At 42.9% G+C, this 61,722-nt stretch overlaps 1 protein-coding gene across 3 annotated transcripts; it reads left to right on the top strand.

Moving 5' to 3' along the window:
- The first annotated feature begins 3,998 nt into the window (after positions 1–3,998).
- Positions 3,999–39,591, top strand: SEC22C (SEC22 homolog C, vesicle trafficking protein). Of its 3 annotated transcripts, none has more exons than XM_084621881.1 (7): positions 3,999–4,099; positions 16,167–16,376; positions 18,445–18,608; positions 21,097–21,276; positions 30,768–30,886; positions 31,569–31,634; positions 36,503–39,591. In XM_084621881.1, exons 2-7 carry the CDS (start codon positions 16,195–16,197, stop codon positions 36,701–36,703), a joined length of 912 nt encoding a protein of 303 aa, XP_084478007.1. In that variant the 5' UTR covers positions 3,999–4,099; positions 16,167–16,194; the 3' UTR covers positions 36,704–39,591. The 3 variants fall into 3 exon arrangements, with proteins under 3 accessions (XP_084478007.1, XP_084478009.1, XP_084478008.1); XM_084621883.1 differs by having other exon boundaries at positions 4,003–4,099; positions 38,850–39,591; XM_084621882.1 differs by lacking the exon at positions 3,999–4,099 and adding an exon at positions 8,816–8,917.
- Positions 39,592–61,722: the final 22,131 nt, after the last annotated feature.

Below are 61,722 nucleotides of genomic sequence, written 5' to 3'. Positions count from 1 at the left end.
TTAAAACAGTCACAGTTTACCCCTCTTTTGGAATAAAGTGCTGTGTGATCTTCAGTGACCACAAGTGATCACGACATTAGTTTTAAGGTTTCATCTAAATACATGCCATTTCCAGTAGCACTGCACCCTCTAACATCTCCCTGGGGCATTGCTTCAGTATGGACTCAGAGCAGGGACTGCTGCTACCTATTATATCATCAGCACTTGTGTCTGCTGTTGAGTCTTGCTTTTTAGGGTACTGTCAGATTCCTAACTAACATCTATGATGGAATAAAATATATACAACATATTATAAATGTCTCTGTTTATTTCTGTTTTATGTTGGCAGATTGGGAAACATTCACGTTAAAGGCTAATGTAGTGCACTGAAGAAGACTACCTGAGCCCTGCAAATAATCTACATTATCGATGATTTCCAATGCAATAGATGAACACAGACTTGGAAACACTTTGGGCAAAATTCAGCCTTCATGAAAGTGAGTGTCCCAATCGTTCTCAGGATTTGCCTGAGAAAGAACTGACTTGAGTAGGGATTCTTAAAGTCAGTGGACAAGATCAGAAAGTACAGTTATTTCTAATATTTTACATTGTCATGATCAGTCAGGGAATAAAGCCACATTATTTTTCACCCTATTATGTTTACATGTAGGGGTTATTGAATTTGGTCTTTAAATGGTCTCATTTAAGCAGCACTAATGGATGGAAGGAGGCAATTTTTATAAGCCAAAAAGTCACTAAAGCCCCATCTAAAAGGGCTTGTTTTGTTATCTTCAGTGGTTTTTTGTATTTGACACCCATGATGAATTGCTGCATGAAGAGTTTACCTGATGCAGCCTGTACCACAGGGGTTCTCAAACTGGGAGTTGGGACCCTCAGAGGGTCATGAGGTTATTACATGGGGGGTCACAAGCTGTCAGCCTCCACCCCAAACCCTGCTGTGCACTCAGCATTTATAATGGTGTTAAATATATTAAAAGTGTTTTTAATTCATAAGGGGGTCGCACTCAGAGGCTTGCTGTGTGAAAGGGGTCACCAGTAAAAAAGTTTGAGAGCCACTGCTGTAGCACTTTGGGTCTGCAAGTTCCAACTGCCTTGCCGACTTCCTGCCCCAAGAAGGGAAGAATGTGCTATAGCCAGAATGTTTTGCCTTTGTCTTTGAGTCCAGGTCTAGACACTTTTCTGATGCTGACAGGTCTTCTATCAAAGACCTCATTGGCCTCTGCTTCTCTGGTCCCCCTGGGCCTGATACAGGATTGAAGTAGGACATGCTCCAGTTGGGGGCATTAGCCACCACATCCCTGTCATTGCCCTAGAGACCCTTGGGGAAAACTTTCTGAAGTGTCCCTCTGGACCTGCTGACCCACACAAAGTTCTAATGAGAACTGGGGGAAGTTTTTCATCCAAAACATTTTTTGGGGGCAAAAAAGGAAGCTTGGCAACACCGAAATGCTTCATGAATTTGTGTCCACTTCACTGAATTGTTCATCTCATTTTCCCCCCCTACAAATCAAAACATGTCATTTTGACATTTTTAAAACAATGTTTGGATTTTTTGGGTCAAAACCACTTTTTGTTTTGGATTTTCCTTCCATTTAAAAAAAAATCATAAAAATGTAAAAAAACCCACTCAAAAACAAACAAAATGTTTGAGACCCAAAATGACATTTAAAATTTTTTCAATTTGCCAAAAATTCTGAAAAACATTGTTTTCAAGTTGACCCAAACAGTTTTTTTTAAACAAACAAAAGAAATCATTATTTACATAGCTCTAGTTCTAATCTGATTCAGGGATATGCTTAAAATAGGATAAAGTTGTGTCTGCATTAGAAGAGTCAATTTGTTCCTCTGACATGGTTAAAACAATCTTATAACCAGGGTCTCCTCAGAAATTGGAAACTGCACAGTATATCAGAGTGAACAACAAAGCTCTAGCAAAAAATTGCCTTGGAATCTTTAATTACGCCGAATGATCACGCACTCAATTTTACACATCCCACGAGTGCCCTTACCACTATGATCTGCAACTGGTTCAGTGTTGACTCTCAGGGGAAAAGTACTACCTGCTGAAATCCTACCAGTTTCCTTGAACACCTTTCTTTCAATCTGTCCCCTTCAAGCACTGATCCAATCTTACTCTGATTAGTTTATGAAGATTAAGGACATAGTCCATGATAGTATGGCTTGATCTTTTTCTATCAATAACATAATGTGCTTGTCAGTAATAAGATAAAGCAATCAGTTCAGCTTTTAATCTTAGCTGTTGGATGGATTTTGATTATGCTGTTCAGCCACTCTTTTTGTTAATTTTTCTTCCACAGCTACAAAATATGGGATCATCAGCTGCTGATCATGGTGCCAGATATTTCCTATGCCATTTTTCTCTGATTTTAAATGGCCTGACCATAGTAAATGCCACAACAATTTTGGGGTTTGTGGTCTGACTCAGTAAGCCTGCTTGACTTCTTTGGGAGCTTTCTCTCCTAAAGCTATCTGCAGAGCACCTCGCACAATGGGGTCCCGATCCACGACTAGGCCTCCTATGCGGTAAAGTAATACAGTAAAATAATAATATCATTTAAGCATGAGAATTGCTAGAATTTTAGACTGACACACCCCCTCCCCCAATAGTCCTGAATGCAAAATTGTATCTGGTGTGTATGAAATTTACCTTTTTAAATATACATTTTTAAAAATTAGATTCACTTTCATTCAAATCACGCTTATTCCTCAGATCTCATTTTGCTCTACGGACCAAGTCGCATGTGACGTTTCTACCTTCAACGATGTTTGATTTATCCATGCCCAGAACGTCTGATGGAGCACACCACTAATGCTGAAGGGTGAGTATTTTCAGGCATATGTTTCAGAGTAACAGCCGTGTTAGTCTGTATTCGCTAAAAGAAAAGGAGGACTTGTGGCACCTTAGAGACTAACCAATTTATTTGAGCATGAGCTCAAAAATAAATAAATAAGCATGAGCTCATAAATAAGCTTTAAGCTCATGCTCAAATAAATTGGTTAGCCTCTAAGGTGCCGCAAGTCCTCCTTTTCTTTCAGGCATATGTAACTCCAATAATAATTGAATCCCTTTTGCTGAAAACTTTCCTGAATAATTCACCTCTGGGCTGAGACCGAACATGGAAAAAGTCACCCCTTAAGAAGTCTGGCTCCAGCCCTCACAGGTATTTAGGCACCTGACTCCATCACCCTCAGTCCAATGAGCTGCTGGCCCGACTTAATGGGACCCCAAAAATGACACTGAGGACTTCTAGGGATCAGCATCCCCAGGACTGGGACAAATGCTTACCCTACCGGCTGTCCATTTGCAGGGAAGTGCCCTAGGTATGTACAGGGTTCTCCCCTTTTGAACGGTATTGTAGGACAGGGAGGGCACCCCTGGACTCGATGCGGGCTGAGTGGGAAGGGGCGGCCTCCCGTGGGAATGTGCGGTCCCTGCGAGAGAGGCTCCCAGGGGTTGTGTCAGGGGGAGGCCCCAGGGGCCACGGGCGGTGGGGGGGGTCGGGCGCCTCGGCGCGGTCCCAGGGGCCACGGGCGGTGGGGGAGTCGGGCGCCTCGGCGCGGCCCCCGGGGCCACGGGCGGTGGGGGAGTCGGGCGCCTCGGCGCGGCCCCCGGGGCCACGGGCGGTGGGGGGGTCGGGCGCCTCGGCGCGGCCCCCGGGGCCACGGGCGGTGGGGGGGTCGGGCGCCTCGGCGCGGCCCCCGGGGCCACGGGCGGTGGGGGGGGTCAGGACGGGGCCGAGACAGAGGGGGCTGGGCGAGGGCTGCCCCCGGCCAGGTGCGACCAGCGTCGTCGTCCCGTGGCTGAGGGAGCTGCCCGAAGCGATCCGGCCCGGGAGGCGCGGCCGGGCCGGGGGCTCGGGGGATCTGCGGCGGGGGGTGTGTGTCCCCCGCGGGCCGAGCTGGAAGCCTTTGGGCCAGGGCCTGGCCCTTTAAGAGCCGAGCCTCCACAGGAGGACCCCCCAGTTCCCGGCGTGCTCCGGGGTGGGGGTGGCCGCTCTAGCCGCCGTCTCGGCGGGCGGGTTTGTTGTTGTTGTGGGGCCGCCTCCTGGGGGCTGCGACGGGGCCCGCGGTGGGGAAGGTAAGAGCCCTGCAGCCGCCAGCGCGGGGGCGGGGGCGGCTGAGGAGGCGGCTGGGGGCGGGGGGCAGGTTAGTGGCGAGGTTGTGAGGGGCAGGCTGGTGCGGGGGGGCAGGCTGGGGGCGAGGCTGTGAGGAGGGCGGGGGGCAGGTTAGTGGCGAGGTTGTGAGGGGCAGGCTGGTGCGGGGGGGCAGGCTGGGGGCGAGGCTGTGAGGAGGGCGGGGGGCAGGTTAGTGGCGAGGTTGTGAGGGGCAGGCTGGTGCGGGGGGGCAGGCTGGGGGCGAGGCTGTGAGGAGGGCGGGGGGCAGGTTAGTGGCGAGGTTGTGAGGGGCAGGCTGGTGCGGGGGGGGCAGGCTGGGGGCGAGGCTGTGAGGAGGGCGGGGGGCAGGTTAGTGGCGAGGTTGTGCGGGGGGGCAGGCTGGGGGCGAGGCTGTGAGGAGGGCGGGGGGCAGGTTAGTGGCGAGGTTGTGAGGGGCAGGCTGGTGCGGGGGGGGCAGGCTGGGGGCGAGGCTGTGAGGAGGGCGGGGGGCAGGTTAGTGGTGAAGCGGTGGGGGCTGGAGAGGGTGGTCAGGGGGAGACTGTTCCGGGGGGGCAGGCTAGTGGCGAGGCTGGTTGGTGGTGGTGGGGGGGGAGGCTGGTAGGGAGACTGAGGGGGGCAGGCTGGTGGGTGCTGGGGATACAGAACCTATACTGTCAACCCCAAATCTTCAAAATTCATGTGTCATTCTCATCAAAAACCATGAGATTGATTTTAACCTCATGTTTTTATGTAAAAACAGTGGATTTGGTGTTTTTATTTGCCTTCTGCATTTTGAGCCTTTAGGGTGCCCTGAGCTCACATTTTGAAGCTTTCTCCACAGCCACGAGGGTTAGACACTTACTTTTTCCTCTAAGAATGAAGGCTGAAATAATCACATATCCACTTGATTCCAGGAGCTGGGGCTTTAAGGAAAACAATAATTATCATGAAACTCATGACAAAATCCTGAGAGTTGGCAACACTGCTGAGTGGATGTGCATGGAGGAGATGCCCTTGTTGGCAGCTCACTGCTGGAGAAACGCCTGGTTACGGAAAGGCAATGTGTTGGGCACTAGATCTTGTCTATATTATAAAATTGGATAGTCAGTTTTTTTTTGTCAAGGTCCAGACTCCAGAAAAAATAATAATAAAAAAATGAGTACATCGATTTTGGGGTCCATTCAACAGTGTCCGGTCTGGGTTTGGCCTGCAGTCCGCCTGTTGACTACCTGTTATAAAAACAACTGTGTTGGGACACTTGGAAACAGCACTACATGCCCCTGATGTCTTGAAGACTTCGTTTGTGGATGGGATTGTATTGTGCTCCCAAACTGCAAAAATCCTGCTAGGTCTGGAATTTAGCTCTTCCTGTGCTGCGAGAACAATTTTTGTTCTAGTTGTTCACAGTATAGGTGTGATTGTGGAAAAGGGGGCAAGTAAAGGGCCAATAGGTGTAGTTGCTGGATGCTTTGGGAGACTGGTCCCTATGTAACTCAAGTCAACAAGACTCTATTTGCATGAAAAACTGTAACAGTATTACAGGTTTCACAGTAACAGCCGTGTTAGTCTGTATTCGCAAAAAGAAAAGGAGTACCTGAGGAAGTGAGCTGTAGCTCACGAAAGCTTATGCTCTAATAAATTGGTTAGTCTCTAAGGTGCCACAAGTACTCCTTTTCTTTTTGTAACAGTATTAGAGAGACAAGGTGGGTGAGGGAATATATTTTATTGGACCAATTTCTATGGTGAGGGAGACCAGCTTTTGAGCCACACAGAGCTCTTCTTTAGGTCTGGTAAAGGAACTCAAAGTGGCACAGCACAATGCACAGTGGAACATATTGTAACGGACCATTCAAGGTAGAAAGGTCTGTTAACACCTCTGCAGTCATAGGACCAAAAAAAAAGGGGGGTTTCCTGGGTTACAGATTGTTGTAAAATAAGACATAAATCCAGTGTCTGTGTTCAGTCCATGATTTTTGTTGTTTAGCAAAGTAATAAATTTAAGCTCTGTGGCTCTTGTGTTGGTTTCCGTTAAGGGTGAGGACTGATAGTCAGATATCGGTCATTTTGTGAAAAGTGTTCACCCACAGGTGATGGGTCTTTTATCATTTTGTCTTTTATCATTTTCCTGTGTGAGTTCATTTGAGAGTGTAGTGATTGTCTGGTTTCACCCACATAGCTATTGGGGAATTGAGTGCACTGGATGAGGTATACCACATGTTGTGACTGGCATGTGTAGGATCCATTGATCTTGAAAGATGTGTTGTCGAGGGTGTTATGTCTGCATGTTTGCTTTGAATTGGTGTGTCCTGGTCTGTGGGGAGCTTGCTTCTGGTGATGAGCTTGGAGAGGTTGGGGGTTGTTTGAAGGCCAGAAGAGGGGGTTCAGGAAAGATTTCTTTCAGGATGGGGTCCCTATTGAATATGGGTGGTAGTTGTTTGATGATACCCAGTGTGGGTTCCAGTGTGGGGTGGTGATAGGTAATAACAAGGGGTGTAGGGTCAGAGGGGGTTTTATTTCTGTATTGAAGCAGATTCGTTCAGGGTATTTGGGTGGCCCATTGCATGATGCAATTTACTTCTCTGGTGGAGTATCCTTGTTTGGTGAAGACGGTTTTAAATGTGTTAAGGTGTATATCCTGGATTCTGTGCTATCCGAGTGCCTGCCTATAGATAACAGGTTTCTTGGAGTGTTTGGGGTGGTTATTGGCTCTATGAAGGTTGGTGTGGTGATCCGTGTATTTCTTGTATATGGTTGTCTGCAGGATTCCATGGTTGACGCTGACTGTGGTGTCCAGGAAGCTGATGATTGTTCCAGAGAGAGTTTAAAGCAGAGAGTCTCAACCTTTTTCTTTCTGAGGCCTCCTCAACATGCTATAAAAACTCCACGGCCCACCTGTGCCACAGTAACTGGTTTTCTGCATATAAAAGCCAGGGCTGGTGTTAGGGTATAGCAAGCAGGACAATTTCCTGGGGCCTCATGCCACAGGGCCCCCGCGAAACTATATTTCTCAGGCTTCGGCCCCAAGTGGCGGGGCTCAGAACCCAGGCTTCAGCTCCATGCAGTGGGGCTTTGGCTTTCTACCGTGGGCCCCAGCGAGTCTAATGCTGGCCCTGGTTGGCGGCCTCCCTGAAACCTGCTCGCGGCTCCCCAGGGGGCTTTGGACCCCTTGTTGAGAACCACTGGTTTAAAGGATGTATCATGGTTGTTGAAGTTGTAGTGGAAATTTATAAGGGATTTTAGGTTGCCTGTCCGAGATTGAAAATATCATTGAGGTATGTTATTGGTTTCATGGTGCATTTGTGCTATCTATGTGCTAAACAATCTGTTCCACCTTGCCTTTCACCATGATGCTGGGAGTTCCTTTCGCACATCTGAAGAAGAGCTCTGTGTGGCTCAAAAACTTGTCTCAACAACAGAAGCTGGTCCAATACAAGATATTACCTCACCCACCTTGCCTCTCTAATATCCTAGGACTGACCTGGCTACGATTATACTACATATAACGGTGTTATCGAAGTGTAAGGAAAGACAGACTCTTTATGTATGGCAGGGGGCGGGAATGCTGATGAAGCTGCATACTTCCTTTATGTTTGTTTAGACTGTTCTGAGCCTAATAGACCTATAAAGGTTTTGAGCACCCACAGGTCCCTCTGCAGTCAGTGGAAGCTGTGGGTGTTTGGTCCATCTGAAAATGAGATCAAAGGTGCATTACATGTAGCAAAACACAAATTTTAATCAAATGCACAGTCAAAAACCCTCAACTTCCTCTAAAGCTTTCCTGAGCACTGATGTAACTTTTATCAGCTCTCCCACAGTCTTCAGTGGGATTGTGTGGGTATGGCCTAGGGCACAACTTGGCCCAGTAACCGGAAGTTAGTAAATTATTGGGCTGAAATTGACCTAAATGCAGCTTTTCCATAGGTAAAAGGTGACTCAAATGAGCAATGAGAAGGAGAACAGATACTCGAGTCAGGACATTCCTGCTTCCTGAATGCTACCAACCATCCCATTCTGACTAAACAAAGACAAACTTTTTCAACAGTAGAGGAATTTTTTGCTTAAAAGGACACCCAGGCAGCTTTCTGCATCTGTGCTCAGAGTCTTTTGGGTGGATACATTTTCTAAATTGCAAAATATGAAAAAAATGTAATGGAAAATGTCTGGCCTGTCTGATAAATAGGAGGTCTAATTTACCCATGAAGGGGGTGCAATAATACTACAGTAAATGTCTAATTCAGTCATACACAATACACTGACTAATCTTTACATGAGCCTTAGGTTAAAAAGCATATCCTTGGAATGTTATTAGATATACAAGTGTATTTCATTCATGTTGAAATTTGACGTACCTTGTTTGTTATGTAAGTTCCCATCTATTCTGTTGAAACGTCCCTTTAAAAAAAGTTTGTGACATTATGTCCAGTCTATACTAGTAGTATAGCTGGACTGGCAAAATATTTTTTATTAAATGTGTTTCAGTAGAGTGTGTGGGGGCTATAAATTAAAATACTGTGAGCACGTTATTGCTTTCTTAATTTTGAGCACCAAAATGTATGATAGGTGTTTAACAGAAACAGTAATGACATCTTTCAGAGTAGCAGCCGTGTTAGTCTGTATTCGCAAAAAGAAAAGGAGTACTTGTGGCACCTTAGAGACTAACAAATTTGTTTGAGCATAAGCTTTCATGAGCTACAACTCACTTCATCGGATGCATTCAGTGGAAAATACAGTGGGGAAATTTATATACACAGAGAACATGAAACAATGGATGTTACCATACACACTGTAACAAGAGTGATCAGGTAAGGTGAGCTATTACTAGCGGGTGGTGGGGGGGAACCTTTTGTAGTGATAATCAAGGTGGGTCATTTCCAGCAGTTGACAAGAACGTCTGCGGGGGGGGGGGGGGAATAAACATGGGGAAATAGTTTTACTTTGTGTAATGACCCATCCACTCCCAGTCTTTATTCAAGCCTAAGTTAATTGTATGCAGTTTGCAAATTAATTCCAGTTCAGCAGTCTCTTGTTGGATGACATCGTCCCTGGCACAAATATGTTGTATTACCAGGCTTCAATTTCGCAACTGGATCTTTGAATGTAGTTGGCTTCAGTGAGGCTCTGCATGTGTGCAAGGGTCTGCTACACAGATCCAACCACTGGATTGGGGCCTAAATTCAGACAAGTGATCACAGACAGAAAAGGGGACTGGGGAAGAAGAGAGGTAGACAAGGGTTAGAGTAATAAGATCGTGCAGTTACTCAGGCAAGTACACGTCCTGATGAGTCCATTAATCTCTCTTAAGAATTAACTTTATCATGACACCTGCAAGTAAATACATGCCATGATAATTTAAACAAGCAGAAAGGAGGTGGGTTGGGAAACAGGTTTTTGGAAGGCATTCTGTGCCTGTGGGGCAGCATGGAATGAACAAAGGTGAAAGTGAGAGCAGAAAAACGAATGGGGTGTGAGGCTGGTTTTGTGGGCAGAGTAGATGGAGAGAGCCTGCTTATTTTGCAGCCTTGTTTGGCAATGTAGGTGGGTCTAAGTGTTTCAGTGTCTTGATGACAAGCTGTTGCCTCTCTGTGTATGGAACAAACTTGTGAGTTAAATCTTAAGATTTGCCCTGTATCTTATGGGGTGACATTAGCGCTAACCTCTAATCCAGGCCCAAGCAGATTTCTAACAAAACCCCAAATCAATCAAGAATACGTAAGTCTCTCTCTTCTGCTCATGAATAGATGCTTTTAAAAGTTGTACACAATTCCTTAGAAAATGATGAAAAGTGGTTCATTCTAGGTAATGTAGCTGTCCATGTTCTCAGTATCCATACACATGTCTAATCCCTTTTTGAATCCTAATATCTTGGCAACGCTGATTTATTGAGGCAAAGAGATCTACAGGTTAATTATGTGATGTGTTAAAAGGGTTTTTGTTTTAAATTTGTTGCCTTTCCATTTAACTGAATGTCCCCTTGCTCTTCTATTACAAGAGGGTAAGTAGAAGCGTCCGATGTACCTCATCTATATCATTCATTGTTTTATATAGATCTGAAACAGTTTTAGATAAATTCATCTTAATCTGTTAGGAATAGCACCCAGTAACTGAGAGAATTTTGCAGTTTTGAGGAGCTGATCTCAGTTGAAAGTTAACCGTGCTAATATTTATACTTCTTCTGAACCAACAAACTTTTTTCAGTAGGTTAAAGTCTGGGCGTGTTTGTGCACTGTTTGTTTTAAACATTGATATTATGAGAGCAGATGGAAGGTCAGTGTGATGTTTCACTCTCATGTATCTTGTATTTTGGAGCTTAGTTTGATTTTTTTTTTTTAAACAAAATCATTTATTTTAAACACAAGCTGTGAGACAAATAGTGTCAAGAAACATTAACTGCTTTAACTTTTTTTACTCTCCATCTTAAAAGCTCAGCAGTAACACTTTTGTAGTGTTGTTCAATTTAACAAATGACTATTTTTCTCTTTTTAATGGCATGCAAGCCCTATGTGGTTCTTCCTTTGTTTACTGTGACCAGGGTCCCAGTGGGGACCAGCTGTGGTCTCTCAATTAGGGTGAACTGCAAAGAATGGGGCAGACAAACCCCAAAAAGCTGGTGGATATTCCAATACTTAGATTTACCAAGCCAGCATAAAACAGCTTCTTATTTACCTTGCTGGTTACTCAGAAGTCCAAACAATACAGTTCCCTTAAAGTGATCCAGCCTCAGGCCTCCATCCATGTATCTAAGTCAAATATGATGATTTCTGAAAATCTTATTTCATCATATAAAAGAAAAGATTCTACCAATCCCAAAGTATTGGACACATTACCTCCCAGGTTATTGAATATTCCAGATTTTACCCAGATACACGCGACAGCCAATTCTTATGAACTAAACTAAAATTTATTAAAAAACAAGAGTATGGTTAAAAGATCAATATACATACAGATATGAGTTCAATCCATTGAGGTTCAGATTCCTAGCAGAGATGGTGAACTTTGTAGTTGCGAAGAGTTCCTTTAGAATTCAGTTCATAGGTTATAGTCTAATGTCCAAATATCATAGTTAAGATGTACCAGCATAACTGGGACCTCACTCTTGCGACTCAAACTTCCTCTGATGAAGCTTAAGCAGATCTGAGATAACAGAATCAGGACCAACGGGTCTTTTTATACAGTGTTCTAGCATCCACTTGACCATGCAGACCACGTTAGTAAACAGTAGGCTTTTGATGTAACCTTTTGTTTAAGCACCACCAGTAATTAGTTACACAACTTAACATAAGCAAAAAGAGGACAGGAGGACTTGTGGCACCTTAGAGACTAACCAATTTATTTGAGCATAAGCTTTTTTGAGCTACAGCTCACTTCATCGGATGCATTCAGTGGAAAATACAGTGGAGAGATTTATATACATAGAGAACATGAAACAATGGGTGTTACCATACACACTGTAACCAGAGTGATCACTTAAGGTGAGCTAATACTAGCAGGAGAGGGGGGCGGGGGCGGGGAGCCTTTTGTAGTGATAATCAAGGTGGGCCATTTCCAGCTGTTGACAAGAACGTGTGAGGAACAGTGGGGAGTGGAGGGGGAATAAACATGGGGAAATAGTTTTACTTTGTGTAATGACCCATCCACTCCCAGTCTCTATTCAAGCCTAAGTTAATTGTATGCAGTTTGCAAATTAATTCCAATTCAGCAGTCTCTCGTTGGAGTCTGTTATTGAAGTTTTTTGTTGAAGAATTGCCACTTTTAGGTCTGTAATCGAGTGACCAAAGAGATTGAAGTGTTCTCTGACTGGTTTTTGAATATTATAATTCTTGACGTCTGATTTGTGTCCATTTATTCTTTTACGTAGAGACTGTCCAGTTTGACCAATGTACATGGCAGAGGGGCATTGCTTGCACATGATGGCATATATCACATTGGTAGATGTGCAGGTGAACAAGCCTCTGAAACCTATCAGAGGCAACAGCCATGTTAGTCTGTATTCGCAAAAAGAAGAGGAGTACTTGTGGCACCTTAGAGACTAACCAATTTATTTGAGCATAAGCTTTCGTGAGCTATAGCTCACTTCATCGGATAGTGTGGCTGATGTGATTAGGCCCTATGACGGTGTCCCCAGAATAGATATGTGGGCACAGTTGGCTACGGGCTTTATTGCAAGGATAGGTTCCTGGGTTAGTGGTTCTGTTGTGTGGTTGCTGGTGAGTATTTGTTTCAGGTTGGGGGGCTGTCTGTAAGCAAGGACTGGCCTGTCTCCCAAGATCTGTGAGAGCTATGGGTCGTCCTTTAGGATAGGTTGTAGATCCTTGATGATGCGTTGGAGAGGTTTTAGTTGAGGGCTGAAGGTGATGGCTAGTGGCGTTCTGTTATTTTCTTTGTTGGGCCTGTCCTGTAGTAGGTGACTTCTGGGTACTCTTCTGGCTCTGTCAATCTGTTTCTTCACTTCAGCAGGTGGGTATTATAAGAATGCTTGATAGAGATCTTGTAGGTGTTTGTCTCTGAGGGGTTGGAGCAAATGCGGTTGTATCGTAGAGCTTGGCTGTAGACAATGGATTGTGTGGTGTAGTCTGGATGAAACTTTCCCCATGTTTATTCCCCCCCCTTCCTCAGACGTTCTTGTCAACTGCTGGAAATGGCCCATCTTGATTCACTACAAAAGGTTCCCTCCCCCTCCCCCACTCTCCTGCTGCTAATATCTCATCTTCAGTGATCACTCTTGTTACAGTGTGTATGGTAACACCCATTGTTTCATGGTCTCTGTGTATAGAAATCTCCTCACTGTATTTTCCACTGAATGCACCTGATGAAGTGAGCAGTAGCTCACGAAAGCTTATGCTCAAATAAATCTGTTAGTACTTCTGGCACCTTAGAGACTCCTTTTCTTTTTGCGAATACAGACTAACACGGCTGCTACTCTGAAACCTAAAATTAACATACGGCAATTTATCCATTAGGCAGTCTGTCACAAACTTTAAAGAGACGTATAGACAATGACATTATTTTACCAAAGATTCATATAAATGTTAATATTCCATTTTGATCTCTGAATCAATAGTTATAGTGACAGACAGGAACTGTCCAGATTACACGGGTTACATCTAAGATACACACAATATTACCTCCAACTTCTAACAACATAGGTTTGCATTTCAAAGTTCTAGCCTATTTAGCATGCAGTGGCCCTAATTAACATTTCTAACGACTTTAAAGGTCGGCTTTGCGTCATTCAGCTTGCAAGCTGTTTAACACTTTCTGGTCATGAGTTATAAGGTTTGCTGCAATTCTATAGCAGTGGTAGCAACAATGGTTTGCATGGTTATATTTTAATTAGGTAACATCATAACTTCTCAGTGGTTTGAACATTGGCCTGCTAAACCCAGGGTTGTGAGTTCAATCCTTGAGGGGGCCATTTAGGGACCTGGGGCAAAAATTGGGAACTGGTCCTGCTTTGAGTATGGGTTTGGACTAGATGACCTCCTGAGGTCCCTTCCAACCTTGATATTCTATGATACACACAGTCTATGATAGTTCTGATACATATAATCATATCACAAACGCCAGCAGTATTCTAAGAATGGAGGATTTGCTCCCTCTGGTTGTCTAGTTTCATAACAACAAAAAAAGGTTGAATTATGTGTAATTGGGTTGCTTACTGTTTTTTGATATTGTGGCCAGTTCGCATGCCAAACCCCATAGTTATACAGTGTAATTCTGACTATAATTGAGAGTTTATTGCCCTCTCCACATTAACTGCTTTTGCCTACGATGCTGAGTAATTTTTTTAATATGAATTGGATGGAGAAAATACCTTTTTAAGTTCTCTGAATTTTGTCTTTTTTTTTTTCCTACTGTAAAACAAAGTTTAAATACAATTTGGGCATTAGATGTACTTTACATCATCTTTACAATTCTGATTTCACACTAGATGATCCTTTATGTCTAGGAACACTAATATCCATTGACTAGAAGGAGTGCTGCAGAAAGGGATCTGGGCATCATAGTGGATCACAAGCAAAAAATAAGTGAACAATGTTTCTTTTTCTTTTCTTTTTCTTTGCAAAAGTGGTACGCTCTGGGATGTATTAGCAGGAATGTTGGAAGCAAGACAAAAGAAGTTATTCTTCCCCTCTACTCTGCATTGATTAGGCCTCAACTGGAATGTTGTGTCCACTTCTGGGCGCCGCATTTCAGGAAAGATGTCAACAAATTGGAGAAAGTCCAGAGAAGAGTAACTAAAATGTTTGAAGGTCTGGAAAACATGACCTCTCAGGGTCCCTTCCAGTCCTGTGATTCTATTGTACAAAGCGTTTGTCCTGAAGCAAACTAATTTTACTAGGCAAGCATACCTCCTAGAATATTGAAGTATGCTGATCAGCTCACTGACAAGCTTTTTCACATGATCCATTGAGTTCTCTATTTCTGAGATGATGTGTAAGTTGATGCCTTAGTCTTCTAGCATTTTGCTGCTGAACTCTCATGGTACATTTTTGAGGGACATATCTGCTGTTCTTCTTGAATGTACCAGGTAGCACTTGACACTTAATTGGCTTCCATGGGATATTAAGTGGCCTGATAAGGAAGAATAATAGAACTGGAAGGGACCTCGAAAGGTCATCTAGTCCAGTCCCCTGCACTCATGGCAGGACTAAGTATTGTCTAGATCATCCCTGACAGGTGCTTGTCTAACCTGCTCTTAAAAATTCCCAATGATGGAGTTTCCAGAACCTCCCTAGACAATTCATTCCAGTGCTTAACCACTCTGACAGGAAGTTTTCCCTAATGTCCAACCTAAACCACCCTTGCTGCAATTTAAGGCCATTGCTTCTTGTCCTATCCTCGGAGGTTAAGAAGAACAATTTTTCTTCCACCTACTTGTAACAACCTTTTATGTACTTGAAAACTGTTACCATGTCTCCCCTCACTCTTCTCTTCTCCAGACTAAACAAACCCAACTTTTTCAATCTTCCCTCATAGGTCTTGTTTTCTAGACCTTTCATTATTTTTGTTGCTCTTCTCTGGACTTTCTCCAATTTGTCTATATCTTTCCTGAAATGTGGCACGCAGAACTGCACACTACTCCAGTTTAGGCCTAATCAGTGTGGAGTAGAGTAGAAGAATTACTTCTCGTGTCTTGGTTACAATACTCCTGCTAATACATCCCAGAATGATGTTTGCTTTTTTTGCAACAGTGTTACAGTGTTGACTCATATTTAGGTTGTGGTCCACTATGATCCCCAGATCCCTTTCCACAAGAAGAATTAGGGTTGTCCTCTCTTTTGATTTTTATATAATATATAAAAAAAAGTCTTAAAAGTTTTTGGACAAAAAAATTATTTCCTGTTTGTTTTTTACATTAGGAATTTAGGACTTGTCTGTGACAGTAAGAATATGTCTGCAGTACAGATTGAGGTGTTGTTTAAGTTAGCTTGTGTGAGTAATAGCAGCGAAGTTGTGGCAGCATGGACCCTGGCCAGGGATAGCAACCCAAGTATGTACTTAGAATCCCTGGCGGGCTGGTACTGAGTTGGCTACCCTGTGCTGAAACTCGAAGCACCGTGTCCTCACTACTACTGTTACTTGCACCAGCTAGATTAAAGCTAGCATGGTTATGTCTAGCTGCACTGCAAACACACCATCAATTGGGGTGTAGATGAACCGTTTGACTGACAGGAAGACTAATAGAAATGACAACTAATCAATGTGAGTTAATGTCCAAGTGCTATTTTTGTCTTTCAAAATCTCTTCCAGTGTTCCTGATATTTCTAAAGTAAAATGCTATCGGGAAGAAATTGGTGAATTCTTTCAGGGAGAGAACATTTTCTGGTCGTCATTATACATCAGCAAGAAGCAGAAAAAGGGACAGTTCTAATTTAAAAAAGCAAAAAAACCTCACATTTCTTGGTCATCTTTAAAAGATGATGGCAGTACAAGAAGTATTGTACAGAAGCAGCAATGAAAGAATTAAATCTGTGCTTTAACACAATATATCCTTGCATAGTAGCTTATGTGTAAATGGATGCAATCTTAATTTAATACATTTATTTCCAGGTTGTCCTCATGAATACTCTTGTGGAGGATGTCCATGATCCTCTTTGCTTGTGTGGTGAGAGTGAGGGACGGACTTCCACTTTCAGCCTCCACGGATTTTCATCTCAACCAGGACTTTCTGGAATGCAGGAAGAGACTAAAGGCATTATCCTTAATTCTGGCACAGTATCCTGATCGAGGCACAGCAACAGGACGTGGCTTCAGCATACAGTAAGCTACCACGTTTATTTGGTCTTAATTTCACAGAATTGTTTATCCTGCTGGGATTAATTTAACTTCAAGGGTTGGCTATCATATTTATTGGGGTTTTTTTCATCCTATAATATAACTGCAACTTGAACATGTGCTACAGATATAACATGAACTTTCAGTATTATGTGAAAATGAGTGTTTGCATTGTCATGTTGTTATATAGACTTTAGTACTAATTTCCTCCTGCTATCATTTTGCTTCCAACCTGCATCTCTTCTCCACTCCCCCTCCTTCATGTTGGTGTTTCCGCTTCTTTATGGGAATGAAACTCCTTCTGTTTTAAGCATTTCTAAAACAGCCACCACTGTAACGTCTAGATGAGTTTTCTCCCTCTCAAGTTCCTCATTCGCAGTCATGTCAGTTGTATTACCTTTAAATTGTACATTTAAAAAGGTAATCTTGTCAAGACAAATATATTTATTAAATTAGATTTTTAAAATGGTTTTAATAGGCTCTTCAGCTTTTTTTTTCTCATTCCACTTAGCTTGATCTGCAAGACTACTCAGGCCTGTTGATAATCAAAATTCCCTTCCTATTGAATCACGGGAAGCTACTTTTTTCTTAGGCTTAAGAGCCGGTCCAGGTCATTCATGAATGAAAGTTAGCATCTGGTAGTTGCTTGGTCTCGATACAGGACAGAACTCAGAGGACAGGAAAACCCCCTTCATTGTGTCTGACCCATGTGAGCCATCCAGACTAGTGAATGCCCATGTCTGAGAAATAATACTTCAAGGATCCTAGGCTTGACCACATATTACAAAGTTCCTTTTCTCACTCCATGTGTCTGAATTATAAATTGCTACCAACATTCCTGGATGGGACCTGTGATTATCCAGTATTTTGATTTGTACCACAGCCTTGCAATTCCTACCTAACACAGCAAGAGTGATATGATGAAAATTCACTTCTTTAAAATAGTGCCAGTTGTTTTATGCACGAATGTGGGTGCTTCCTAGGATCAGAAATCACTCCGTGAACAGGGCCATTTGGCTCAGACTTACAACAATGGATTTTCAGTGGGAGTCTCGCGCAACTTCCTTAACCATGTCTGAAAATCCTACTTGTGAGAGAAGAACTGGGGAGACTCCTTGCAATAGGATCCCATAACCCCTCCAGATAAATATGCCATGATACACACTGGCTGCAATTAGATATCTAGCAGTTTAATAAGACCCGAAGAACAACAACAAATTCCCCTGCCAGGCGCAAGAAATGTTGTCTCACAAAACTTAAATTGTAGATTGTTGGGTCTTAAAAATTATGGACAAGAAATTGAGGAACCAGTTTTACAGGAAAATCCTTTCTCGTTTAGTGCACAGCGGCTTATTCTCTAAAACCTATAGACTTAACATCTGCTTCCATTTCTAGAAAAAGCATAGCTTTAATTTGTAAGAAAAATATAAATCTCACGCTCTAGATATTTGCAAAAGGGAATATTAATGCATTGTTTAATTTTGTATACTCTAAATTGATTGGATTTTATTTCTTAAGTGATCAGAGCTCACATCTGAGACTGCATTCCTGGTTAGAGATTGTAAGGGCTGGTTACTGGAGACCTGAGCTATAAGTGATTGTATGTATGTGTATAATTATTTTTGTGGCATGGAGCGGGGGGGTGGGGCTATGAACTTAGATTGAATACATGAATTGAGAAAGGAAAGATTAGAGTTTTAGTTGGTTTTCCTTCAAATCCAGTGTTACAAGGCATGAATTTCATGTTATGTTTAATCTTCAGCATTGTCAGCGGAAGGTGATAGCTTTAGATCTAGTACCCTTTGTACAGAAGAGACCATAAACAGGTAATGGGGATAAAGGATATGAAGAAATAGCTGCTGTATACAGAGATTGGTATGTTTTCTATAAATAGAACTACAACTGGGATGAAAACCAGATTTTTTTTCAGTACTCTTTCCCAACTAATGCAGCCAAGATAAAAATATTTTTGAGACCGTACAGTCTAATGCTGATGTCCAGCATAACTCTTCTACCTCTTAACTGTGATTTAAAATGGATGTTTTCTTTTCAGTTTTCATTCTTCTGGGGACATCACCTGCATGGGGATCTGCACCAGCAGTTGCCCAACCGTCATGGCATTTTGTTTCCTGGAGGAGCTCCAGTGGAAATTTTCTGCTTCATATGACTCTACGAGCATAAGCTTGGCTATCAGACCCTATGCTTTTCTTGAATTTGGTTTGTAGATTTACTTTCTTAATGTTAGAATCCTTTGCACAGAGCATCATATCTGAATAATTAAACTAGCAGACAGGTTGGTAATGACAAGGAACCATGCCAATTCCTGATCATACAAGGTGGCTTTATGTGGCAGGAGAATGGTGTACGAAAAACATATATATATAATAATATCAAACTGTATATTATTATTGTGGTATTTCTTAGGAGTCTTAGTTATAGACCTGGGCCCTGTTGTGCTAGGTGCTGTTCAAAAACAGAACAAAAAGACAGTCCCTGCCCCAAAAAGTTTACAATCTAAGTATAATGACAGGTTTCAGAGTAGCAGCCGTGTTAGTCTGTATTCGCAAAAAGAAAAGGAGTACTTGTGGCACCTTAGAGACTAACCAATTTATTTGAGCATAAGCTTTCGTGAGCTACAGCTCACTTCATCGGATGCATACTGTGGAAAGTGTAGAAGATCTTTTTATACACACAAAGCATGGAAAAAATACCTCCCCCCACCCCACTCTCCTGCTGGTAATAGCTTATATGGAAATGGCCCAACTTGATTATCATACACATTGTAAGGAGAGTGATCACTTTAGATAAGCTATTACCAGCAGGAGAGTGGGGTGGGGGGAGGTATTTTTTTCATGCTTTGTGTGTATAAAAAGATCTTCTACACTTTCCACAGTATGCATCCGATGAAGTGAGCTGTAGCTCACGAAAGCTTATGCTCAAATAAATTGGTTAGTCTCTAAGGTGCCACAAGTACTCCTTTTCTTTTTGCGAATCTAAGTATAAGACAAGATTGTGAAAAAGACAGTGTGAGCAGCACAGAAAACCGTGAGAGCAGGTCAGCGTGGTAGACATTTTCACTTCCCACGTAGCTTAGGTTCATGTAGCACTTCGTGATCATACAGGGAGTCCTCTCTCACCTGTGATTCCTGACATAAATAAATGGCTTTTTTTTTTTTTTTCCACCTACCAACTAAGGTCCCTTGTGAACATCACATCTCAGGGAAAAATATGACTAGCTCTGTAGGATTAGTTCCATTAGTGAGATATCTATACCCTGAGAGGGGTAGGGTGGTGAAATGGGTTAATACACTAACATCCAGCTCTGAACAAGACATTTCAGATCCTGCTTAGAAGAAAGAGATGCTTATAGGGAAACTACAGTATGCAGCAGTTCTTGCATTGTGCGTGAATTGACTGCCAGCCACATTCTAATTTCTTCATAAATCTGTGTTGAAATTTGCATTTTGTTGTTTCTCCTGCATTTTGGCTAGGGATTTCTAGCTTATTTTAATCATACATTGGCCATGTACTAAGAAAACAAGATGCAGAAGTTTGGGTTCCTTGCATTTTTTCATTTTCAATATGATGTTTCCCTCTCCTCTTACGCTGTTGCATGGTCTTTTATACATTCTCTTAGATCTAAGTTGCACTGAGTAAATTGCAAGATCTGAACTATTGCCTCAGTAGTTATTGATCTTTGTAGCTGTTTAACTCTTGGCATATTGCAGCATTAATATGATCCCCATAGTTGTTGCTTGAAATCCCCTATTCTTGCCTGATGGTGTCTGTGTACTGTGGGTCATAAAGCACTCTGTAGTCTTGCTGTTCAGTAGGAGCTGCCATCAACCTAAATGATACGTTGTAAGTTACTGTTTGGATGTAACTTACTGTTTTGGATGTATTGCATTTTAAGTTAGGACTTTTTTTTTTTACTTCACTTAAAAAGCAGATCTCTTTATAAATATGCTTCTACATTTAATTTGCTTCATTACTCATGATTATTATAAAAAATAATATAGCAAAACCTCCACCCTTCATAGCACAGAGATAAGCAAGTGAGCTAGGTTAGAGAACAATTAGCAATATCCGTAATGGGGATCTCTGACTCTGGAGATGTGGATGATTGTTACTGAGACGCTGCTGTAGGTTGTAGTTTTAGTGGTCTGCAACTTGACTCAAACCTGTGGAGAGGGATATTTTTGTATGAGAACGCAGTTATAAAATCTACCTATGGAATATTTGTCTGAGTCATTTGTAGCACAAGTCTCAGGAAAATCCCTGTGCATCCTGGTCTGAGAAGTTGTTGCTGCTAGTGCAGTTTGAGTAGTAGGTCCCATCTTGCACTGTAAAACTAAAATCCCTGGCACTGTTAAAATACAATTCTGTCTTGCGGAGTAGATGGGACCTAACAGCATTCAAGGCTTCATTGTGATTTATAGACCTTGCTAAACCATGGTTAGGTCATCTTTACTACGCAGAGTAAAGCTGTGTTTTAAGCATATCTGGGATGGCGAGTGTGTGTGTTACAGCATCCAGAAGTGTGATAGGTACTTTACACAACAAATAGAAAGCAAAGAATTTGACCCAAATAGTAAATAATATTTTAGATATATTAAAAAAAATGGGATAGGAAGGTCCAGGATATCAGTTAGCTCATTAACAATCCAGTGTTTTAATTAAAATATTTCTTGATACCCTCTTATAGATAATATTATTCAGAAAGTGAAATACCATTTCAACTACACAAGCTGCTCTCAAATGAAGAACCGCCTGGAGAAAATTCAGGAAGAGCTGAAGTTCCATCCTCCTGTGCTTCTGAAACTAGAGGATACAGAGCTGATGAATGGGATGATTAACGGGCACACAGAAGTGCACATGGGGTCTGGTAAGTTATTGGTATGCAAAGTTTTTTAGTGTCAACAATACAGATTTCCTCTGATAACTCCTTTTTAACCTATGGTGAATAGTTAAAAATCCCAGTTGTGTTTTTCTGAAATGAGAAACCCATGTTAACATATATAAACCTCAGACAAATAGTTCTTGTTCAAGGCTACCTTTTTCATCATGATGAAGAGGACATAAACCCTTGTGTTATGGCAGATACATAAAGAAACCAATGAAGTACTTATAGTAGTTCATCTTTAACCATCAATCATTTTCTCTATGGAAGTTCGTTATAACTGGAATTACGAATTGCACATTCCCCTGCATTTAAGCAAGTGGAGGCTTTAATTTTCTTTAAGAGAAAGAGCTTCCTTATATCATGTGTTCCATAAACAAAGACCCAAAATATACTTCCAGCCTAGAAGATTTATTTTGGCTTAAGGAAGAAAATGATTCAAAGAATAAATATCTCTGAGACTGCAGGGTGATGTCTCACTTAAGATTATCCATCTTGAATTGTTTCACAGCATTTCACCTCTTCCCCAGTAGCCAGGCAAGATAACAGATTACATTTAAAGTTGTTGTACATAAAAACCAGAATTAAACCTGTCTTACAGTTATGATAAACATCTACATAAATATCATATTGAGAGGTTTCACATAGCTAATATTGTATAACAAACACTGAAAAACAAATAGATACTTTTTAAAGTATCATCTTACTATGCGAAAACTCAGAACACAGCTTGACTTGCCTATTTCAGGGTGAATCTGTAGGGCTAACAAAAATCCCATTGTTTTGTAAATAAACCAAACAGATATGATTGGCAAGTTATATTAGTGATCAGTTTTCTGAACCACATGTGAAGGGACAATATCTTACAACCTGACAGGCTTAGAAATACTTTGAACTAGTACAGATGGTTTCAAGACCAGAAAATATTTCCAAGCTATACCTGAACAAATGATGAGAACTAAATATTCAGTTCTCATAACCTCAGTATTCTTTATTACTTTCTTCCATTTTCCATCTAGGTTTGTGCCTCTGGCTCTTTTCAGTGGTCTAACCCCGGTGCTCATGCATGTTCTTTCATCCTTATTGTAAGAACCATTTTCAGCCTCATCTGTCTACCACTGCTTCACTCAGCTTTTCTGGCTTTTTGTCTGTATCTCAGTCTTTCGTTTTCTGTCATTAACAGAAGCAGTGGCTGAATCCCATTCTACTGCCTCCAAAATTTCTTTGTTTTATCTTAGAAAGAAACAAAGGCTTTATCTACACTACAACTATACTAGTCAGGAAACTTGGTTACAACACAAAGCCCTTGTTAAACCCTGGATTTGTGCTGGAAATGGCCCACCTTGATTATGATTCACATTGTAAGGAGAGTGATCACTTTAGATAAGCTATTACCAACAGGAGAGTGGGTTTGTTTGGGGGCGAGGTTCATAGAATCATAGAATATCAGGGTTGGAAGGGACCCCAGAAGGTCATCTAGTCTAACCCCCTGCTCGAAGCAGGACCAATTCCCAGTTAAATCATCTCAGCCAGGGCTTTGTCAAGCCTGACCTTAAAAACCTCTAAGGAAGGAGATTCTACCACCTCCCTAGGTAACACATTCCAGTGTTTCACCACCCTCTTAGTGAAAAAGTTTTTCCTAATATCCAATCTAAACCTCCCCCACTGCAACTTGAGACCATTACTCCTCATTCTGTCATCTGCTACCATTGAGAACAGTCTAGAGCCATCCTCTTTGGAACCCCCTTTCAGGTAGTTGAAAGCAGCTATCAAATCTCCCCTCATTCTTCTCTTCTGCAGGCTAAACAATCCCAGCTCCCTCAGCCTCTCCTCATAAGTCATGTGTTCCAGACCCCTAATCATTTTTGTTGCCCTTCGCTGGACTCTCTCCAATTTATCCACATCCTTGTTGTAGTGTGGGGCCCAAAACTGGACACAGTACTCCAGATGAGGCCTCACCAATGTCGAATAGAGGGGAACGATCACGTCCCTCGATCTGCTCGCTATGCCCCTACTTATACATCCCAAAATGCCATTGGCCTTCTTGGCAACAAGGGCACACTGCTGACTCATATCCAGCTTCTCGTCCACTGTCACCCCTAGGTCCTTTTCCGCAGAACTGCTGCCTAGCCATTCGGTCCCTAGTCTGTAGCTGTGCATTGGGTTCTTCCGTCCTAAGTGCAGGACCCTGCACTTATCCTTATTGAACCTCATCAGATTTCTTTTGGCCCAATCCTCCAATTTGTCTAGGTCCTTCTGTATCCTATCCCTCCCCTCCAGCGTATCTACCACTCCTCCCAGTTTAGTATCATCCGCAAATTTGCTGAGAGTGCAATCCACACCATCCTCCAGATCATTTATGAAGATATTGAACAAAACCGGCCCCAGGACCGACCCTTGGGGCACTCCACTTGATACCGGCTGCCAACTAGACATGGAGCCATTGATCACTACCCGTTGAGCCCGACAATCTAGCCAGCTTTCTACCCACCTTATAGTGTATTCATCCAGCCCATACTACCTTAACTTGCTGACAAGAATACTGTGGGAGACCGTGTCAAAAGCTTTGCTAAAGTCAAGAAACAATACATCCACTGCTTTCCCTTCATCCACAGAACCAGTAATCTCATCATAAAAGGCGATTAGATTAGTCAGGCATGACCTTCCCTTGGTGAATCCATGCTGGCTGTTCCTGATCACTTTCCTCTCATGCAAGTGCTTCAGGATTGATTCTTTGAGGACCTGCTCCATGATTTTTCCAGGGACTGAGGTGAGGCTGACTGGCCTGTAGTTCCCAGGATCCTCCTCCTTCCCTTTTTTAAAGATTGGCACTACATTAGCCTTTTTCCAGTCATCCAGGACTTCCCCGGTTCGCCACGTGTTTTCAAAGATAATAGCCAATGGCTCTGCAATCACAGCCGCCAGTTCCTTCAGCACTCTCGGATGCAACTCGTCCGGCCCCATGGACTTGTGCACGTCCAGCTTTTCTAAATAGTCCCTAACCACCTCTATCTCCACAGAGGGCTGGCCATCTCTTCCCCATTTTGTGATGCCCAGCGCAGCAGTCTGGGAGCTGACCTTTTTCGTGAAGACAGAGGCAAAAAAAGCATTGAGTACATTAGCTTTTTCCACATCCTCTGTCACTAGGTTGCCTCCCTCATTCAGTAAGGGGCCCACACTTTCCTTGGCTTTCTTCTTGTTGCCAACATACCTGAAGAAACCCTTCTTGTTACTCTTGACATCTCTGGCTAGCTGCAGCTCCAGGTGCGATTTGGCCCTCCTGATATCATTCCTACATGCCCGAGCAATATTTTTATACTCTTCCCTGGTCATATGTCTAACCTTCCACTTCTTGTAAGCTTCTTTTTTATGTTTAAGATCTGCTAGGATTTCACCATTAAGCCAAGCTGGTCGCCTGCCATATTTACTATTCTTTCGACTCATCGGGATGGTTTGTCCCTGTAAACTCAACAGGGATTCCTTGAAATACAGCCAGCTCTCCTGGACTCCTTTCCCCTTCAAGTTAGTCGCCCAGGGGATCCTGGCCATCCGTTCCCTGAGGGAGTCGAAGTCTGCTTTCCTGAAGTCCAGGGTCCGTATCCTGCTGCTTACCTTTCTTCCCTGCGTCAGGATCCTGAACTCAACCAACTCATGGTCACTGCCTCCCAGATTCCCATCCACTTTTGCTTCCCCCACTAATTCTTCCCTGTTTGTGAGCAGCAGGTCAAGAAAAGCTCCTCCCCAGTTGGCTCCTCTAGCACTTGCACCAGGAAATTGTCCCCTACGCTTTCCAAAAACTTCCTGGATTGTCTATGCACCGCTGTATTGCTCTCCCAGCAGATATCAGGAAAATTAAAGTCACCCATGAGAATCAGGGCATGCGATCTAGTAGCTTCCGTGAGCTGCTGGAAGAAAGCCTCATCTACCTCATCCCCCTGGTCCGGTGGTCTATAGCAGACTCCCACCACTACATCACTCTTGTTGCACACAAGGTTGGAGGGGGGGAGGGGAGAAGGCCCACCTTGATTATCATACACATTGTAAGGAGAGTGATCGCTTTACATAAGCTATTACCAGCAGGAGAGTGGGGTGTGGGGAGAGAAAACCTTTTGTAGTGATAAACACCCATTTTTTCATGATTTGTGTGTATAAAAACAAACATCTTCTGTATTTTCCACAGTATGCATCCGACGAAGTGAGCTGTAGCTCACGAAAGCTTATGCTTAAATAAATTGGTTAGTCTCTAAGGTGCCACAAGTACTCCTTTTCTTTTTGCGAATACAGTCTAACACGGATGTTACTCTGAAACGCAAAGCCAGGGGATCTGATTTCAATAAGGTTGAAAGATATAGTATAAGACAAGACCTAATCATGTCCTCGTAAACAGGTAAAAACGTGTACTGTCCAAGGTTTTAGTCTTGTCACAGGGAGGTGGTTATCTACACTTTGTAACCATGTTGTGACCAGATCTTCTGACGTCTTATTTCTAATGTTGGAAAGGTGAGTGTAGTCTAGCCATTTACTTCCAATCTGCTCTGGCCAGAGGGAACCCCTTTTGTACTGTGCTAAAGAACAGTGCTTGAACTCAGTTCTTGCTAGCAAGGTGCTAGCATTGTTCCCTTGGTCAGTGTGGTCGCCATTGTCTTACTGGAAAGCTTAACTCCTATCTTGATGGTGTTTGTTGTAGCCGGTGGAGTTCTGGAAGAAACTGGGCACACAGGAAATGTTGTAAATAGATGATGTGGAGAGGAGAGAACATTTCCATCTTAGACAGATACTGAAATAGTACTTATGAAATGGAAAAAGCATCTTGTCCTAATTGTCTGGTAAACATGCTAATTAGTGGTGTTCATTTGGGAGAACACAATGCTGCATCGCTTGTCTCCTGAACAGCTTTACAGGTCATATTTAAAGCATAATTGTATTTTCTTAAGATGAGATCTTAATATAAATGGTTTTCAGATTTAAAATACCTCACTTATTTTTAAATGGAAATGTCTGAGTCTAATTTCATACTGCTAAAGATTGTGCATTGACTTGGAGCTGCCTTATTTCTCTGCTTGGCTCCTTGGCAGCCAACTATTTTGTACAATGCCCTGAGGAAATAGACATTACTGTTTGCTGAAAATTCCATTCGATCTCCAGTTAAATAGGCTGAGGGAATCAGTTTGGAAAAATCTTAATTGAAACTTCTACCTATTACTTAGTGAATGGATTTGCAGGATTGTATGTCTCCTCGAGATATGCACGAACTGCTGCTGATAAGCACGGAACAGACTCTCATTCCCCAAGGCCGGGTCCACACAATTTATGTACCGACTTAACTATTTCTGTTATGGGTGTGCTTTTATTTTTTTTTCCTACTGAAATAGTTACATCAGTACTACCCCTAATGTGGTTGTAGTTATACTGGTATAACGGTACTTATACTGGCGTGGTTTATTCTCTTAAATATGGAAATAAGCCATACCACTGTAATTGGTACAACTTTTATGAGTGGGTAATGCCTAAGACATATATAGGAATAAAATGAAAACTTTTGTCTTGGGGTATAAAGATCAGTTCCTAGTCAGAAATAAACCAACCCCACGTGATCAGGCATAGCAGTCTCCACTCTTTTTCTCCCATGATATTAATGCTTATTGCCTCCTGTATAGAAAGTCTAATTTGTAAATTTTCTAAACTAGATTCTTCATCATATTCAAGTCTCAATATGTTGCCTACATAGTTTCTCACTGGGGCATGGAAGTTGGTGATATGCTTGCTTCAAGCTGGGAAGAATTACTCTTATATTAGTTACTGACAATTCCTGTTTGTTTTAAAGTGAAACACTGATTGGCTCTGAAGTGAATCTTGGCAACGTATTTATTTGGCGCATGCAGTCCAGTCAAGCCAAGCCACAGCATTCTTATCAACGATGCTCAAGGCACGAAGACCTCCAGGAAGTTGAGTCACTTTGCGGTCCTCAACAATATGTGTCATAGTTTGTGGCTGCCCATACTGACATAGTGGACTGTCTGTAAAATTTCACTGCAGCACAAATTCCATGTCCAGTACGAAACTGGTTCATAAGGCTCTATTGCCTTCATGGTAAATCAAACCCAGGATGACACTGAGTGGGGTCCGAGACAAGATAATTATTTGTCACTTTCTCTGAGGACCATAGAGCTCACCACGTGTCCTCTACCGTAAATCCCTCTCCTGGTAAACTTATCTACAATGGGCAATGTGAGTGCAGACGATCATGTGGTGGATTAAACAATCTTTAATTAACAGTGACTGTGGCATTATCGTGCAGTGTTGTCATGACCTTTGCTACGCTTTCCTCTCTGCAAACACTGAGTGAAGCAATATTGCAGAGAACCAGTAACTATGGTAGAGGAGTAGATTTAAGTGTGCCTGAAATAATATGCATGGTGGAATTAAATTGTATGTCAGTCATCTTTGTGTGAGACAAGTAAGCCCATACTGGAGTGCAATACTCTACCGAATAACAGAGTGCCATGGCTAAAGCGTGTAACTTTTGGGCTTTGGCTCCCCATGTCATTCCAGCCAGTTTTCTGAGCAGGTTTGTGTATTTTGACCTTAGTCGCTGTCTTTATAAAATGGTCGTGATATGTGAGAGTTCCATCCAATGTCATGCCTAGATAGACCAGGTGTGAATCACACTTTATTCGCTGACCATTGAGAACTATATTCAGCTGTCTGCCCACTTGTTCATGATGTAAATGGGAAACACTCAATGCAGTCTGTCTTCCACTTGGTATCAGGCGCAGCCAACGACAATCCGTCATAGCCACCATATCTGCGTTTAGAACACTCTCTCAGGTACGTCAAAGGCATGTGACTGAGTGCCAAGGCATATGTCGTCTGCATGAACAAACTTGGCAACTTGAAATCAAGGGATAGCTAGACGAGGGAGGGAGAATCAATGCTCTTTTCTGGAAAATTGTGTCGGGAGGAATATGCACTATTGCTTATTTTAGTAAAACTTAATCCATCAAGAGTAATGTACAGTGAACTGTGTGTGCAGATCATTGAGAAAATAAAACATGCTGGTGCTGCTTATCTGACTAAACACTGTTCAGTGAGTCACTTCGATGTTAAATTTCATTGCTGTTTTTTATTAGGCAAAGTCATATTTAAGTGACTGAGATACCTACACCATTGATTTCAGTGGAAACTTGTGTCCAGTAATGTTGCATGATGCTGGCATATTGCATCACAAAATTAATGTGGCTGCTGCCACAGCAGTGTCTGAGATAAAAACAGGTGTGTAGGTGAGTGCCAGATGAGTTAATTGCATAGCCATTTATTAGCACTGATTTACACCACTGTATTCAAATAGCATTGAAGCTTTCTGTAAGCCCACATTGTCAAGGAAACCTCAGTTATAGGACAAGACTTTAATAAAAAAAAAAAAGTGAGTGAGTGAAATTCCTACTTTAAACTGTTCAGTATCACTGTATTAAACAGCTGCTGCATTTCACTAAAGAGCGAAATATGATGATATGCATTTATCTTATAGGGGAGCTCCTGACCTGGGGAGGCATAATATTTATACTGCTTTTTGAGACAGCTAGATTAAAGGTGCTATAAAACATACATAATCGGTTTTTTGCATTCCTATATTGCTACTAGTGTGTATTTTTGAGGTGGAGTAAGATCACTTCTGGTTCTGAGGCCCTTCCAATAAAGGAATTGCTGCCTCTTAACTCTTTGCTCTTGTGTGTTTAAGTCTGATATTAACTAAGTTAATATTTAAACGTATTGTTTGTATCGATTTATATAATGCTCAAATACGTGAATTGGGTATTCTGTGTTTTCATGATTGCAGTTCCATACTCTGCTGTTTTTTATAAATAAGTTTCTAGCCCTTATGGGTGTAAGGAAAACCTTTACTATTTTGTTTAGTCTTCTTGAAGCTACAATGAGCATAAAATGGTGCTGCACATTGTCTTCCCTGCTTGCAGGCTCTTTGCTACCTTAGCAATGCAAAGATGATGGAATCCAGCTACAACTGCTGAACTGAGACCCGAGCTGGTGGAGAGGAATTCTCAGTTGGCATAAAAGCCAGTGGAGCTACCTCCTGTGCCATCTGCCCCTTTCCCCAGGCATGAATGGTTGGTGAGGGTGCAAAGTGGACCTCCTCTATGCTCCACAGTTTGGGGATACCAGCCAGCTACTGGCTATAGCTGGGCTGAGGCCCGAACATCGTAAGAACTGGGGTGGCTCCTTGATGACCCGTCTCTTCTTTCTTGTATCTTGTGCATCTTGGTGTAAGAGAGAATTGGAGCCCAGTATCTGAGGTGTGAATTAGCCTGCTCAGCTCAGTGCTGGAGTTCCTTCGGAAGCCTAAGTGCAGGTTAATGTTGGCAGATAAGGTGCTTAAACCATCGATGATGGATGTGGGTACCAGCAGTGCAGCTGTTGTCGAGGGTTTGTTGGGGTCAGGAACTAAAGCTACGTCTACACATCACACCACTTTCGGTGAAGCTGTGCGGTGCAGAGTGGACACGGTGTGCTTTTCACTGTGGTGAAGGTCTCTGGCAGAGGGCAGGTAGTGTGGAAAGGCTTCAGTTGCTCCCTGCTGCCAGAGCCTTTCACTGCCAGGAGGAAGGACTCTGGAAAGGGGGAGCAGTGGGGAAATGCTGAGCCTTTTCCGTTCTGCTGGTGCCTTTCTCTGCTGTACGGAAAGGCTTCAGCAGCGGAGAGCTACTGGAGCCTTTCCCTGCACTGTGGAAGGGCTTCGCAGTGGGACACTACACTGTTAAAAATAGCAGTGTAGGGGAGGCACAGCATGGGCCAGTAGAGAACATGTCTACGCTGCTATAGATACCTGTGCTGGAAGGCCTATGCACATATAAATACTACACGCCGCCAAAAGAATCCTGTGGTGTAGCTGCCCCCTAAGAGTTAAAGCCCCTTTCAGTCCCTATGTGTAAAGTCATCTCTGCCCACAAGGAGCAGCAAAGAGGAGATACTTCCCCTCTCCAGTGTCAAAAGCTGTAACTGCTTCTTGGGTGCAAGAACTGTAAGCCACCTCCCATGACTTCTGGATGCCAAAACCTCCAGCTTTTCTGCTGACAAGGAAGTGAAGTGTCTTCAATACAAAAATCTGTAGCATGCTGACAACTGAAAATTTAGGTGTGGCATAAAATAAGCGACACTTAATATCCAGATACATAATGCAAGTGCTAATGGACTGATCGTATCATTCAGTCCATTAAAAATCACTTCAGTTTATTGGTAGCTGCTGTAGAATGTCCAGGTACCCTGAGAATTCAGCAATGAAGTGCAACAGAAACTGTGCGCCTTGCCACAAAATTAAAGTCCATCTTGCCAGAGAGTACACAAGGCCTTGAATATGCAACCCATAATTAGACTGAATTTGAGTTTCCTTATGAAAAAGGAATGAAGTAATTGGAATGAATTTTCAATAGTCTGTTTTTTTTTTTTTTTTAAATTGTCTGAAGCCCCTACCTACAGAATGCAACCTGTGACTCCTTTGGGGATTCTGTCTCTTGTTCTCAACATCATGTGTGGGGCTTTGAACCTCATTCGAGGAGTTCATCTAGCAGAGTATTCTTTTCAGGTAACCTTTTATTGACTTTTGAGTTGTAATGTGGGGAAAGGAGAGGAGGATTAGAGTTATACAGGTATCAGATCATCGGTGGCTATTGCACACCATAACTTTTCAAGTTATAATTTGTTTATCCGGAGAGCTTTATTCAGATCAATGAATATACTTCATGCACTCTGATCTGTCAGAGCCTGAGTTTTTTGAGCTTCAGGGCATGTTGAAAAATCTTTTTTCCCTGGAGGGAGTGGAGTGATATAGTTCATTTGAAAGGTGGAGGCGAATCTTTATTTTTGACATCCTGGAAGGATTTTATGTGGACATATTGTCCCACTTTAAAATGTCTGTTTTGATAAATTGCATGTGTTTCTTCGGATAGTGCACTTTTATATCTTTTAGAAAATACATTGTGGAATCAGCATAAAGTACCTCTTTAAAAAAAGTCTAAATCGTTTAGTGTTTCGCAGTTTTTATTTTGTGGCCTAAATTGATCCATACATCTCAATTTCCAGTATTTTGTTCAATGAATATTGATTTAACTCCAGTCTGACTTTGTATTCTGAGATTATGATGGTACCACAGTAGAATGAGAATAAGTATTTCTATAGAATGCACCTGTATAAAATGTCAAGCAGCACTTGGCATCAACTAAAACTCAGTAACTCTTAAAATATTCTTCTTTATCTTCCCCAAACAGGAAGACCACGAGGGACCTGGAAATGTAATAGCATTTCTCCTTTCTTTTCTAGCCTGCATTTTTCAGGTATGTTAAATTTAGCTATTGTGCTCTGGCACTCTTCCTGCATTTTTCATCTACTGCGCTGCATCTAACAAACATTTGTCGAGTGTGATCAATGTGCAGAATAGGAGACTTCGAAGCACATTGTCTGTTCGCTGGCTGAAATTCTGTGCTTGGATGCATACGTGACACAGGAGCAAAAGTTGGGCATTGGGTAGATGCGGTCTACAAATGGAGCCTTCACACTTCTAACCCGTTAGGCACCTATTGACTTATAGCTCCTCTCAACCCCTCAGCTGTAAGTTTATCTATCCCTTTCATTGTACATATATCTCAAGAACTATTCTGGTTTAAAATAGCCCACACATAAACCACTAGTTAAATGAAAACTCCCCAAAGTAGCAATAGGTATGTTTTGTGCTATTCCAGCATTGTAGCGTTTTCTTTAAACCACTTGAAAAAGCAGGGTCATACAAACTTCAAAAGCCTTGAGCCATAATTTTAATTATATTAACTAGTTTTAAAACTCTTTCACACTTTAACATTTTCTAAAGAGAATCCTTAAGATACTGTAGCACAAACCTTGTTTTTCCATTGTTTCCCTGTCATGATATATGAATCACCAAAATTGTTTGTGAATCTGAGACAAATCCAGGGCCTGCTAGGTTTTATTCTAACACTGCCATTGACTCAGTGCAGCCTTGAATAAATCTCGTAACTTCTCAGCCTTGGTCTTTCTATCTGTAAAATGACAATTATGCGCTGCAGGGCCCTCTTGGCTCCTACCCCTGCTGTGCTGACAAAGTCACTCCGAGACCCTGGGCTTCAGTAACCACTGGTGCTGTTGATTTACAGGCTGTGCTCCCACCATCTTCTCACCATCCACCGCTGGGGTGCTAGTGTCTGCACCCGGAGGGAAGAGCTGTCCCTCTGCTTCCACTCCCTCGCTGCTCCCCCCCCCGCCTTCCTCCGCATCCTTCCTCCCAGCCTTTTATATAGCCCCAGGATAATTGGGTGGGCAGCTGTCTCCCAATTGTTGCAGGTTTTCTCTAGCCAGCTCCAATTTACTTACCTTAATAGGGGCTGGCGTGACAGAGGGCTGAGTCAGCAGTTCTTGCCCAGCACCCTGTCACATGCACATCTGTTTACTTTACAGAATAGCTTTTTTTGTCCCCTATCTGCCAGTAAACAATCCTGAGGTCATATATGAAGATCCTTTTGCATTGCAGTCATGTTGGATATTGCAACAGACTCCTAGTCAGTAGGCAAAAGGCATTGCTGATGTTAATGGTGTAACTTACACATCAGCTGTGAGTGGTAAAGTAATAAGAAAAGGAGGACTTGTGGCACCTTAGAGACTAACCAATTTATTTGAGCATAAACTTTCGTGAGCTACAGCTCGCTTCATCGGATGCATACTGTGGAAACTGCAGAAGACATTATATACACAGAGACCATAAAACAATACCTCCTCCCACCCCACTCTCCTGCTGGTAATAGCTTATCTAAAGTGATCACTCTCCTTACAATGTGTATGATAATCAAGGTGGGCCATTTCCAGCACAAATCCAAGTTTAACTAGAACGTCGGGGGGGGGGGGGTAGGAAAAAACAAGGGGAAATAGGCTACCTTGCATAATGACTTAAGGAGTCATTAATGACTGGGAGTGGCTAAGTCATTATGCAGGGTAGCCTATTTCCCCTTGTTTTTTCCAAACCCCCCCCCCCCCCACGTTCTAGTTAAACTTGGATTTGTGCTGGAAATGGCCCACCTTGATTATCATAGACATTGTAAGGAGAGTGATCACTTTAGATAAGCTATTACCAGTAGGAGAGTGGGGTGGGAGGAGGTATTGTTTCATGGTCTCTGTGTATATAATGTCTTCTGCAGTTTCCACAGTATACATCCGATGAAGTGAGCTGTAGCTCATGAAAGCTTATGCTCAAATAAATTGGTTAGTCTCTAAGGTGCCACAAGTACTCCTTTTCTTTTTGCGAATACAGACTAACACGGCTGTTACATTACTTTACCAGGTTTCAGAGTAACTTACATTGATCTGGCATTTGATGGAGTGCAAAAATATGTTATGGGCAATTTAATACTACCTGTGGACCAGTTCTGGCATAAACAGGTGCAACTCACACAAAGATCTGTAACTTACGTTATACACATGACTGCTGAATTTAGCTTAAGAGACAAATCTCTGTGGGAGCTGGTCCTGTTTTCAGGCTGTTTTAGCATGAGCTTGGCCCAATATCCAGTCTACTTCTTTAATAGCATGTACAGCCCTCTTCCTCATTCTTTTAAGGTAGCTGCCAGATAATTATTTCTTCTTGCATTATTTCAAATGGTAACCGAAAACCCCTTCTCCTCTTCTCTGAGAGCTTTGCAAGAATTTGAGTAATCTTTTGTGCGGTATAGTGGAAGAACAAGCATTCATATTTGGCATTCCTTAGAGCTTTTGCATATTCATTTTCCAAATTATGTTCTTGGTTTTCTGATTCACATGGGTATAATGGATGAATGCTCACGTCTAAACAAGCCAACCTACAAATGAACAGCCGTCATCCTGATTTCAGGGTCATGTGGTGCTTGAATTGAGCTCAATTATTTGAGGAACTTGGACTTTGCATAACTGGTAAAATGGACTGAAAATGGGCAAAACTACATGCTCTAATTTATTTAAAAATAAGTCTGGAAACTTTAAACTTTAACTGTATTTAAATTCAACATTAGTATTTAGTCTTATCTTTGGACACTAACCTTCAGTGCTAAAATAGAGAAATTCTAGCCTATAACAAATTAACATTTCAAATATTAAATGCTTTAAAAACCTTGCTGTTTGACCAGCTCAGCCTTTCTTCAAATGAGTGAATTACTTTGGACACGCTCTCAAATCTACAGCGGAAAGAGCCAATATATTTATTGTGTATAGAATGCCACGTTGGTTTCTGCATCATCTAAGGTTTAGTCGGAAGACCAAGTTATGTTCTGTCATTACAGGCACTCAGTTCCACTGACTTAAGTGAAGTAGCACGAATGTGAGGGCAGAATTTGACCCTTGTTAAATAGCAATGACAGGCTTGATACAGTGCATCTTTACAGTAAAGTGCCAGATGCGGCTCTGTGATAAATGAGGCTTGGCACAGAGATGACGGTTTCCAAGAGGGATGACGTAGTATTTCTTCAGGAGCTGAGGTCTTGGATTTAGGCTTGTGCATTATTGCCCTTTGAAAACCTGGCCAAATGTAAAATAGCAGAATTGCAATAAGTGTTTGTAATCGGCATAAATATAAAGTTCTAAGTGTGAATACAACTCCAGACCTCTTTCAAAGAACACCTTGCAAAAATGTAAATTAGTGAAGTATCACTTTCAGTATTTCTGTGTGGTGATTAATATGCTAGAAATATTTAGAAAACTATTTGCCATGATAGGTTAACCTAGGCTGATAATGAAATGTACCTTTTTAATATCTGATTTGTGTTTTGTCCAATCACAGAATTTCAGAAACTTAGTATTCTGGGCTTAGTCCTTTATTGTACCATATGGCTTCTAGCTTGGCTTGATTCTCTAACTGTGATTGAAGTTTTTTGCCCTTTAAATTCATTGGACTTTTCTGCCAAAATAAGGGGAGAGACAGTTAAGGTGAAACAACTCTTTGCTCTAGTACATGTGTAACCCATTTTTACTGTGGTTCTCTGTCTACTCTAATGGCTGGACCACTTAGAGGTGTGGATCTGCTGCTGGCTTTGAGATAACAAGGTCTGGGTCTCTTTAGCTCAGGCAGTAGAGTCTAATGCTTATAGATCCAGAGGTCCTACCTTTGATCCTTACTGCTGGTGATCCATCCCGGGGTGATACATATACATACAGTAAGAGAAGTAATTGCGTAGCTTATACTAATTTTTTGGGCCAGTATTTCACATAGTAGAAACTTCGTATTTTTTGGGTGACGTGAAGTGATCTGCTCCTAAAACTTGATGCCAGTCAGTTTCACCTTTTTACACAGAGTAGCTCTTTCTTGACTTTCCCATCTTCTTGGCTGAGAGTGGAAAATGCTAACAAACATTGTATTTTGGGCTCTTTGCCCTCTTAGATTATGGTAGGACAGAGTCATGAAGTGACCCTGCATACTCATACTCAGTGCAAAGTGCTGCGTATATAGCAATCCCACTTGTGTCACCAGCAAGGTTTGAACCCAGGACCTCCAGCAGACTAAAGCCCGAGTCTTGACTGCTTGAGCTAAACAAGTAACTCCTTTAGCTGGCACGCATAATAGGCTCTTACCATGTTATGTGGACCAGCCACTAGAGGAGAACACTTAAAACACACTGAACCAGTGGACTGTACCTGCACTGGGAATTTTTTGTTTTGTTCTGTTTAAATCTTGCTCTGAGTCTCTTGTTAGAAATTATATCCTCTAATATTTAAGTGAATTCTGGGATAAAATCACTGTTAATGTAGCCCTTTTATTTTTGCCCAGAATAGGTACAGCAGAAGTGAGTAGAGGTTTGCCTCGTATCTCCCTGCCGTTGATTTTCAGCCTTAACCTACAAGGTTCACATCTGAGTCTTAGAATGTAGTTTAGCTTTCATACTTGTTTACTTCTTGCTAATCCTTTTTCGACTACCAACAAGGGTGCCAATTGCGCTGGTGGGTTTCTTTGTTGTGGATATGGTACCTGTTCAGTAGGATCTGGATTGAGGCCACCAATTCACTTCTGTTGGATGGATGGTCTTGTAATAGATAAGACTTGAAAAGAGCTTTAAGCTTTTTGTGTGCGTTTTAGTAGCAGGTGAATCCCTAAATCATAGGTGCCAGTAGTTGTAAGCTGTGATCCTTGTCTGTGTATATTCAGTTTGCTAACATTGTTTCTCTGATGCTATTCCAGTGTTATTTGTACTTGTTCCATGGTTCATCAAGGAAGATGAAGGCATTTGTACTGTTTTTCTCCATTTGTTTATGCAACATTTACTTGTATGGATTAAGAAACATCTGGCAAATACTCTTTCACATAGGAGTGGCTTCTCTTTCTTCATATCAGATACTGACAAGGCAACTGATGGAGAAACAGCCTGATATTGGAGTATGAAAACACACATGGGATTCATCGCTCATATTTTAAAAAAACTTTTATTTACTTACACTAGCCAAAAATACTTTGGGGCATATTTTAAAACTGTACAACGATGGTTATCACCAGGGAGAGATTTTGAAATGAAACAACTCGAAATAAACTGTGCTCTTCTAATTAGTGTCAAATAGACATTCAGGGGATTAGTTGTACTTCAGCTGTGCATTGCAGACTATTTGCAAGCATTCGTAATGGAGGTTCTCACTGCCATTGAGAATCTTCAGTACTCAATCTTTTCAATGTACTCCTTGACTAATACCAAACAGTCAGTCTCTCTTCATTTGTCTCATTTGCTTTGCAACAGTTCACTATTTCAGTGTGTTGCCCTGGAAGTTTGACAGAAAACATTGAAATTGTACTTTAAAACCAAGACTGATTAAAATTGTGGATAATAATGCTTAGCACTTTCATCTATAGATCCTAAGTTGCTCGACAGATGTAAACTAAGGAGGCATTTGCCATAATTAGTCAGTAATTGGTGGAAAAAATGCTTTTAGTGGGATTTTCAGGGTAATCCTACTAAGGTGAAATAGAATGATAGGGGTCTGAAGAAAAGAAAAGGTCAGGGGCCCTTTTAAAAACCATAAAGGATGTAAAATGTCTCTTGAGTAAACTGTACATCTTAATTGTTGGTATGGTGTGAGCTTATTGAGAAATTGTCAGTAAGTTTTTGAAGCTGCATAAACGAAACCAAAAAAACACACAACTGACCTTTTAGCCCAAGTGGCCTTTATTTCCCTGTTGAAGGTCACATTTTTTGAAAGGGTAATTATATGTTTGTTTGGTTTATACAGATAAATAAGTTTGGAAGATGTATTTTGTGACAACCCAGTGAGTTTTTCAACCTTTCAAAAGATATGTTGTTAGCGATTAGAAATCCATTCCCCATCCTGGAAAGCAAGAGCAGGTTCTCTTTATTTTACATTTAAGCTCTCATCCTAAGGTTAATTTATGAGCATGCACTTTTGAATATAGTCATTAGGAGCTGAATTTCTCCACCTCTGCTGCAGTGTATATTCTGGTATTTAATGTGCTGAAGTATACACTGAGATATAAAATGTATCTGAACACTTTTTTGATAAGTTTTCTCTGTATAAAGAATGTCCAACGTTTTGACACCGCTGTCTTTTGGAGGGTTAGTGGAGAATCATGAAACCTGAGAAATTACAGGAAGCTTGTAGTTGTAATACTGTGGAGGTAACCTCTTAATTTTTTCTCACTTAACCGTTTTATGGTAGTCCCATGTATTATGTAGAATTTCATCCCCTTGCTGAGGAATTGTTCTTTCACTTAATGTCTCTACCTTTCATGTTTGCAGAGATTAAATTGATGGAGAGTTACCTTCCTGACTCTGTAGGCAGCTTAAATGTTAGTCAATATTATTTATTTCACTACTGACTATTATAGCAGAAACATCCAGCTAATATTTTAAACCAGACCCACACATTGTGTGCTAAAAGCCCTAACAACTGACTATCCAGCTGCTGAAACCTGCACCTTCCTCTGACAACTTGTGCAATGCAACTCTGTGCAGCCAATGCATAAATCTGTGCATAAAGATTTAAGTGACTGGATATTGTTTGTCTGCTGTTCTAATAGTACAGCCTTTACTGTACCTAGTCCCATGCACTGCTACAGTGAAATAGAAGTATCAGGAGGTAGCTGTGTTAGTCTGTATCCACAAAAACAACAAGGAGTTTGGTGGCACCTTAAAGACTAACAGATTTATTTGCCACCGGACTCCTTGTTGTTTTAGAGAAATAGCAAAAGATTCTTCTATGTTTTTGGTCCATGGAAAGGCACTGTGTAGTAAAGAAAACTGAGCTGAAATTCCAGGAGTAAATAAACTTTAAAAAGGGAAAAATATATCAGAAGGAAAGGGCTAAAATGAAACATCAGAAACAGTGGTGGGTAGAAACTTAGAGACCAGTGGAAACTTTAGCTTGATAGGAGACAGTAAATTGGATGTCAAATTGTAAGATATGACCGCCAAAAAGACCCTATGGTTGTAGGCTGCATGGGGTGAGGCATGTGTCAGAGCAGGGAAGGATCATTATCCTTTATGCAGCTCAGATGCAAGCACTCCTAGAATTATTTCATTCAGTTCCAGGTATCCTTAATGAAGACAGACATGCTGAAGGGTGTCCACAGAAGACTGTCCAGGTATTGATATTTGAAGAGAGAAGAGAAAGTCACTGCTTAGCATAGAAACTAAAGGGGTCAGCCTTTCTTGATGTTTGTCCTTCAGATATCTGGTCAGATGAGAAAGAAGTTAAGGCACAAGGAGGCACAACTAAGCCTAATAGAATGAAACTGAAAAGGAACATTTAGGTTGACTGTCGGGGAAAACGGCTTGATACTAAGGGCTTGTCTGCACTACCGCGTGGGGTCGATCTAAGACACACAACTTCAGCTACGTGAATAGCGTAGCTGAAGTAGACTTACTTAGATCTACTTACCACGGTGTCTTCACTGCAGTAAGTTGATGGCTGACGCTCTCCTGTCGACTCCGCTTGCGCTTCTCGTTCTGGTGGAGTACCAGAGTCGACAGGAGAGTGCTCAATGGTCAATTTATCGCATCTATACTAGATGCGATAAATCGACCCCCGCTGGATCGATCTCTGCCCGCCGATCCAGCGGGTAGTATAGACGAGCCCTGAGATCTATTAAACTGTGTGGAATAGGCTAAGGTAGCCGTTCCCAGACTTCATGAATAACATAACATTTGCTTAAAAATTTGATGTTTGAAGTATCACTTGCAAATGTTTCCTTTTTTATTTTAGGACTTAACTGGTTTTTACTATTTCTGAACTCATAGTAAAATAAATGCCTAAGGAAGCCAGAAATTATAACCTCCTTTTTTAAACATTTCAAGTTCTTTATCGGTGTATCAAAAAGCACAATGAAGCAGCAATTGTTGATCTGTTTTATATTACTCAAATTACAAGGAACAATTAAATGTCAAGAGACATGTTGACATATCTCTATATGCTGCTAAGCTATGTCAAGGCCTGACTTTTTAATATATCAATTCAAAGTTCCTCCTCATTCTTATCTGGACTATTGAACATGAGCCAAAGTTCTTTACTTACATTTTGACAATATTTTTAAATTAAGAGCCAATCAAAATGTTTTGCATTTTCTCTGATAAAAATATAAAAGTACCATTAATGAGAAGGGTGTTCTTGCTTCACATATCAGGGTTGCTTTGTGTTAGGTAAGATTTTGCTGAGCTTCAGCTGAAGGTCTGGTCCTGCAGACCTAAGTTTCATCTTGTAGGTTTTTTTTTAATGGTGATCAGGGCAGAAATCCAGTTCTGTCAGGGAAACCTTTCTTAACATTCAGCCTAGTAGCACTTGTAACATGTTCTATTCATATGAATGGAGGCCTTATTAGAAAATAAGGCATGAAGATGACTAAGAGTAAACTTTTTTTAATAATCTGTTTTCTAAATTTCCATACTAGGGTCTGCCTTGCTGATGTTACAGGACATGGTGCTCATACCTCTGGCTAGTCTTAACCAGGTGGCAGTGCATTGACTTAAATAGGGAAAGCTGTTTCTGCTAGGAAAAGGGGTAGGAGATTTACTTTGTACATGGACAAAACATTGTGGGGAATAACCTTAATGACAGGATCTGATTTCTGTCTCTCCCCTGATCCTGTTAGTGTTGTACTTGTCTCCACTAAATGTATTTGAGTAAAACTAGTCTTGCATAGACTTTGGGCACCTAGAACGCTTAGGTATGTCAACACTGCTGTCTGGAGATGTGAATTCCAGCTACCTGCACTAGCTCTCATTCAGCTGGCGTACGTAGCCACGGTGTTACAAGTGGCCCACTGCCTTGAGTACATATGGTCCAAAATGTTAGGTTTAAGCATAATGAAATGAATCACTGGATTTGCCTACTGGAAGGATCATCCAACTCAAGAATCTTTAGGAAAACAATACAGCAAAATCTCTCAATACAACGTTCTGCTTTCCCAGTGGACCCTATGTCTGATGAATGGACAAACGCCTAGTAGCGATTTGTTACAAAGGAGGTAGAATTGGCAGGGAACTATTCACAGGGAGATCTGGTTCTATAATGTGGGTAAGCCTGCCTTCAAAATCCATATTAGGGAACATACATTTAGCAATGTGTGTCCATTAATAGCTGAACACTTCTTCCAGCTTGGGTTGTGATTCAGGGACCAAGGAGAGGTCAAGTTAAGCATTGACTGTCCTAATTTTTTTTCTGTGTTGTTTACACTGGCTTCTTGGTATGTTAATTCTGTGCCCTGTGTGTGTGTGTATAATATATGTTTAAACTTTCTTTTGCTAAAACAGGAAAAGAGAGAACCTAGTTTTACATTTATATGAGTCCTTCAAGATTTAATAAAACAAGCGTTTTACTGTTTGAGAACAGAAAATCTGGATCAGAACACCAGGATTGTGCTTGTATTGAATCAGATCTTTAAAAGGAATCAAATTTTTGTCAGAACCTTGGACCATTTAAAATAATTTGATTATTTATCCACTTAATTCTCATTTTCACTTTTCACATTAAGTCTCTTGGAAACTCTGTTGTTCATCTAGAAACACAACACAAGAAAATAGGCCAAGAGTAAACCTTCCTTCCAGTTAAAATATTTAGAGTGCTTTGCCAACTTATGAAATATTGACCCGTTCTCCCCCTGCCTTTTTTAACCAAAGATCTGTTAAGGTTTCTTGAAAGGCTGGCTGGTACCTTTTTTTTAAAAAAAAAAAAAACTTTTGCACTGCATTAACAATTGAACCTGTGTATATGTATGTAAAGTCATTTTTTGCATGTGTGTGTATATATGTACATATTTATGAAAATAAATGACTTTTTGTAATGGCTGTGTTCATTTATATCTTCAGAAATTAGTGAAACACATCAGAAACAGGATAAACAAGCTTTTCATCAATGTTACATCCTAAAATATAAATATACATACCAAACTCTTGACATACATAGTGAAGGCTGGAAAATATATCATGAGACTAACTTGAAGAGATAAGTTGAGCTTATTTAACAAATACATTTTAAAGCCAGTCTGGTTCAAATGTTGCCCTAACACTCACTGGGCAATCTGTGTGGGCTCTCTGTTTTTCATAGAGAGAAATGTATGCATGTGATCATGATGGGGTGCTTCAGTGACATGTTTCACCCTCTAAAACCTGCCCTTTAAAGTAATGGATGCTCATCCCTGGGGCTGTTTAAAATTGGACTGCACAAAGCACTAACAAGATCTATCTGATCTTGTTACCTATTCTGTTGTTTAGGACCCAAAGCTACTAGTTGGAGCTGCTGTGGTGCGAAGGTCACATCAAAATAAGTTTATTTTTTAAAAGACAAAGTTCAATGGAATTGTTAAAGTCCACACACAGGAGATTTAAAAAAATAAAAAAGTCCAAGTCTCATTAGAAAGATGTGCCCATAAAAAAAATGAAATCCAGTATACAAAATTAAAAGGCAAGTCAGACTCCTTTTAGATCCACTTGGTGATTGTGTAAGGGAGTTGGGGTGATGTAATTTATGAGCCAAAGGTGTAAGTATAACTTGCATTTTCTTATACTCTCCTGTTAGCTTTTCATCCTACACTCCTCTCTTCCATCCCCTCAGCCAGAACCTTACATCAACCTAGGTTTCCTTAGAAGCAGTGATCCAAACCCAAAGGTGGATTACTGAGCCCTGTGCCCATTTTCCTATGTGTAAATATAAGGTGCTTTCTAAATTCCAAGGCCTTATCTTCGCTAGGAGAAAAGGTGTGTTTAACCCTTTAAAAGCCTAGTGTGGACAAAGTTGTAGTTTTACAACTACAGTAATCTTAGCTTGTCCAGGTAAACCCTAGGTTTCCTGACAGCGTTTTCTGTGATCAGCTAACAATTTGTTAAAATACAACTGCCTTTTCTACTCTAAATGCATGTTAAAAATCTGCCCTTTTCCTACTGTAAACATGATCCAAGTTGATGTGGGATACCATGTGGTTGACTGGGCAACAAAATGGCTGATGAAATTCAGTGTTGATAAATACAAAGTAATGCATATTGGAAAACATAACTATACATATAAAATGATGGGGTCTGAATTAGCTGTTACCACTCGAGAGAGATCTTGGAGTCATTGTGGATAGTTCACTGAAAACATCCACTCAATGTGCAGCGGCAGTCCAAAAAAAAAAAGCCAACAATGTTGAGAATCATTAGGCAAGGGATAGATAAGACAGAAAATATCATATTGCCTCTACATAAATCCTTGGTACACCTACATCATGAATACTGCGTGCAGATCTGGTCTCCCGCATCTCAAAAGAGATTGGAATTGGAAAAGGTAAAGAAAAAAGCAACAAAAATGTTTAGGGGTATGGGATAGCTTACATATGAAGAGAGATTAATAAGGCTGGGGCTCATCAGCTTGGAAAAGAGACGACTAAGGGGGTATATGATAGAGGTGTATAAAATCATGACTGATGTGGAGACAGTAAATAAGGAAGTGTTATTTACTCATATAACACAAGAACTAGGGGTCACCAAATGAAATTAATAGGCAGCAGATTTAAAACATACCAAAGGAAGTATTTTTTCACACAACGCACAGGCAACCTGTGGAACTCTTTGCCAGAGGATGTTGTGAAGGCCAAGACTATACCAGGGTTCAAAAAAGAACTAGGTAAGTTCAAGGAGGATAGGTCCATCAATGGTGATGGGCAGGGATGGTGTCCCTAGCCACTGCCAGAAGCTGGGAATGAGCGACAGGTGATGAATCACTCGATTACCTGTTCTGTTCATTCCGTGTGAAGCACCTGGCACTGACCACTGTCAGAAGATGAGATACTGGGCTAGATGGGCCTTTGGTCTGACCCAGTAGGGCCATTCTTATGTTGTTATACCATAAATGCACTGAAAGCCAGGTTACAGTAACAAGAAGGGTTTCTTTAGGTATGTTAGCAACAAGAAGAAGGTCAAGGAGAGCGTAGGCCCCTTAGTGAATGAGGGAGGCAACCTAGTGACCGAGGATGTGGAAAAAGCTAATGTACTCAATGCCTTTTTTGCCTCGGTCTTCACAGACAAGGTTAGCTCCCAGACTGCTGCACTGGGCAGCACAGTATGGGGAGGAGGTGGCCAGCCCTCTGTGGAGAAAGAAGTGGTTCAGGACTATTTGGAAAAACTGGATGTGCTACATCCGAGGGTGCTAAAGGGGTTGGCTGATGTGATTGCAGAGCCATTGGCCATTATTTTTGAAAACTCATGGCAATTGGGAGAGGCCCCGGATGACTGGAAAAAGGCTAATGTAGTGCCCTTCTTTAAAAAAGGGAAGGAGGAGGATCCTGGGAACTACAGGCCAGTCAGCCTCACCTCAGTCCCTGGAAAAGTCATGGAGTAGGTCCTCAAGGAATCAGTTCTGAAGCACTTGGAGGAGAGGAAAGTGATCAGGAACAGCATGGCTTCACCAAGGGCAAGTCAGGCCTGACTAATCTAATTGCCTTCTATGAGGAGATAACTGGCTCTGGATGAGGGGAAAGCAGTGGATGTGTTATTCCTTGACTTTAGCAAAGCTTTTGATACAGTCTCCCACAGTATTCTTGCCAGCAAGTTAAAGAAGTATGGGCTGGATGAATGGACGATAAGGTGGATAGAAAGCTGGCTAGATCATCGGGCTCAATGGGTAGTGATCAATGGCTTCCCGTCTAGTTGGCAGCTGGTATCAAGCGGAATGCCCCAGGGGTCGGTCCTGGTGCCGATTTTGTTCAATATCTTCACTAACGATCTGGAGGATGGCATGGATTGCACCCTCAGCAAGTTGTCAGATGACACTAAACTGGGAGGAGTGGTAGATATGCTGGAAGGTAGGGATAGGATACAGAGGGACGTAGGCAAATTAGAGGATTGGGCCAAAAGAAATCTGATGAGGTTCAACCAGAACAAGTACAGAGTCCTGCACTTAGGATGGAAGAATCCCATGCACTGCTACAGACTAGGAACCGAATGGCTAGGCAACAGTTCTGCAGAAAAGGACCTAGGAGTTACAGTGGACGAGAAGCTGGATATGAGTCAGCAGTGTGCCCTTGTTGCTAAGAAGGCTGATGGCATTTTGGGCTGTATAAGTAGGAGCATTGCCAGCAGATCGAGGGATGTGATTATTCCCCTCTGTTCGGCATTGGTGAGCACTTACCTGGAATACTGTGTCCAGTTTTGGGCCCCACACTACAAGAAGGATGTGGAAAAATTGGAAAGAGTCCAGTGAAGGGCAACAAAAATGATCAGGGGCTGGAGCACATGACTTATGAGGAGAGGCTGAGGGAACTGAGATTATTTAGTCTGCAGAAGAGAAGAATGAGGGGGGATTTGATAGCTGCTTTCAACTACCTGAAGGGGGGTTCCAAAGAAGATGGATCTAGACTGTTCTGAGTGGTAGCAGATGACAGAACGAGGAGTAATGGTCTCAAATTGCAGTGTGGGAGGTTTTGGTTGCATATTCGGAAAAACTTTTTCGCAAGGAGGGTGGTGAAGCACTGGAATGGGTTACCTAGGGAGGTGGTGGAATCTCCTTCCTTAGAGGTTTTTAAGGTCAGGCTTGACAAAGCCCTGGCTGGGATGACTTAGTTGGGGATTGGTCCTGCTTTTGACAGGAGACTAGACGACCTCCTGAGGTCCCTTTCAACCCTGATATTATATGATACAGCAATTTCAACGCTAGCTTCACTTTTGAATGTGTCCTAGTGTACCTACCTTCAAAAGTTGAAGGGCTGAGTCAGCCTTGCTGAGATGCTAACTAGCGGTGCTGGAATGTGTATATATTTCCAACCTGAAGCTTAAACTACTGTGCTTACCCCTGCAGCCTTCAAAAGACACAACTAATGGAAGTGTTTCTGCTGTAACAAGGTACAATGTGGTAAAATGTAGATGGTAACAAATGAGAGCCTTATTCTTCTGAACTGCTCGGCCCTTAGAATTCTATATTTCTTGTAAATAAAGGACTGCTCAAAGCATGTTTCTTCTTGGGATGCTAACTGGAAAAGAGCAGCTGCTTTAACCTTTTTTCTTTTCCCTTGATGTTAGGGGAGAAAGCAATTACTGCTTCATTTTCTTTTGAAGATTCTGAGGAGAGGGGGCAGGAGGATGAGAGGAGTGTCATGCCAAAGGAGGAACAATTCCTCTGGTGATGAAAGAGTGCGATTTCACGAGAGAGCCTGCACATCTAGGCCGTGCCCTGGGCATTTGGCAACTCGACTTTTGTGCTGATGCTTTCCTTTGGATGTGACCCAGTTACATCTAGAACTATGTTTGGACCAATAATGGTCACTAGGAAAAGAAAAGCTTGGAATGCATTATTTGCTCCTGAGGCAGGTTTGATGAGTGTCCTGGTTAAAAGTGAAAGAATCCTGCCATTATAACAGCCACTGGTCCTTAAACGGATCACACACATAGTGGCAGGCAGTCTGTTTAGGCCCCCAAATTTGTTTTCCTTAAGGGCAACCCTCAGTGGATACCATTTTAAGAATTCATCAGTCACTCTGCCATATACCTGCAGCACTCACAGTGTGTGCCTGGGGCTAGAAGAGCAGAGAAGATGTTGTTATGCTCCCTGTGGAATAGCCAATGAGTTTTTAATGGTGACTACTATTTACAGCATTTCAGATGGTGCCTTTTAATATATATCAGAAATGAAAACAGCACGATCGCCGGGAAAGTTGGTTATTATTTAAGAGGAACAGTGATTGGAATGTGGTAGTACTAGCGTTTTCCATTCCGAATTTTGTTTTCATGCTTAGGTTTTTCATATCGGATTCTTAGACCCAAAAGCTGCTTTTGCCACACTTTAAATTTTCACTGTGTTTTTTTAAAATGTCTTTCGTACATTTGCTTTTCACGTAAAGAGGAGCACTAGTTTTGGATACTTGAAACAGACAATTTTGAATCATTAAATGGTGAAAACTCTGATTTCTGCTACTACTAAGAATAAAAAGTAATAAACACAGGACCATGCCTAATTATATATAGCTGATCGCCATATTTGGGGTCGGGAAGGAATTTTCCTCCAGGGCAGATTGGAAGGCCCTGGAGGTTTTTCGCCTTCCTCTGTAGCATGGGGCACGGGTCACTTGCTGGAGGATTCTCTGCTCCTTGAGGTCTTCAAACTACAATTTGAGGACTTCAGTAGCACAGATATAGGTGTGAGGTCTTTTTTAGGAGTGGTGGGTGAAATTCTGTGGCCTGCATTGTGCAGGAGGTCAGACTAGATGATCATAATGGTCCCTTCTGGCCTAAATATCTATGAATCTATGAATCTATATTTGGTAGAATAAAAGTCATTCTGTATAAGAGGAGGTGAGAAGGAGCAGAGAAGATAAAGGGACTGAAATAATGGCTATTAAAATGTAAAGCAGTAGTCCACATAGCACGGCACAAGTCTAGAGAGAGCGGCTGAGATTCATTCTTTCATTACACAATGAAATATATTAACATACAAAATCCTTTCTTTCAAGGGCTCTGGTATGAAACGGTTTAAAAAAAAAAAAGAAAGCAATTATGCAAAAAGTTCAGCTATGCAATACATTAGCGCTCATAAATATGCATTAGGAAAGGCAATCAAAGAGCCCTGTCCTGTGCAGTGCTGAACACTGTCAACTCCCACTTACTTGACTGAAAGTTGGGCATGCTGAGTCCCAGGCAGGATTGGATCTGAACAATCCACACTTGCCTGATGGCGAAGGCCAAAAAGTCTTTCAGTTCATGCAGCTCATTCAGATGTGGGAAGTGCAGGACACGTGACCTGCCATTCCCCATTGCTTCTAGAACTCAAGACCCACAGGTTGCTGGGATGGGCATCTCCTCTGGGTGTGGAATTCCCATTAATTCCAATTGCAGATGGAGGCTGTGCTTAGCAGAATGGACCCTATATATTCTAAATAAGCATCTGTTTTACATGTTCAGCCATCTCTTAAAGGTATATAACCATTATTCATGTAATATCCATCCAGGTACTTCTGTGGCTCTTATCACCAGTGTCTGAGCACCTACGTATATGTGAGGGTAACGTCCAGAGTCCCCAGTCGAATCTGCAGTCCCATGGTGCTAGGTATTGTAGAAATGTTGAGGCAGACTCTGCGGAGCTTAAATCTGCGAAGGAGGAAAAAGTAAATATATATTAGGCCACTCAGTGAGAGAGATTTTGGTCTGAGAAGTTTGTGTCTTAACAGCATGGAATTCCCTTCCAGAGGTGGAATCCCTCACTCAGAGTATTGTCCTATAAACTTATTTACTTAATTTTTGTGATGCTTTATGATGATCCAACTTGCAGTTGTGTATTTCCATCCCCTGGGGCAGTGTATTCTTTGTCTTTGGCCCTTTGGAGGTAAGGACCACTGTTTCCTCTATAACCTGGCTAGGGCAGAACAGTCAGTATTCGACAAATGATATGATGCCCATTCCATGTGATCTCTGTGGGTACTGACCATATCCAACTATAATCCACTGGGATGCAGACCCTTGTATGGCTTCAGCCCTGCTGCAACTTTGGAAAAGCTCTTCCTGTGACTTGCTAATGCAGAAGTGATTCCATCACGCTGTCTGCAGTGTTGTTGGTTGTTCCCAAGACATTAGACAAGGTGGGTGAGGTAATATCTTTAATTGTACCAATTTCTGTGGGTGAGAGAGACAAGCTTACTGTCCAATTCAAGATACTACCTCACCCACCTTGTCTCCCTAATCCAGCAAGCTGTTAGACCTGGGAGCCTTATTTATTCCGGCTGGTCTTGCAGCACCTAAAGTTCTATTTCTCATTAGCTCTCCGCACAGTCTTCTGCCCTGATTTGCATAACCAAGCCTTTGCACTCACATGGAGCCCATGATGTCAGTGATTTCCACAGAGGGGCTCTCCTGCATGGAGCTCATTCCTGCATCAGTGTCACAAATTGTGCAGTGGGGATTGGGCTCATTCGAGGGCCGACTTCCAGGGCACCTTTCTGCTAATAACTGCAGTCAAGGACACAAACTGTGTTGCTTGATGCAGTGATTCAGGCAGGCATTGGCCAGGCAGCGCAGATAAAGTCTCAGATTTTTAGGAATTCCTGCAGTATTTCCTTTAGTTTATTGTCCATCTCCTTAACTTCCTGAAGGACATTGTATCTGTGTGATGGCGCAGTACCACACTGCACACAGGTCTGAGAGGAAGGGAAGAAAAAATACCCTAATCATTGGAAATTGCAGTGGGAATGCGATGAAATTTGAGACAAAGCACAACTAAAGAGTAGGGGCAAAATTCTCAAAAGTGCCACAGTGTCTTGGAAACTTGTCCCATTTTCAGAAGCGACTTATTCCCAGATCCACAGAGGCACACAGGTGTCTAACTTGTAATGATTTCAGTGGCAAGTAAGCACTTAGATACCTTTGAGGATCTTGGCCCCACGGCCAGCTTTTCTGAAGTATTTTTAGGTGCCTAAAACTGTAGATAAGTGCCTGGTGGGCTTTTCAAGAGAGGGAGTCAGGCACTTTTGAAAATTCCCAGTGGGTGCTTCTCTGCACCTTTAAGCTACTTTTGAAAATCTGGCCCTGAGGCTCCGAAGCTCCCTGAAAGTCAATGGCACTTAGGCACCTATCTGTCACTTTTGCAAATGGGACTTTGGTCCCGAGTCACGTAGGTATGTTTTGGTATTTTCTCCCTCATTCCAGCTCTAGTATAGAAGTTCTTAAAGGATTGAGGCAGCTGAACTCTTCCTTACATCGCCTCATTTTCTAATGAAAGTTTCATGTATATCTATTTCCTTCCTTAAGGAGAACAAATGCCATAAACACCCCCCCCTCCCCCCGCTTATTGCTAAAAAGACTTAATCCTGCTCTTGCTGGGTTCATTAGGGAGGTTTCCATTGACTTCATTAGGAGTAGGGTCACCTGAGATGACTATTAGCCGGTTCCATTGTATTTAACTCCTTGGTTACAGAGACGGTTTCACTAGGAAACAGGGTGCATTTTAAAATGTTAACACTACAACTTGCCTTGTCAAGGCTAGGATTTTAACACCTGTGTAAAACCCCTCTTTCCTAGTGTAGAAGTGGCGAAAGTGAAATGTGTTTTGAAGATCTCTCTAGTTGTGTTTCAAGCCTTTTTTACTTGCCAGTCTCTGTTGCAACCACTAAGAGGCATCAGCGTACAAGCTAATGCTGCATTTCTCAAGCCACTGGTGAATCAGACAGATGGAGAGTCAGCAATGGGTCTTTTTAAAAAAACCCAACCTTGCTATAACCTGCTATATAAGAGCAAGGTATTTCTAGTTCATTACTATTCCTATCAGTCTGTATGAGGTACTGTCTTAGCTGTTTGTAGAGAGACTTGCGATACTCAGGAGAAAGGCACTAGGAGTGAAATCCTGGCCCTGTGAAGTCAGTGGGAATTTTGCCTTTGATTTTAGTGGGGCCGGGATGTCACCCAATAAACTTGCAAATGATTACAAATAAAGTTAATGTGAGCGTTAGATAATGAGTCAATTTTCACGGGTTTATAGCCCAATCCTTCTGCCACTGAAGATAACGGCAAAACTCCCATTGACGTAGAAGAGAGCCAGACTGGCCACACACAATCTCCCAGATTGTGAGGTGGGAACTCACACCAGCAGAGCAAACACGGCTATAGAAAATAGAAGGAGGTGAGAAAATCCATTTGCCTCTTGGAGGGGCTAAAAGGATCCTTCCATCTTCAGAGACAGAGTGAGAGCCCCAACCCTTTAATGGAGACCTGTCTATTAATGCTGGGTGTCTGAGAGAGAACTTCAGGGCTTGGCAATGAAACACGGTTTGGCTGCCGTCCAGCTCTTGGATCCTCTCCACCTGCTGCTAGTGAAACTCAGGAGCAAGGACTTTTTGTCTTCCTCCAAAAATATTAGGCTTTTATGGAGATTTCTATATATTTTCCTCCCCATGTTTTAAATGAATGTGTGTCTTTCTGCCACATTCGATTGTTTCTAGAGTAAAGAACCGGTATTCAGCAGGCCTCGAAACTCCTGTTCTGATACTGTGGAAAATGCTCTTGTGACTCCAAACTCTAAAGTGGGCTCAGAAAGATCCCATTCACCATCAATGCCTTTGCAGGCTAAGGGTGTGTGTATGTTGCAGTCATAAACCTGCCGCTGGCCTGTGCAGGGCTTGCGGGGCGGAGGCTAAGGTGCTGTTTAATTGCAGTGTAGGCATTGAGGCTTAGGTTGGAGCCTGGCTCTAGGACCCGTCCCGGAACAGGGGCTGCACCCAAGCCCAAACATCTACACCGCTGTTAAGCCCTTAGCCCAAGCCCATGTCAGCTGGCACAGGCCCAGTCATGGGGGTCTCATTGCAGAGTGGACATTCCCTAAAGAACTGATCCAAATTCCGCTGACTTCAGCAGGCTTTGGATTAGGTGCCACAGCCCAGATCCTGCAAGGAGGTCCCTGGGGAGCTGATTGCAGGAAAAACTACTCTGCTATTCTGCTTGGGATAGCAACATGCTGAGAAATCCAGTGACCCTTTAGAGGGGGCTGCTGCTTTTCAGGGGGTCACTAGGCCCAACATGACCCGGAAGAAGGAGACACGTGTCCTGCCAGCCCACATTCTAAGTACCTTATGCTGCTCTCCCTTACACTGGTGCAACTCCCCTGGTTCCACTGGTGTTACTACTGTTTGACATCAGTGTAAATGAGCCTCATAGAAGTGTAGGACTGGAAGGAACCGCAGTAGGTCACCTAGTCCGGTCCCCTGCACTCTTGGCAGGGCTACATAATCACTAGACCATTCCTGCCAGCTGCTTGTCTAACTGTTCTTAAAAACCTCCAATGATGGAGATTCTGCAGCCTCCCTATGCAATTCATTCCAGTACTTAGCCACCCTGACAGGAAGTTTTTCCTAACGTCCATCCTAAACTGCCCCGGCTGCCATGTAAACTCATTGCTTCTTTTCCTGTCCTCTGAAGTTAATGAGAACAATTTTTCACCGTCCTCCTTGTAACAACAAGAGAAGAGACTCACGCTGCCTAATAGGAAGTTAGTCCCATCCCGAATAGGATCTGTAGGTATCTTCTGGATTTTAAGAGCTGGATTCTTTGCCTCTGTTCCAGCCCCAGTTGTCAAACTGATAAATCTCCCTGGTGGGGGGGAATTTCTCCACTGGCATTTAGCTGGCAGCACTGATTTCTGTGCCAGCCTGTCTACCACCGGGTGTAGGGGGTATTTTGGGAATGGGAGGGGTGTGCCAGGGCCTGTAGGGGCAGAACTCTACTAAGCTAAGCCAATTTGCTATTGGCATATGGTCTCCTACAGACCATAGCTAGCTGTTGTGGGTTAGAGCAGTGCTTAGGCTGCTCTAACTTTTCTTGAGGCTGGGGCAGCTTGAGAACCCAGGTCTGACCCTCTCCTGTCCTGTGCTGAGTAGATCTTGGTGCAGGAGGAAAGCTGGACCTAAATATATGTATTTTTAAAATGTACCCTTCACTGAGAAATAGGCATAATTAAAAATTCTCCATTTTGGGTGTGACACACCAACCCCTCCCCCCCTCCCCGCCCCCGACATAGGCTAAATGTCCAGAAAGATGCATTAATGTCGCACATGTAAAACCAGCAACTGTACGTCTGGTATGTCTGTTTATCCACAGAAATGAGACTGGTTGATAATATCATGCCAAAAATCCATACAAGGGATGCAGCAAATAGGAGTACTGCAAGCCCTGTTTTATTTTTAATTGCAATTAATTCATTTCCCTCTGCAGAATCAATTCATGTTTTTAACAGTTTTCAAGTATATAAACGTTTGTTACAAGGCAGAGGGAGAAATATTGTTCTCATTAACCTCTGAGGAGAGGACAAGAAGCAATGGGCTTAAATTGCAGCAAGGGAGGTTTAGGTTGGACATTAGGAAAAACTTCCTAACTGTCAGGGTGGTTAAGCACTGGAATAAATTGCCTAGGGAGGTTATGGAATCTCTGTCACTGGAGATTTTTAAGAGCAGGTCAAACAAACACCTGTCAGGGATGGTCTAGATAGCACTTAGTCCTGGCTTAAGTGCAGGGGACTAGACTAGAAGACCTCTCAAGGTCCCTTCCAGTCATTTGATTCTATGTTCTTTGGGCTCTGTCCACCAAGGTGACACCCTAACAAACCTAATTGAACCCTAAAAGACGACCTCACCACCCCAGGCTTCCACCTAGGAACTGATTGGGGGAGGGATAGCTCAGTGGTTTGAACATTGGCCTGCTAAACCCAGGGTTGTGAGTTCAATCCTTGAGGGGTCCATTTGGGATCGGGGCAAAAATTGGGGATTGGTCCTGCTTTGAGCAGGGGGTTGGACTAGATGACCTCCTGAGATCCCTTCCAAAACTGGTATTCTATGATCCGAAGTCCATGCTAGTGCTCCCAGTGACTTCAGTGGATTTTGGATCAGGCCCATGGTGACTCCCTGGCTACTTTATGGTATCTTGTGGGGGCAGTCTGTGACTCGAGTTCTGTGGGAAATGAGTGTCTTCCCTTTGGCTCATGCAGTTCAGTCCAAATCTTGTTACAATAAATTAAGTAGTTTCTAACTCTCCTCTGGGCTTCTAGGTGCAGTTTGACAAAGGTATTTAGGCTCCAAACTTCCATTGAAATCACTACATGCTCTGAACACAGCCCCGCTCCCCATCCTGTCCCGCCAGCACAGAGGTGCTGTCATGGTGCAGTTAGCCAGTGGGACTCCTTGCCCGGTCTTCCGTGGGATCGTAGTGAAGATTAATCAGTGCTGCAGACCTGCACTTGGAGCTTGTCTTCACTAGGAAAAACGATGTGTTCTTACCATGTGTTAGCAAGCACGTGGTAACTAACCCCAGGTAAAAGCCTAGTGAAGTTGAGACGGTTGTAGTTTTAACACATCAGCAAGTAAACCCTAGGGCAGGGCTTCTCAACCAGGAATACCCAGAGGTCTTCTGGGAGGTACATATACTCATCAAGATATTTGCCTAGTTTCACAACAGGCTACATAAAAAGCACTAGTGAAGTCAGTACAAACTAAAATGTCAAACAAACAATGACTTGTTTATATTGCTCTGTATACTGTACACTGAACTGTAAGTACAATATTTACATTCCAATTGATTTATAATTACATGGTAAAAACGAGAAAGTCAGCAATTTTCCAGTGCTGTAACACTTGTGTTTTTATGTCTGATTTTGTAAGCAAGTAGTTTTTAAGTGAGGTGAAACTTGGGGGTGTGCAAGATGAATCAGACTCCTGGAAGAGGGACAGTGGTCTGGAAAGGTTGAGAGCCACCGCCCTAGGGACTCCCCATTAGAGAACAGCCCTAGGCTTTTCCTCCCCCTGATGCTCACACGGACTATGAAGTATGAGTTGCACATGCACCCTTGAACATCTTCCTTAGAAACTTGGCACATCAGCCTGTTCTAAAACGAGTGCCGTTGTAATTAAAAAAAGGGAGACATTATTGCTGGCCTAAGCAGCTGTGAGTCAGTGGATCACACGGGACTCATTTATGTTTTGGCAATGCCAGTATTGAAATAACAAGTCATCAAAGTAATGGAAAAGTTATCAGAGTGAGTGATTCATCCGCAGAATCTGCTCGAAGGGCTTCAGCTGGGTGATAATTAAATAAACCGGACAAGCCCTAATTAATTCTGGACATGGTTTGGTTTCGGGTGGATCATTGCAAGAGCGGTAGGTCGTTCTTGTTCGTCCACCAGCATGCAGGGGTGTGTCTTCCAGGACTTAGCCCAGATCTTTAAATGTACTTTGGCATTGCTCCATCAGCATTGCAACGCCTAACCCCTCTGAGTAAGTCAACACAGCCCGGGGCGACGGATTTGGGCTCGCAGGGCGTGTGCTGCGGCACTAAAAACATCAGTGTAGATGTTGCAGCTCTGGCTGTGAAGCCTAGTGAGTGGGGGTGAGCTCAGCTCTGGCTCTGAGATCTGCTGCCACTCGCTGTGTAGAAGTACCTCCCTTTCCCCCCTCCAGGGCTGCCACTCAGAGGAATTTTCAGCCCCAAGGAAGGTGTCCAAGTTCCCTATACAATGGATGGGGAGAGCTAGGCACTTAAGGAAGGGATTTTCAGAAGCTGCCCAGCTGAGCAGGAACTAGCCAGGGGTGAAATGCCAATGAGAGGGGCTTTGGTGTCTATGCAGTTTACCCGGAGTGCCTGGCTGATGGGCCAGAGATAGATGTCTCCTGCCACGTGGGCTCCTTTCGGGGTTGGCTCTTCAGTGCCTGATCCAAAGCCCACTGAAGGCAAAGGAGGCCTTCCAGCGACGTCAGCTTTCGCTCAAGCTGTAGCAGTTCATGGTTTAGTGCTGGCGTTCCCCTATTTGATCTCCGGCATGTTGGCTTTGAAGAGGGGTGTCTGTCACACTTAGTCTAGAAGAGACAGCGAAGGGCTGCGGTGGGATGAGGCGTGTGCGGAGGGTAGCTGCTGAGGATGTGTGACTGTTTACACTTCATAAAGGATCAGGTTCTGATTGTTGTTATGTTAGTTGCTTGGGGGAGATGAGACGTGATCTGTACAGGAGAGGGGAGAGGCAGCAGGAGCCCCAAAGACCATTTGTATTCTGATTTATTTCTCATATTGTTATAACATCTAAAGGCCCCTGACAGATCAGGGCCCCGTGGTGTGTGCACAAACTCATAGTGAAAAAGAACCTAGACCCCAAAGAACTTACCATCTAAATAGATAAACAGACCCAGGTAATATCCTAAGCTCCATTTTACAGATGGAGAATCGAGGAACACAGAGATTAGTGACTCTGCCCAAGTCTACTCTACAAAATTGTCGACCTAACGTACGTCGGCATACAACCGCTGTAGTAATTACATCGCTTGTGCCTGTCCACGCTACGCTCCTTGTGTCGGTGGTGGGCATCCTCATCAGGAGCGCTTGTATCGATTGTACTGTCCATGCAGGGCATTGTGGGATGGCTCCTGAAAGCCAGTAACAGTCAATGTAAGCAACGCAGTGTCTGCTTTGACACCGTGTCAATCTAACTACATTGACCTCGGCTCTATGCCGCTCATGGAGGGGGAGTTATTAAGTTGGTGTAGCTGTGCCGTTACGTTGGCAGGAGCAAAATGTAAGTGTAGACGCTTCCATGGTTAGGTTGATGTAAGCTGCCTTGGGTTGACCTCACTCTGTAGTGTCGACCAGGCCCCTCACAATGAATCTGTGGCAAAACTGGGTACCGAGCCCCGATCTTAGGAGTCTCAGCCTGCCATTTCAACCACAAGGCCAGCCTTTCTCAGGCTGAATGCTTTGAAAATAATTGGCTTATTGTATAGCAGAAAAGAATATTTCCTGCTTAGAAAACTGATGTCTGAACCATGTCTACAAAAAGAAAGTCATTGTAGGCAATAATAAACACCATACAGCTGCGAAGACAGGGACTCAGTGGAAGCAGGGGTATATGCTATCCACCTTCATAGACAGACACCTCTGGAGCTTGGAAAATTACTCACCCAGAAAGCTGTTGAACTGTCAGCTTTCCTTAACAGCTTTGTTATGATGTGTGGGGTAATGTGCCGAGCTGGATAACAGCTCTGGAGGGGCTGTGGCTTTAATCTCTTCTGTGCTTGCTTCAGTGCACTATTTTGTTAATAAAAAGCCTCTCCTGTCTCTTGTCTTCTGTTCCCCTCGGCTCACCAGTTCCTGTTTACTTTGGGTCGACTGAAAAAGAATCTGATGAGGCCACAGGAGGTGGATAGGTGCTCCAGTGGTCTTGGCTTGCCAGAGAAAGCAAACAATCTGAAACCCGTGTGTGTGAGAGAATAAAGTAGCATGATCGTCAGCCTGGCTCCCTTTCAGAAGGTTGTCAGGTAGTTCAGGCCCCGAATGTAGGGTTTATGGTAAAAACCAAACAGGTTTTAGGGACTGATTCAGTTAGGCCACGCCCACACTGCCACTTACGTCGGCAAAACGTACGTCACCCAGGGGTGGGAAACAAACACCCCCGGGAGCGACCCAAGCTGCACTGGTGTAAGCGGTAGCATGCACCGCATTATGGCGGCTGGAGAGCGTCTCCCACTGACGTAGCTACCGCCGCTCGTCGGGGGTGGTGTAATTATCTTGACTGGAGAGAGCTCTCTCCCGCCGGCATAGGGCGGCCACATGGGAGATCTTACAATGGCGCAGCTGCCCCGGTACAGCGGTGCTGCTGTCAGGTCTCTAGTGTAGACGCAGCCCTGGTTACGCGGAAGCCCCTTCACACCACTCTGGCTTGTGAAGGGCTATTGAAGTAAGTGTGATCTGCGTTTACATTTGTGGTCACTTTAAGGCTCATTGATGGTATCAGTGCAGCAGAAATGGTAGCTGAGACTCAAGCCCTTAGGCTGTATCTACACTTAAACAGCTACCACGTAGGCGCTTACTGCAGCAACTGGAGAGGTTCTCCCTTTGCGGTAGTTAATCCACCCCTCTGGGAGGCAGTACTACGAGGTGTTCCATCCACCTAGCGCTGTCTACCCGGGGGTGGGTTGGGCCGGTTTAATAACGTCGCTCAGGGGTCTGGATTTATCATTAGAGATTAACCAAACCTCATGTTAATCAACATGTTTTCATTAATTAAAAAAAAAAGCCCACCTTTCTAATGCCTGGAATTATCCATTCCCCGGCATTTTTAGCACGATTGGAATAGTGCATGAGAGCCAGAAATAAAGAGAAACTGACTACTCTATTGTTGTTGTCCATCTACCTAAGCTACTTATATGGCCCTCATGATTGTAATATCAGAATGCCTCACCATTTTTAATGTAATGCGCTTCCTAACACCCCTCTGGGGTAGGGAAGTGCTACAGAAGCCTTTTATAAAAGAGAAATGGAGAGACTAGCCAGAGGTTACATAAGAAGCCCTAGAAGAAGAGGAACTTGAACCCATTACCCACATCTGAGGCTAGCACACAAACCACAAGACAATCTTTCCTTTTGCCTCTAGGTTTGGTGAAATACAAATCTGTAGGAATGGAGGAATGAACATCCTGGATCTGAGCAGTGGCCCAACTTGTCCAATATCCTATCTCCTATAGTGGCTAGTACTAGTGAACATGTAACCCACAGTTGCACAGTGTGGGTCTTTGTCCCCCTCTAGTGGCAAGTCCATAGAAGTGGATAAGCGACAACTGCTACAATCCACAAGCTCAAGTGACAAAGACTTATGCTTTCAGCACTGAGAGTCTCAGGTTCAAACCTTACTGGTGATTTAATGTGGCAAGGGTCCCTCTATATGCAATCAAGCTAAATATTTTTGGATCTGCTTGTATCTGGTGCTAACCCTGTGTATTTTTGTGTGTGCCCTGGCCAGTGGCACTGGTTCCATTAAAGCCCTGATTAGAACCAGGTATTTAGAGTACATGATGTTTGCCTGATTTCCCTGCACTCCTCAGGCACAGGCTGGTTTCAGGGCACTTGCTTAGATCGCAGCAATTCACCCAAACACAGAGAAATGTGCACCGTGGAATTTGGAGGGAGCCACGTGTGATTGACTCTCAAGGACAGGAAGGAAAAGGAAGAGTAGAAATTAACCTGAAGAGGGATTTGATTTCAATTTAAACTCCCTGCAAAACTCATATGTGGGAGGATCATCCAGGAGAACTACCCAAATTAATGACAGGTTTCAGAGTAGCAGCCGAGTTAGTCTGTACCCGCAAAAAGAAAAGGAGGACTTGTGGCACCTTAGAGACTAACCAATTTATTTGAGCATAAGCTTTCGTGAGCTACAACTCACTTCATCAGATACATTCAGTGGAAAATACAGTGGGGATGCAGCCGATGAAGTGAGCTGTAGCTCACGAAAGCTTACGCTCAAATAAATTGGTTAGTCTCTAAGGTGCCACAAGTCCTCCTTTTCTTTTTACCCAAATTAATGTTTGCCGTTTCACCCACCCATGAGTAACTTCTGAGCATTTGCTCTGTCTGCCTTATTTGGTGTGTGGTTGCCTTGAGTGCTGTGAAACATTCAGCCTCCAGCCAGCTTCATTTTTCCCAAGTGCCACCTGCCCATTAGAGGGGCTCTGGAGTTCTAGACACATCACTAGCTGCAAAAATCAAAAAAGGTACCCAGCTGCCTTCTGCTAAGGCTAGAGGCTACAATTCACCCCTGTACAGGGTCTATGCATCACTTACATACACAAGCTGTAGGCCAAGGTTTTCCAGCATGACTACTGATGTTTGGAGCCTCCATTTTTGGGTGTCCAACATGAGGCATGTTTAAAAAGGCCTGGTTTTCAGAGGGCCAGTGCTCAGCACTCTCTGAACATCAGGCCCCTTTCAAGTGTCTCAAGGTGAGTTCCCAAAAATTCACTAATCACCTCGGAAAAGCTTGGCCATTGGTTTAGTTTGAAATGAATGCTGGGTGTTAGAAGACTTCTGATAGATGCCCTTCCTGCACAGATGTGACGGTCTATACTATTATGTTCACCACTTTTACAAGACTATGATAAATTGTGTGCAAAGTATGCCTTGTGACGCATACTTTGAAACATCATAATCTGCTGAACATTACTGTCCTGGTAAAATATGTGTATCAACACTGTATGTGAAGTTATAAGATTCTTCTATGTATCATTGCTGTACCATGCTCCAAGTTTAAGAAAAGCAGGCCCAAACCATGTTTCTCAGAAACAAAGGACAGACCAACACCCAGCCAGGTGTTAAAAGACTATCACCTACTTAAGTGTCCAGTCTCTGGTGGGAGAAGGTGTGAATAAGAAATTTACATTCACAGGGATGGGTCAGACCTCATGTCCACAAGAAACTACTTGTCATAAAAACATAAGAACGGCCATACTGGGTCAGACCAAAGGTCCATCTAGCCCAGTATCCTGTCTTCCGACAGTGGCCCATGCCAGGTGCTCCAGAGGGAATGAACAGAACAGGTCATCATCTAGTGATCCATCCCCTGTCGCCCATTCCCAGCTTCTGGCAAACAGAGGCTCAGGACACCATCCCTGCCCATCCTGGCTAATAGCCATTGATGGACTTATCCTCTGCGAATGTATCTAGTTCTTTTCACCTATATCCCAGCTGGGGGTAATCCTTAAAGAGGGGAGAGTGGTATAAGAATGAGAGACATTGGCCTCCAAATCACCTCTCTCTCCTCCATCTCTACTCATGGCGGCTACAACGCTTGAAAGACACTGAAAACATCATTGAGCTAGGGGAGGGCTGATCCTGGCAGTACAGACTGCTGTAAACATATGAGACAAAACCTTTTTCCTTTAAAGTTCGTTTAGCTATTAGCTTGTGTTTAACTTTTTTATTTCTTTTGTAACTGACTTTTATGCATCGTTACTGGTAATCACTTTAAAAATAACTTTCTGTAGTTAATAAACATATCTTATTGTTTTAGCTTAACCAAAGTGTTTGGTTAAAGTGTGTGGGGAAACTCCATTTGAGATAATGAGGCTGGTTCATATCAACTTCCTTTGATGAAATGATGGACTTTCTGTGAACTTGTACTGTTCAGATGGGTACTGAGCAGTACAAGATGCACATTTCTGGGGACAAGGCTGGGACTGGGAATTTGCTGGTGTTGCCCTATATTTAATTCATGAATGGCTGCCAGGGCACTCATGTAACGTAGCTGGGAGTGATTTTGCATGTTAGAGGCTGTGTGTGAACAGGCCAGGAGTGGATGTTCTTACAGCACAGCAGTGTAAAAGGCAACCCCAGGCTAGAGAATTGAGGGGACACAGCTGTTCAGTAGTCCAGATTGTACCCTGGGTAATGTCACAAGTGGAAGTGAATGGATGTCTCGCAGTAGAGGCTACCAGTGATACAAGGACATAAATGTATTTGCTGGATGCCCCAAGTTAAAACTAAAAGTGGCCCCCACATCCCTTCAAAGTTATTAAATTAATGAAAAACCCTCCCTTCTGCTCCTCTGATTGTGTCACTTCCAAGCACCATGCACAGCTTGCCATGTTCATGAACTAGTTAACTCTGTTGGAAAGACTCACTGAGCCAATCCCAAAGAGCTTTAGTTACTGACAGACATTACACTGGAGTTTCCACAGAGCTGATAATCAACCCTATCAAACCATCTTCCTTGCATGTGATCTTCAGACCGTACTTGATATGCTATGAATGGGACTGTGCAAACTCCATGGGACTGCATTTGCAGAGGACAAATCTTTCCTTTAGGCTGGCCGGCCTGTGTCCACCAGCACACTATGGCCATGCCTCTGGGTGCACGTTGTATTCAGGGTAAGTGGCAGGATCTAGAGGTGCCATCAGCACAAATTCAAAGCAGTAGATTAGATTGTGTTCAAACAAGAGTGAGAGAGGGATGGATTCCATCAGACTCAGACCCATCTCCTGGCATTGTTGGGGTGGGAAAGGGTTAGTCAGGAAGAGGTTAAAGAACAGCTATGGGCTCAGTGAGCCCTGCTGCACCTGTGAAGCATGCCAGACTTGAGATGTGATTATGTTGCAGCTGGGGGTGTGATTTGCAGCTTATGTAGATGTACCCACGTACTTGCTAGCTTGCTAAAAATAGAAGTGAGGATTCCATGGGACAGGCGTCAGGAGAAGGTGGGGTGGTGTAGGAAGTGGTCCAGGGAAGAAGCAAGAAGTCTGCGAGACAGACCTTGACCACTTGCTGCAGGGTCCCTGGGCTGGAACCCAGGATAGAGGGAGGGAGTGGGAAATTGCCTCACCGAGGGGGATAACATGAAGGCCCCAAACATGAGGGCAGAAGGACCATAAAGCCTGGACCTGTGCTGATGACCTGAGGTGAGGTGATGGGACTATCACTGAGTTGAAATTTGGTTTACCCCGAAAGGGGCAAGCCTAAACGTGACTGGGCCAGTCACAAGATGAAGGGGACCAGCAGCAGAGCTGAGTGGCCAGTCAGTGGGGCTACAGAGAGGGAAAACACAGCAGCCAACCACTAGGGGACACCTGGCGGGTGAGTCACTTTGTCACAAATGGCCACTTTGTAGTGATAGAACACCTGCTCTCCACTAGTTAACTGTGAGTTGGGCTGAAC

Source organism: Lepidochelys olivacea (genome assembly GCF_965140295.1).
Source record: "Lepidochelys olivacea isolate rLepOli2 genome assembly, chromosome: 2".
NCBI classification, from domain to species: domain Eukaryota; kingdom Metazoa; phylum Chordata; order Testudines; family Cheloniidae; genus Lepidochelys; species Lepidochelys olivacea.
Note: the sequence above shows the minus strand (reverse complement) of the source record. Positions and strands in the feature narration are given on the sequence as shown.

Coding starts and splice junctions, on each gene's coding strand:
- SEC22C (XM_084621881.1), top strand. CDS start 16,195: ATGTCCATGATCCTCTTTGCTTGTGTGGTGAGAGTGAGGGACGGACTT. Junction 16,377..18,444: donor GGACGTGGCTTCAGCATACA/GTAAGCTACCAC, acceptor TTTTCTTTTCAG/TTTTCATTCTTCTGGGGACA. Junction 30,887..31,568: donor TAGCAGAGTATTCTTTTCAG/GTAACCTTTTAT, acceptor TTCCCCAAACAG/GAAGACCACGAGGGACCTGG.